Below are 51,569 nucleotides of genomic sequence, written 5' to 3'. Positions count from 1 at the left end.
GTCAGGCAGGACTTGCCCTTGGTGAAGCCATGCTGGCTGTCTCGAATCACCTCCCTGTCCTCCATGTGCCTTAGCATAGCTTCCAGGAGGATCTGTTCCATGATCTTCCCAGGCACAGAGGTGAGACTGCCTGGCCTGTAGTTCCCCGGGTCTTCCTTTTTTCCCTTTTTAAAAATGGGGGTTATCTTTCCCCTTTTCCAGTCAGTGGGAACTTCACCGGACTGCCACGACTTCTCAAATATGATGGATAGTGGCTTAGCAACTTCATCCACCAGTTCCTGCAGGACCCGTGGATGGATCTCCTCGGGTCCCATGGACTTGTGCACCTTCAGGTGCCTTAGATGGTCTCAAACCTGGTGTTCTCCCACAGTGACAACCACATGTTGTCCCACATAGCTTTAATCAAATATTGTAATTTGGAAACCTTACAGTTAAAGTTGGACTGGTTCTTACATGGTGTAATTAAAATTTGAGCTCACTCTGAGATGAATGTAACAGATCAACAAAAGGGTTAAAATAACTTGTCTTAATGGCATGTTCCTTGGGGTTCTGGGCTTCCACTGTGCTCTTCTAAGCCAAAATTCCTCTTCCTTGTCAGCAACAAGTGGAGGTGACAAAACGAAGTTTTTATGCAGTAATGTCACCTGTAAGTTTTATTTGCCTGCCCTGGCAAAAGAACAACCAGGCAAAAACAGTAACAAGAGAATTGTGGTATTTTCCCCAACACATTCACACAGTCCTTTTGTCTCTGCTCACACTCAGCTGCAGGCCCATCTACCTTTCCCACAGTGGTCTAGACTACCTTCTTGTCTGATGAGGGAGGGTATCGACATCTTCACATCAGACGCTTGGTCTTGCACACAGGATCTGGGAAGAGGGAAATAAATTCTGCAATGTGACCCTACCCCCTCCTGCCAGGCTGTTGAGGGGTGCTTCTCCTCTTACCAGGCCGCAACAAATATCTCTTCTAATGACTCTCTTACTTCCAACCTTTCCAGCATGGATGGATGAAGAACCAGGCATACCTTGCAAAACCAGGGGCATATACGTCTGCTTTTGGGGGAGTGTGACAAGTGTCAAGAGTAATGAAGTTCTGCTATGCTCTTTGCTGAAGTCCTTACTGTTTTTCTTCAGGTATACTGCGCCCTTCTTGTGCTAGATGCCCTCTCTTCAAGATGGGCCAGGAGGGAAATAACCTAGTAGGTGGCCTATAGGAGCCAAAACATAGCCAGTTTACCCATTTGTCTGTGTGCGTGTCTCAGAGACCAGGCCTGTATGTCTTCCTCATCCAGTCATCTACCAGCACACACACTTCAGATATTCACCCGCTCCTGCAATCATATTACCACATTTGGGGGCTATTTCTCCATCCCTAACTCCTCCATTTCACCTTGTTTTGTTTGCTTCATTTCAGGCCCGCCAGTATCGTCACGACCAGCGCAATGCTCTGTGTAGGTGTGAGGCAGATTAATATGGCAAAGCACAACACTGACTATGGTGTGAAAGGGTTAGCCATGTATGCCATGTGGAATATTACAGCAGCAACACTTTGTTAAGCATACAACTACTAGCGACATAATCGATCACGGATACATCTCATCATTGTGCTCTCGCAACGTTCTCCGGGGGGATTTACAAGCTGTTCTCCCCCTCCACCAAAGCAGGCGGGCTGGAGGTAAAGCTACCTCAGCTGGAGGAAACCAGTAGGAACCTAGTAGCTTGGTCTAGTGCAATGGAGTCTGTGAAGAGCATTGTCCAGTACTTCCTGCTGGGCAGAAAGGAGATATTGGGACATTACTAAATATAAATAGCAGGGCGCTCTGTCTCATTAAATACTTTACATGTTCACACCCTTGGCTGTACACAGCATGCAGGATGTTGGGGGCTTTTTTATTTTCCCCACGACCGTGCTTTCCCCAAGTGAAACCGTGTACCTTGCTTTTGTAGAGCTGAGAGTCCTGATGCACATGGTTACAGATCACATATACTGCATAAAGAGGGAATATTATACATAGTGGGAAAGAGGAATATTATACATAAACGTAAAAGCAGACTATAGTGGAATTGCCTAGTGCCTCCCATAGTCAGCTGAGTTGCAGTCTGGCAGGAAAAGCTTACAGAGGCAAGGCAGCATGCAGACTTCTGCTTAAGCCCCACCAGAGGCGATCTTCACTTGTCCTTCCGAGATGTCCTGGTTTCGATAAAGCGAACGCAAAGTCAGTCCAAGGCTCCCCAGACACAGTCCTTCCTCTGGAGGCACGTGTGTTACCCTGCCGGCGCTAACAGTAAGGTGTGGTGGGGCTGTGTCACAGGAGTGTGTCTTTGTTGTCTTTCCCGTTCAGAAGCAAGAGGTGAGCAAGTTCCTCTTGGGGGCTGGTGTGCTTTTCACGATCTTCTTTCGTTAGGAATGTACTGTGTTCTCTGTGACAGAGCCACCTCCAGCGCCTATAAAATTTCGGGAGTTAGCCGATGGCAGGGAAGGTTCCACCTCAGGGCTTGGTACCTCTTCTTTGGTGTCTCCCATCACTGACTCCTGCGAGCTGCTCTCCGGGCTGGAAGCTGCCTGGAAGCCGGGCTCAGCACTGAGGGGCTCACTGTTCTGCAGGGGAAGCAGGGCCCGGTGGCGCATCAGGCTGTCGTCGCTGTTCTGGGCCTCCAGGGAGTTCCTGCGCTTGGCGTTCCTGTTGGCCATGGCGTTCTTCTGTGGCTCCTCGAAGCTCAGCGACAGGGTGACCGTGCCACTCCCGAAGCTGACTTTTTGCTTGCACCCACGTTGCTGCTGGCGCTGCCGCTCGGCAGAGGCCGGTAGAGGAAAAGGGTCTTCATGGTTGCTCTTGCTGCTGATGGAGGAGGAAGGGGTGGAGCCGGTGGAGCCCCCCAGGCTGTTGGAGCGCTTGCGCGACACATTGCTCCGTCTCAGCGTGGCCCTGGCGGCCACCTTGAAAGCGTGGGCAGCTGTGCTGCAGCGCACCTCCTCGATTGTGTTGCGGGAGGGCTTGAAGAGGATGATGTAGACTTTGTTGAAGAAGATGCAGGCCAGGAGCCCAAAGCTGGCAGCCAGTATCGCAATCACCTCCACGGCAGAGACAAACTTGCCGTATGTGCTGGCATAAGCAGGGATAAAGGAGATCCAGACGATGAAGAAGATCAGCATGCTGAAGGTGATGAACTTGGCCTCATTAAAGTTCTCAGGTAGCTTTCGAGACTTGAAGGCAAAGAAGAAGCAGATGGCTGCCAGGAGGCAGGTATAGCCAATGAGGAAGCCGAGGGCCATCAGGGAGCCTTCGTGGCAGGTGATGAAGATAATCTCATCCTCCAGTTCATGGTTTCGGTAACTGGATGGCGGGGCCGTGTAGAGCCAAATCACACAGATGACAATCTGCACGAACGTGCACAAGAAGACCAGGAGGAACTGGAGGTTGAGGCCCCACCACTTTCGGTGGAGGCTCGTGGGGATCTTTGCCTCAAAGACGAGCAGGACACGGTTGGTTTTCACCAGGATGCAGGAGATGCAGAGGACAAAGCTGATGCCGAAAGCTGGTTGCCGCAGACGGCAAGTCCAGTTCTGGGGCTCGCCAATGAAGAACAATGAGCTGGAGAAGCAGCAGAGCAAGGAGAAAAGGAGGAGGTAGGACAGCTCCCGGTTTGTGGCCTTGACGATGGGCGTGTTGCGAAATTTGGTGAAGACTCCCAGGACAAAAGAAGTCAGGAAAATTCCCAGCACAGCAAAGAGAGTCAGAGCAATCCCAAAGGGCTCTGTCCAGGACAGAAACTCTATCTGCTTGGGGATGCAGGATGTGTGGTTCTCATTGGACCAGTAATCCTCAGGGCACTTGTCACAGGCACTTGCATCTGAAACAGAAGTGACAAGGAGAGGGAAGGTTTGTCAGAATGAGAGGCTGAAATGTGGGATGACATATATGGCAGCTACGCACCAGCCTTCACCTTAGATACGTGAGTTGTTCCCTTCAGGTGCCTGCGGATTCCCAGAATCATATGTTGGTGTCTAAGAGTGTTTAACACTGAAACAACCAGCCTCCCATGGGCTATATAGCAAAACACAAAGCATGCTTAGTTCTAGCTTAAAAAAAGTCCTGCCCCTGCACTTGTGTTTTTGGAATCCATTTCTTGGCAAAACACTGCAAACTTTGATTGCTATTGGCTGTTACACAGGCTCTGTCCCTCTCTCTTTCTTGTTCCTTCATTTTTATCATCTACTTCTGTCTGTCTTCATACCTCTCACTTTTATCATCATTTGAAACATCCTGCCTGTCTCTATTACAGAGAAATTTAAAAACGTGCTTGCCTCCTTAAGTGCTTTGAGAGCCTATTTCATATTCCACGGAGGTGAGTCTTAGAAATGTTTAAATTGCTCTTCCCTGAAGGCAGGCAATGCCCTTGACTCCCAGCACACCCTCATTTCATGCTGAACATCAGGGGAAGATGTGTCTTAACAGTATCACTCTCCCCACACCCAGCAAAGCGTCCCACTGATATTTGCAAAGGGAAAATTGATGCCTCCATCTCTTTCCTCTACATGAAACTAGTTGTACCTACTGGGATAGCAACATGTGTCTCCAATGGCTGCCAGGATCAAAAGTTAAAGACCTGCTGCTTCTGCTCTTCTTCTTTGACCCAAATGGGTCTTGTGCTCCAGCGGGAAGGGTCATGACTCCCTTGATGGCAGCGGAAAGGGGTTGAGAGCAGTGAGCTGGAAGTCATAACCTACCTCAGTCTTCGGGATCCCAGTGGGATAGCAATGGGCTGCAGTGAGTTCTGGGAACAAACGCTCAGAAAACCCTTTAGCAGCAACCTGCCTCTGAGCTTTGCACCTGAGCACGGACAGAGACTCAGAGCATAGCTCCCAGAGCAGAGCTTGATGCCAATGAGAAAGCCAGGAATGCCCAGCTAACGAGGGCAGAGGATTTCAAGCTCTCTCATTCCAGAGTGGTGGTTGGAGGGACCGTCCATGACCTGATATGATACTGCTTTCCTAATGACTGGTTGCCTCACCTAAGCTGTTCATGTGAAAAACTTGCACTAGATGCAAAAGCTCAGCCAGAAGCTCCCATTGCCACATGTCATTTCATTTACATCCATTCAGCTTCTGCCTTTTACCTGGAAGCCTATTGCAAACTGCAGGCAAGGCAGAGCTAACTTCACATAGCAGGGAATTCAACCACCTCTACCACAGACAGGGGCATCCTAAAGAAGTGCCTTCACTGTTGAGCTGACTTAGAGACTATGCTGCCACTGAAGGGAGTAAACCAGATCTTCCTCCTCCCCAACGGCTGCTCATTCCTGCCCCCTCCTTTGTGTTACCACTATAGGTCATGCAGCTTCTCATTCTAGCTGGAAACTCAACCTGCCAAGAGTTTGTTTTAGAAGGACCAGAGACCCGATCCAACTCGGTCTATGGTTGCATGAGTACCAGCACTGCTCCCAAAGGGTGGGAGCAGGCAGCTGGGAGAGGACACGACAGATTGTCTCCTTCGGTAGCATCGCTGTCTCAGCTGGATGAGACTGGTTGTAAAACCGCTCTCTACACCCCTGGCAAGCACAGGAAATAAAGAGCATTACTGTCAGCTGAAATTGCAGCAGGAAACTGTCGAGTCAGAAGGCAGTCGTCCCCTCAGCCCCACAAATTTCACCAGCACACCAGTGCCAGCTCCCAAAATCCTGTGAAAAACACCAAAAGACTCACATGACCAGAATTGCTTCTATTTAATTCGAAAATGCTGCTCCCAAGCATCCTGTAGTACTATATGTTCACGCTGAAAAAGTCATCACTCCTGTCTGATAGGATGCAAATTAGAGTCTCCCAAAGGAGTACACTTGTTCAGTCTTGCAAGCAGCTTACTGAAGTTTTCATCTCAGGCAAGGTCTGCAGCGTGCGCTGGGACCAGTGCTGCCAGAGAAGGTGTGAGGAGATCCTGAGCGCTCTGCAGTGTGGAGCGGACCGCTGTTCTGAAAGGATTTACTTGCCTTCATTACCCTAGGGTTGCCCAGCATTGAGGGAGCACTAATGGTGTTGGAAATTCAGAATTTTTCAACCAACTCTAAAACTGAGGTTACCTTTTCCCTCCACTGCAGCACCTGAGCAGCTTGATCCAAGTTCCCACTGAAACCAACACAAAAGATGTCCATGGGTGTTTGATACGACCCAGAGATTCTGGTGTCTTGCAGTGCCAATGCTCAACAGAAGCTGTGGTTGGTGACCCCATAAAGGGAAATATTCCTCTCTGCTTGTGAAGTCAGGGATGGAATGGACTTCTTTGTAAAGCATGAAATAGAACCATGACAACATGAGGAAAAGCAGACAGACAACTACAGAATTTAGGATTAGGGTAGGGAGTGTCTCCTTCCTCCAGGCTTTTGGAGGAACAAAAGCTATTGCTACAGTGCAAGGGAGTTTGCTTATGGCTGCCTGTGAGGCTTCCTACAGGCAAGTCCTTTTTCAAGTTCTCTGCCTTAATTTTCCTAACTCAGAGCAGAAGGCACAAGCAGGCTTAGCAGAAGACAGGACCTGAGGACCACAGGACTCAACTCCTGCAAGCTTTTCAGAAGTCCCTCCAGGCTTTCTGTGAAGCCTCATGGCAGAGCAGCCTCCAGCTCAGCACTGCAGGGAAGCAGCTTCAGCACAACTGCAGGTGATGCCCAGAGGGCTCGCATGGTCCTCTGCAAACCCCAAAGCAGCTCTGTGGGTATTACCTGTTTCATCGCTGTACTCCCCATCGGGGCAGTCCACGCACTCGAAGCAGCAGGTGGGCTCTCCCTCAATAATGCCCTTCCTGGTGCCCGGGAGGCAGTCCCTGCTGCAGTTAGAGAAAGGCACCTGCAAGAAAAGAGCCCAAGGAGGGTTAATGGTGGCAGTGCCCCACGTACAGCCTTCCTACAGTAGGACCTTGGGCTTACTCCAAGGGTGTTATTCCTGGATTTTAGCATGCTGGATGGAGAGCCTCAGAGACAATAGTCCTTCCCCAATCCACTGCAGTGATATTTGTTTAAAGGATCACATCAAGGGATGGTAGGGAGGATCGGCAGATCTCTGTAATCTCTACTGTGTTGTGGGCACTGCGAACTTGTATGTGACCCATGATACATGCACCAGAAAAACAGTCATTAGATGGTTAGAAGAAAAGACAGTCAATCTCTACTGGCAGGAATTTGAGTCAGCCTTGGAGATGATGGGCTCTGACTGCTGATCCTCAATCCCATATATTGCCTATTGACTGCTAATGATTTATGGGAATTATAACAGTTCCTTGAAGCCCGCTTCCTCCTGTTCTCCTGAAGGCCCTCTCTCCAAACCAGAAACATAAAAGGTAAATTAACTAAACAAGAAGAGTGTTCATATGAAAGAGAGGAAGGCCCTGTTTTTAGAACACTGAGCATCTAAAGATGCAAATTAGCAGCTAAATGCAGGTCCAAAAAAGGACACCTCCACATGAAGTACACCTTAGGTCTTCCATGTCTAAATCCACGGAAAAGACCTGTAAAGCCCACCGCTCACTGCTGATGTTCCTGAACTTCCATCAGAAAGGTTACTCAGGCTTCCAGACTTCTGCTGCTGCAAATGACGAGCTGTGTCACCTGCTGGCTGTGCATTTATGCTGTGCATGAGCCCACCTGGGCATGGTCATATCCTGGCAGCGAGTGGTCGCACGGGCATGCTCACCACATGCTTCATGCACACTGACAACAGGGATTTCAGCACAGTAAGTGGAAGTCTGGGCCTTTTTTACACAGAAGCACAACCTGAGGTTGAGCTCACCTTTTCCCAACTAAATTAAGGAAAGAGAGCTGACACAGAACATGGCTTTCTTGGCTCAGGGGAGTTAAACCCACACTTTCCACTGCCAGCAAAGTGCCATGGTCTGTACATACCCAGGGGCTGCTCTGGTTGGAAGCCTCCATTCACCTTTTTGGAGGTTTGCTGCTATGTGGAAAGGAATGAACCTCCATCCCCTTCTTCCCCGTCCCTCACTGTAGGATCTAAACCCTGTCTGACCCTTTAACTTCCTCACTTATCCTGTTGCCAAGCTGTCGTGGTTTAACCTCAGTCGGCAACTGAGCACCACGCAGCCATTCGCTCACTCCTCCCCCCCCGCAGTGGGATGGGGGAGAGAATTGGAAAAGCACGAGTGAGAAAAAACTCGTGGGTTGAGATAAAAACAATTTAATAATTGAAATAAAATGATAATAATGTAATAATAATAATAATACACAAAGCAAGTGATGCACAGTGCAATTGCTCACCACCCGCCGACCGATGCCCAGCCAGTCCCCGAGCAGCGGCCCCCCCGGCCAGCTTTCCCCAGTTTATGTACTGAGCATGACGTCACATGGTATGGAATGTCCCTTGGGCCAGTTTGGCTGTGCCCCCTCCCAGCTTCTTGTGCACCTCCAGCCTTCTCAGTCAGTAGAGCATGGGAAACCAAAAAGTCCTTGGCCAGTGTAAGCATTACCGAGCAACAACTAAAACATCAGTGTGTTATCAACTTTGTTCTCATCCTAAATCCAAAACCCAGCACTGTACCAGCTACTAGGAAGGAAATTAACTCTATCCCTGCCGAAACCAGGAGACAAGCCCAAGTGCTGCTAACCTGCTGATGTCCAGGAAGCTCCTGTGTGGATGCACTTACGCAGTGAGTCCAGGGTGTGGTTTGGAAATTGCCTGTGTGCAGGCATCGACCTCAGCCACACGGTAAGCAAGCCCTTGGTATTGGCAGCTCCTATGCGGAGATGCCCATTTTGTAACTCCGGTATTTGCCTGCAGCTGAGAGCAGTCGCCGTTGCCTACCACTCTGAAGTATAGCTGCAGCACAGTTTGGGAACCCTGTTTCTAAGCTGTTAATCAGGATTGCATAATTAATTGGACAGACACGTATCCAGGGCAAATCCCTGCAGCTCCCCACTTGAAGCATTCTTTGCTGTTAATACCTATTGCTATTAATACTGTGTGCTGTGAATACCTATTCCTTGGACAGTCTTTCAGCAGGCTGTGCATCCACCAAGAGGACTTCATCAGTCTGGACTGTCTTTCCCTGGGCTGTCACTGATGATTTTGAACAGGTCTGAATCGAAGGCCGGACTGAAGTCATGCACTGCTTCCCTATTATCTACTGAACTGATTGAGCTTCCAAGCAGGAAAATTAAATTGGTTTGGCATGATTTCATCTTGACAAATCCACGCTGGCTTTTTCTTATCAGTTTATTATCCTCTAAGTGTTTATAAACTGTTCAATAATTTTTTTTTATCAAGTCTTTTAGGTTACTGAAGCTTAGCTCAATTGTGTGTAATTCCCTTGGCTCTCCTATATCTGCTTTTAAAAACAGGTATCACGATTGCCCTCCTCTAATCCTTTGAGACATCACCCATCCTCTACATTTCTCAAAGATGAATTGCTAGTACTTTTGAGATTGCTTTGGCTGCCTTCTTAAGTATTCTGTGGGGAATTTCATCAAGTTCTGCCAAAACAAATCTATCTATCTTACCTACGCTTTCACTTGTTCTTTTGCAAGTCTGGCCAGTGCTGAAGTTCCTGTGTTAAAATTAACTACATTTAATCTTTTTTGAGGATGACGGAGGCATCAATGAGTGAAGTACTGGCTACTCTCTTTGAGCAGAGCCTTTTATCTGGAAGAAAATAAAACTCTATAAACTGGAAAAAAAGCTGCAACAGACACTGAGATTACAACTCCCCCCCCCACTGGCACACAATTTACATGCCCTAGCATGACACTCTGCAACATCCAGTCACATTTTTAACAGTTCACGACAGAGAATGAAGATAAATATTGTACTGTTGGAGGAATTTAGACCAAAAGAACATAATTATTCAGTTTAAGTTAAAAAAAATAATTCCTTCCTGTTGGAAGAGGTGTCAGTGGCATTTGCAATGATCAGAAGAAGGGGTTAGAATATCAGCGTTTTTTAATTCCACTTGTAGTTTGGGCTCAGAGTTTCCAGCTGGGCTTAGAAAAGCCTGAGCTCAGTATTTCTGCTGCAGCGTGCTCTGTCTGACCCATGCCTCCTTCAGAGAGCTCTGCATTTAAACCGTAAGTGAAGCTGGGATATCTGGAGTAAAGGTAAGGCTTAACTGATGGTGTAAGTGTATTAGGCAAGTGTAGCTACTGCAGAAGCAGTTAACTGATCTGTCAGCCAATGTGAATAATCACCTGGAAGTGAATTGCCTTGTTCATTAATCAGGTGCTGATTTAACACGTCTAAACATTGCAGCAGGGCCTGGCAGCGACATTTCTAAGCTAACGCTCCCTCTGCCACCACCCAGGCAACAAGCCAGATGCCCGCTCAGTATCCCCTCTGGGAGCCAGGGTTTCTGTCTAGGCTGGAGTGGGCTGCTGCCGGCTATGACGGCAGCTCACCTGGCTCTTTTCCAGAGATCCCTGCAGCACGTTCCCATCACACGGGGGAGACATGGCCCTGGCTGCTAGTGACGATACAGTTATGCTGAAAAGATCTAACATATGCAAGAAAGTGGAGAAGGACTTAGGCCTGACTAAAGTCAATGGCTACATCACGTAGCCGCGTAGACTGCACAAGCACCTTCTGGTGGATTAAAAAACCGGCAGCAGGTACTGGCATCTCCCACTAATGAGCACCATGTCCAAGTTAACCTGGGAAGATTGACAGGGCTTGTTCTGTTTGGTTTGCAAGGCAAGGGTGCATGGAAGGCTCTGGGACTTGGAGGGTAAAGCCAGCAGAAACAGCTGCGAATTTAACTAGGAGCAGGAAAAGACACTTCTTGATACAGAGATACTGGGAGTGGAAGAGATGGCTGTTTTCAGCAGTGAAACTACGGAGCTCAGGAAAACTTGACTTAGTCAACAACCAGACTTGGGTAATGAATTTCTCAGCCTTGTGGAAACAGCATTGCAAAATTCCAAGCTATCTACTTGGGCCAGGAAAAAAGGCATTATTTAAACCATTAATACCCAGGCTCATCAAATGTATAGGAGGGGAGAAGCAGCTGCCCTTTATTTCCAGAAGCGTGTAACAAGGGTGTAAAAGACTATGGCAGAGACCATGTATACAGTAAGATGAATGGGTCTTTTAATGACACATGGAGCCATAATACAGGAGTGCACAGGGTTAGTTCAAATTTCAGCTTGCGGAAACTTGGGAAACGTTGCTGTGAGGATTTAATCACTTACCTCCTTAGAGAATCCACTCCACAGGATCTTGTTTTCATTGATAAAGAGCCTCTCCCCTTTCTTGGCATAAACGTTGTAGTGCCCAACCTCCTCAAAGACGACTGAGCCATCCTCCGGAGAGAGATGCCAATTGATTATTGAGTAATTCCCTACCAGGTCCCCAAACTCATCAAAATCCACTTGCTCCCCCATGTTATTGGTGAAATTTAAGTGACGCAGATGCTTGAGAACCTAGAGAGAGAGAGACACACACACCGTGAATGCCTGCGTGTCACAACCCTAACGGAGCACGCATCTGCTATGGGGACAAAACTGGAAATAATCACTTTACTACAGTTCTTAATCTCTTAAAAATCACTTAATCACAGTAGTAGCAGGCTTTCTCTCATAGACACTACACGCACACACACAAAGCCTGTACAAACGTCGTAGACAGCACAAGGTATCATGGCCCTCAAGGTGGATGGCACCCACCCGTAATGCTTTGCTTACCAGCTGCTACCCCATCAGCCTTTTAGCATTCCTCTTCAGTCCCTTCCAGCCACCTCTGCAAGCTCACAGCTCTCCTTCAGGGGCAGAGAAGTGGCAGCAGCCACTGAAATGTTTCAGTCACCCATGCATCCCTTTCACCCTGCTCTTGCAACCACTCTGCATAAATGCCCTCAGTTGGCATCGCTCATATCTGAAAGATCAATCACTCAGAAACAGGAATGCTTGAGAAACAATTCAAACTTGACTTTTGATTGAAAAACCCCAAGCCCGATGCACTTCAGTAAAAAACAACAAATCAAGCTCGTTCGCCACATGGCAGGCCTGGAGAATTCATACCACTTTTTTTTGGCTCCTGTCTCCTGGTTGCATAGTTTCAAGTAATCACATTCTGCCTGTCCCCACGTGTTGACTCCTGTAATTTTCACCTCATGCCTTAAACTGTCATATGCTGCGGACAAGAGCAGTTAATCCCAGGGACAACTGCAGTTGCAAAATTCACAATCTAGATAGCCTGACAGGTAGACCAAAGAAACTGCAGCATGAAAGAGAAAGACCATACTGGCAACTGTGATACAATTCATCCACATTGTATTTTTCTTCAAAAATTAGTTGCTGGTTTATGCACTTATCAGTTTTTTTTTTTCCCCTCATTTAATCGATGTTCTTAGTTAGTTTCTCTGTAGAGCTCATCTACGGAAAGCTGAGGTGACTCTGAGGGCACCTGGCTGTCAGCTGCCCCTAAACCACTGCGGCGTAGTTGCTGCTGTGGTTCTAGTGCCTGTGACAGCTTGTAAGCCCAGTCCTCTCTCTCTCACCTGCGAGTGCCCAAACATGCAATCTTGGATGGCAAAATGCAAGAAAAAACAAAATGAAATCAATTTGGGCAGGCAGAGCCCTCCTCACCCCATAGACATAGAACAGACAACATTGTTTTGATGAAACCTTGTCACCTGGAAACACAGGGACAGGGGAACACAATCACTTCATTAATTCCTGTCAGTTTTGCTAAATTGTCTCATTTTTCTCTTTCCCTTTGGGATCCTCCTATCTCAAGCTAAAAATCCCCAGAGCTACAGAGATACCCTCCTCTCACTGCCTATATCAATGCCAGCCTGAGAGAGTCTGGAAAAATCATAACAGTACTACGCAGGACGTGGCTGGCCATACCTTTTCAGCTTTGTGTGATGTTGATGGAAGTACATAAAAATATTGCCACAGTATTCAGTCTTTGAATAATGGGTGACGGAGGCAGGATTTTTTTCTGTCTTTCTCCCTTCTCTGTAGACCAGGTCCCCCATAAAGTGTGCAGCTGAAATGATCTCACTGAAGAGCCAGGACCTGTCCCTGGAAGACCTCACCCTCTGATGGACATGGCAAAAGAAGGTGCTCTGCTCTGGCACTTTGCTGTAGGGAGCCAGGACATTGCCTCCTGTAGGGAAGAAAAGAGGAGACTGCTCCCCTCTCCTCCCCCTCGTCCCTGAGGGGCACCCAGGAAGATGCTACTTGCCCAGCTCCATCAGGGAACAGTGAGAACAGAGCAGAGGCAGCTCTGAGGTCAGAACGGGTGACACAGGGCCTGCAGATCCACAGTGATGTCTGTACTGCGTCAACTCACTTTGGCCTCGTCTGCAGTGGGGCTGCAATCTTGGACGTGTTAGCAGGAGCTTTGTCTGTCAGCAGTGTAGGTCCCAAGCAGGGAACCCACATTCCTCTGCAGGCTCTAGCACCTACCACAGGGTGACACCTGTAGCTTTGATGTCCAGATCAGATTTGAGTCGTTATGTTGAGCTGAATGCCATGTTTCTCCTCACTCCAACTCAGTATCGCGCTCTCGTGCAGCACTGCAGCACTCTGCTGAACGATACTAGGATATCCTGACTGGCTATCACTGCTGGGTTGACTTTTATCTGTATAGGCAGGAGGTGCAGACCTTGCACTTCTTTTGATTACAGTTACTACACACATTAGGAGACAATCTTGCAAGAGCTGTATTGGAGATTCTTCAGTTCAAGTCCTGCCTCTCCTGGCCAGCTGCAGCAGCAGGAGGCTGGCTGGTCTTATGGTCAGTGAGATCAACAGTGGAGAAACTTCTGGATTCCCTGGATGCAATTGTTTTTGTTTAATTTCATAACATTCATCTCAATTAGTCTATTCCTTTGCCTTACCTCCTGACATTAGGCTTCTTAGAAAGTAATACATACCCTGGGCTACTGGTGGGTTTTTGTAGGATTAGCTTAGCAGCATGTTTCCCTTGGTCACACACACACTACACCTGAGGATTCAGGTTATAAAGCATTTCATGTATGAGCTGATATCTCTATCTCGCGGGTAAATATTCATATAAAACCACTGATCTGCACTTAATGTTGTCCTTCCCCAGGCACAGAATAGCAGCTTCAGCTATGCAGCCATAGCTGGGGAGCAGGAGAGCTCAGGTGTATCAGTTCATGCAGGAAAGACACACGCCCTATTTAAAATCCCAAATGGAGGGACAACAGGAACAACAGGAGTAATAAAACCTGTTTTCTCTTTCCAGCAAATACCAAAGTTTGCCTTCAAGTCTAAATTTCTGGGGGGCAGCTTGTGAAATGGTAATTGGACGACTGCTAGGACATGCTCCTGTTTTAGACGGTAAGAAAATCCCAGGATGATCTCTGTATATCACACAAGTTCTGCTCTCTACAGGATGAAAATACGGTTTAAACAGCCAAGAAATATATAAGCACTAAACTTTAAAAGAGGAAGTTGTAGACTCTGAATAACTACAGCATTCCTTTATAGTCTATCAATGATTAGCTAAAGGCTTTACAGTTAAAAATGTGTCACTGTGTTTTGTAACTAAAGATAGAAACATAAATACCCAGGACTCAATCCACAAAGACTTAAAAGACCCTGCTTCAGTGAGGGCAAGAGCATATGTCAGGGGCGCCTGTATCATATCCTGGAACCAAGAGTTTACAAAAGAAGTGTTGACCTCGTGGCTTGAATACACCATCAGCAGCTGGTGGAGGCCTGCAGGGAGAGCATTGTGCAAGCTGCTGTCTTCAGATATTTCTTTCCGTACTTTTTCCTTCTTTTTTCTCCCTCTGTCACAGGCTCCACGTTGAATTGCAATGCCTTTTAATTAAAACACCTATTATCAGAAAGGACTTGCAAGCTGCCCTCTAGTTCACCCTCCCATTATTCCTGGTAAGGCCATTCCCAGCCACGTAGCATCCCACGCTTTATCCCAGCTAGATATTCTGGGTCATGTGGTTTCCATTCTTATGGAAGGATCATAAAACCGTAACATAAATACAGTTGTATTAGGTCAGACCAGCAGCCCATCTCTCCAGGACCTGTTTCTGACTGTGGCCAAGAGCAAATGCCTACACAAGAGTAGAAGAGGACGTGATACTTCCCCAGAATACTCTCACACATTTTGCAGCTCAGTGACTTCCTGGGCCAAAGGTCCTTGCACTTGATAACCCGCAGTGGATTTTTCTTCCATGATGTTGCATATTTGTGTTCTGCACCTGTGCAGACTTTTCAAATCCACAGCCTCCTACAGCAAGGAGATCTACATTTCATGAGAAAAGCACCTCTTCCAGCCTGTCAGAAAAGAGCAGCTACTAATCTCTTCTGATGACCTTTGTGCTTATGTTGGAAGAGGCAAAAAACTGTCATTTGCTAGTCACCTTTTCCATGCCTCTCAGGATTTTGCAAACCTTTGTCAGATCTCTCTTCAGCCACCTCTCTCCCAGGCTGATGAGCCCTATCCAACTTTGCTGCTTCTTGTACAGAAGCTGTTCCATTGACCCTTCTCCAAACTTTCCCAGTCTGTTTCATCCATTCTGAGACCGGCACATGATATTGAAGTGAGATACACCAAGGGTTAATAAAGCGGCCCCAGGGCACTCTGTTTTCCTCTCTGTCCCTTTTCCAGTGTGACTATTCCTAACAGTGCATTTGCTTCTTTGACTGCTACTCAGACAGAGCCACCCAAGGACCTGTTCGAGCTTGAAGATCTCATTTGTCAGAACCGACCATTTATTTATATCCTCTGCTGACTATCTTTCAACCAACTGTTTAGCCATGCAAGGGCTGAATTTGGTGACAGACTTTCAAAAGCCTTTTAGAAGCCTGAGCATAGCCTATGAAAAGGATGTCCCTTATCTACATACATCCTGATGCCTTCAAAGAACTTCAGAGATTTGTGAGGTAGGGCTTCTCTTTACAAAAGTCATGGTGACTCCTCCTCAGTATATTCTATTTTTCCTTCTTCTTTTTTTTTTTTTTTATTACAGTTTCTAATAATGGGCTCGGTCAGGCTTTGCTAGTTCCTTGGATCTCCTCCAGAACCCTTTTAAAAAATTGATATCACATCTGTCAACTTTCTAGGCCTCAGGGCCCAAGACTGTTTTAAGCAAGGGGTTGTCACTGTAGCCAGCACTTCAGCTACTTCATCTGTGAGCTCTGGCAGAGCTCTTGGGTGAACATCATTCACTTGCACCAAAGTATTAAGGTTCATTTTGCTCTTGTGTCCCATAGCTTCTTCTGTAGTCACTACAGTATCAGACAGATAATCTGCAAGTCCCCCCTAAATAAACAAACTCGGGAACCTTCTCAAGTTTGTCCATAAAGAGCACACTTTTCTTCTGCCATGGCCTTACCTTGTCTTTTGCAGTGATAATCTATGGCTCAACAGACATTCCTACTGCTGAAGTGTTTAAAAAAGGATTTATGAGCTTTTTCCCCATTTACAGCCTGTTCCTCATTCTGGGTTTTGGCCTGCTTTATTTTATTTTTACATTTAACCTGACAGAGTTTACGATCCTTTCAATTTTACTCACTGGACATAATTCAGCTATTTGAAGGATGCTGTCTCGCTTTTAATAAACACCACTTAATACCTTTGTTTTGCCTTGCCAACTTCCTTAGCCTTTCTTCACCTTTTCTTGATCTGCAGTAGACACTTCCTTTCTGTCACTAGTATTAGGGCCGGTGGTAGGCAAAAAAACCCACTTACATTGTAAAAGCTGTCAGGCCACAGATAATTGTGTGTGTGCATGAATGTCCAAAACTGAACTTTTGTACTCTGGAGCACAAGCCTGCTACTTGCAAGCTGCAAGCAGTATGTACTGGTTGTACATTTTGATAGCAGCTGGGCTAAACAAAATTGGGGAAAGCGAGCAAGATACTAAGCAAGTTAAAAGCTCCAGTCTTGTTAGTTCTTAAATAAATGTCAGTATCCAGATCTACTATGGGTTGTCGTTTACTCTGTCTCAACTGTGACATGTCCTTAACTAGTCTTCGTATACTAGCAAGGGTTTAATATCCTTGGCTTCCTTCTGCAGTGTCTTTCTAACATGTTTCCTCACTAGGTCAAATGGTCCTGCAAGTGAAGAGAACCTGGGCACATTATAGGTGTCTGTCCCCATAAAAGACAAACAATTCCCGCTCCTAACATGCAGTTGCAAGGAATCCTGTCTTGACAGTTAACATACATTTTCCCACACTGAGTTTTAATTTCTGGCTACCTAGCTATATCCAGGCCTGTAAAACAGTTCTGGACCAATGGGTACCAAATGTTTTTCTCTTTGCTTTGGTAGGGTGCCCATCCTGAGAGCAGCGAACAATCCCACTTCATGGCTCAATGTGAACACGAAAAGCTGGCAACTGTACTGAAGATGGCAAGTCCTCACTTTCATTCCGAATTGCTGAGGGCCTATTAGCCCCTCTTGTTTTGGATTCCTAATCAAGCACCTGGAGAAGATACTTTCATAATGCTGTAATAGGTGTAAGGACTTGAGAACTCAGCTATCACATTAGCCCAGTGGTCATATATCCATACAGGATTTGATTTCTGCCAGTGGTCAAGTATCAGGAGGAAATATGCCAATGCCAGTTCTGAAAGAGCCACTTGTAAAATACTTTAAGAGAAACGTTCCCTGAAGCAATAGTTGTTTTTTTTCTTTCTTCCTTTCGTTTCCATCTATCTATGTGTCAATCTTTATTTACATGCTAGCAAAGCTCTAGTTTTTACTGTCTATATCAATGTTTAATTCCTCCTGCATTCTCTACTTTGGATTACCTTGTTCTGTTTTTTACATAGGGCCAACTCTTAGGCTCTCCCAAAGGCAGAGCTGTCATCACAGTATCGACCAGTTCTGACACAAAGGACCTAGCAGGCAGGAAGGTGCTGGCCTTAGCCCCTTGAGTCAGTAATACCTGTTTCCAGAAGCCTGAGGCAGGGGAAGATGAATGGCACCCAGCTCTTCTGCTCAAAGCAGAAGCTTCTTCTTGCTGGCAGAAGCTGAACTCTCCTTCCCCCACTATAATCTCTCCTCCTCCCCTGCTGCTCATTGTGCACTGACGGGGACAACATGTAGTGCTGATGGTTTTTTTAAAACCGAGATGCCAGGATATGCCAACACCGTTAATCTCGCCTTTTTCCGAAGGCCATTCAGAAGATAACAGATTTCTTCAGCCAGTGGAGGATGCGATTCATTACCGTGCACCACCTGTGACATTCCACCTAAGGGGCCTGGTTTCTATTGGTTTTCTGCTCTGAAGAAGTGACTGTTAATACTGTTTATCACTATAAGGGTAACCCAGGTGGAGAAGTTGACAGGGACCCAGGAACAGAGCTGGAATTCTCACTGTAAACACCTCACAAAAAAACGGGATGTCTTTCTGTTACATGTGTCCAGCCCCATGAGCAAGGAGTTGCCTGGTCTGTAGTTGGGCTACTGAGCACTTCATGCTAAAGGATTGAAACTGTCAGGTTGGTAACAGTGCAGATGAAGAAAGGGAGATAAACTCTGGAAGAAGGGCTGGTCTCAAAGAGTTGAAGAGAGAACATTGATAGTCAGCCAGAGATTCACTGACAATACTGCAAAGGAATTCTGGCAAGATGGGGTGGACGTCCCAGCCCTGGTGAAATGCTAGATCTGCCAGTGACTTGAAAAACAGGGTGAAAGAAAGAGTTCAGTTCAAGACTGAAGAATAGCTGTACAAAGGCTGAGAATAACTCAAGAACATTCAAAGTTGTTATGCTTTGATAAGAACTGAATGACATCGTCGTAAAGCTAGGTAGGTCAATGGAGAGCACGACTGAAGGCTAAATGTGTATGACAAATACAATGTGCCATATGTTAGAAGTAATAATTTAAGCTATTCATAATCTTTATTGGAAACTAAATTAACTGACCACTCAAGACAAAGACCCGTTCATTATTGTAGGCAGCTCAGTAAAACACTCTGTGCATTATGCAGTTTAAAGAGCAAACAAAATGTTAGGATATGAAAGTAAGAAACAAAATGACACTGAAAATATGGTGCCAACTTGGACATCGATAGTACAATTTCCCCTGGAAAATGCAGTTAGTTCTAGTCACTTGATCAGAAAAGAAGAATAAAATTAAAGGAAGATCAGAGAGGTCCAGAGGTGGTGATGATAGCTCTCAGACAGCCAGTCTGACTTTCATTTGAAGAGAAATGAAAATGCAGGATTATTTAACTGTTTATGACACATGTAGTGATTTGTGGGAAAGAGGCAACATATTCTCACAGAAGCAGAGACCCCTGCAAAGCCAACTGACTATATTCAGGTCTCCGGAGAAGTACAGGACATCAAGCTGCCATGACAAGATGTGCTGATTGGCATATTTTAACTGATAATTGCTTTGGTTCGATTCTGCTTCCATCATGGATATGAGACCCCTAGGCAGCTGAGAGATGGATCTCTCCCCCTCTTCCATTGACCAGTGCCCTCTGCTCGAGGAGGGGCGGCAATGGTGCTGACGTGGGCACCCACGCATACATTTTGTTTTTTCTTTGTGAGAGAGAAGCAGGCCCTCCAATAGAAACTTGCAGAAATTGGGAGAGGGAGGAACTCGGATGGACTGTGTTGGAAACACCTCACTTGCTGCTCAGTGGAAGGTGCTTGGTGCTTCCTTTGTCTCATGCTGTGCTGTAAGCGCTCAGTCTGCTTGGAAACCAATGAAGCCTAGAGTTTCCTACGACAAGGACTGGTTGGACTGCCTGTAACTGGGCTTGATAGGTTAGCTTACGTGGTTTTCTAGCCAGCAACCAAGGGACGCTGCTTTGCTGATTCAAAACCGCAACAGCTTTGATGCTTTCTTGACGGTGAAAGGTGACAGAAGTAATAAATCAATAGCTGCTACACCAGTAGGAGCAAGTCACTTAAACCAAAAATGTCAAAGGCATGCATTTCAAAATGGAACTTGATATAAAACGGGACTAATCTGATTTAGGGTCAGATCTACGACAGTACTATGTTTACAAGGATGTCCAGAAAGAACTCAAAACCACAAGACTAGTGGATTTCACAACAGAGGCTGCACAAGTCACGTCTAACTGAGATACTTCAGAAAATCCCATTAGGTATTTACTGGTGTTTGCAGATGTCTGAATGCCATAACAAAACTGGGTCTAAAATGCTTCAGAAAGACCTGTCTGTTGAGTCACAGAGGTTCCCAAAGGAATCAAGAAATGATCTTAACAGTATTTTGGCATCGCATGGCTGGTTTTCCAGACTGATTTAACTATCATTTAGGAGGTCACAGGACACAGTAAGGATGGGACCAGGATATTTTGTTTCCTGAAGGTCCTCCAAAACTTATGCTGGCCATGTGCACACCTGCTGTTCTAAGTGGACTTGTTTATAGAACGCAAGTCCTGAGCTCGTACTGCTTAATGCAAAGCTGACAGCTAACAGCATGTCGCTTAAGCATGCTATGATAAAGGATAATGATTTTGCTAAGTGTGACATGACCGGAAAACATAGCAAGAAAGTTTTCGTGTGCTTGGCCTTGACTGGATCCACACGATACACGAGGAAATAAACAGAGTGGGAACATCCTCTGCATACATCTCAACTATAGGATTTTCTGAAACCAAAGATTTACATAGGAAAACATCATGTGAAATCCAGTCAACTAAATTCAGTGCAAATAAGCTTTTTAAAGTCAAACTTAAAAATGTGACCTTCAAGTCACAGTTCCATTTTTAATTGTAATTACTTTTTTAATGGGAAAAAGGGGAAACACTTAATTTTGAGTCTGTCAAAATGCTTGTTTGGATAGTGTTGTTTCAATTAACTGCAATTAGTGAGTTTGACTAACTCCAGGGGAGAAGAGAGATGACACAAGAGTTTTTTCCTCTAACATTTTCTCCTTTTTCTGTTTTAAATTAAGATCCAGCTGTATGATGGTATCCCAATATATTTGTATGGCCCAAAGCATGATATTGTACTATTAGTTCCCTAGAGTTCAAAAGAATCCTTCCTACAAGTAACTTCAGGAGTTAAGGCATCTGGAGTGGCCTCGGTCCCAGTTCAGTGCCGTCCCAAACAGACTTAATCTGATCTACTGACTGCAGTAGATTTCTTCTGGAGAAAAATGGCTGGAGTGACAGCATCTCTCCCCTCCTTGCAAATACTGTAAGCATTAATGCAGTTCCTAGTAATCAGGACAAAAATCATGGTAGCGAAATGAAAAGTAATGTCTGTGGAGAATCCCTGGACGTGGAATATAATGCGATACAAAATCAAGCAGGCTTCTGACTAGTCTCTGCCCCAGTGATGCACAAGCATAGGCCAGTGATGTCGGAGGCCTCTGTACCCAACAGAATGGAGAAAATCCCCGATAAGCTAGAGGAAAGGACTGAATGACAGTACCTGATCCACATGCATGATAAACCCATTATCAGTTCAGAAATTTTGTCTGTGTTCATTAAAATAAAAGCTCATTAATTAAGAGGTAATGATATGTTGCTATCCTCATCATACAAATAAAGCTCAAACAGCAATATTTATTATGGTGTGCTCTAAAAGCACTAATCTAACACAGACCATTCAAACAAGGCTGAGAAACACAAGTATGATATTAACGGAAAGTAGAAAATAAAAAAACCTGGAGAACAAAGAGGAAAAAACCACCAGGCAACATATTAAGAAATTTCTTGAACATATTAAAATTGAAAGGTGTCATGTATGCCAGATCCTCATGACATAAGTCTGTAAGAGACGGCTAAAGAGGATGGAGAGCTAAAGAGACAGCTAAGGAGGAGCAGGAAAGCTAAATGAATGATATGTTGTTGCCCTTGCTATCAGAAAAAAACCCTGGACATCCTTATCCCAAGGGCACTTGTTTTGGAGCCATAATGTGACATTAATTGAGGTAGAAGGTCCTTAAAAAGAGATTAGTGAACAGCCCGAGCAATTTAAATTGGATCTAAAAGGCTGGCGGAACCAGACAGTTCATCACAGCACTCCATGAGCAATAAAAAGAGCGCTAATATGGTAGGTTTATGATATACGCATAAAAATGCCACTGGCTTTGAATGACAAAGTCAATATGCTATCTAATATTATTCCACAGCAATCCCAATCCACCTTTCTGGTACACATGCGTGTGTAATGCACTCCCAACAGCGTGCCTGAAGTTTCCCCACGTGTCAGTCGGGGCAGGGCATGAATCAGAGCTAACCCCTCTTACAGAGGCTTGTATTTTTGCCCAGTGGGCTGCTCCAGAATCAGCCTCTGACGGGCTGCAACAGCTGCCAAGCAAAGACAGTATTATAAAAGGCAGAGGGATGTCCTCTGTAACAAAAGGCTGGTTAGCCTGACATCAATCCCCGGAAAAACAATGGGGAAACAAGAGTTTTGGGTCGAGGATCAATTAATACAAAATTACAGGACAGAAACATAATTGCTGCCAGTCAATAAGGCTTTGAGGAATACAGATGTTGTTAAATCCAAGTTTGGTTGACAAACACACCCCTTTAGAATTGAAATATCTAGGCTTTACATTTAATGTAAAGCATCCATTCATGGATCAAGAATTGCCCAACAGATTTGCAAAAACATGTATCAACAGAGACAGATCATCAGTTCATGGGGAATTCCTCCAGCCTCAGTAAACAACTCACTGTTACCCAGTATGTTCATCAATACTCTGGCAGCAAATACAACAGTGCTGCTGGGAAAATTTGCAGAAAATGCATGGATTGACGTAATGGTAAATAATAATTAAGACCAAGCACTCCCCCAGATAGTGCTCTCACATGTGTGTTTAATACAGTGAAATTCAGACTTATGTATCAAGGCATAACAAACTCCAGCCACAGGCACAGTAAGAGTACCACATCCTGCAAAGTAATACTGGCAACTTAATGAGACCTTTCCATTGCATGCTGTGGCAAGGAACATTAATGTAACTTGTGCACGTATAAATGAGGAAGTAATAAGTGTATGTAAATGTGGGATTTTTTTTCACTGTCTGGCTGTTAGAGCAATACTGAATATATGCCAAAAAGAAGGATGAGTAAATGGGCAAGCTACAGGAAACATATCTGATGGCTATAACCCACTGTGCTTAAATTATCAAGGTAAGATTGAGGAATAATTTGATCAATGTGCATAAATACCGTATTAGGAAAAATGATGAGTACTTCATCTGGACTTTTAAATCTAATAGAGCAAGGCCAAGTAAGGACCAATGAAAGTAAAGGTCAGTTAAATCCCAGCTAGAAATAAGACAAGATCTGTGACAAGAGATGTGACCTGCCATGGATCATACTAATAAAAAAAAGGTCTGCTAGTCAGCATGTCTTTGGGGAAAATAAATCTTGCTAAACACAAGTTTGACTGGCAAACACAGCCCTTCAGAAGTGACATACCTAGGCTTTACATTCAATATGAAGCATCCCTTAGCTGGATGAAGATTACCTTCCTGAACGTGGCATAAATTTACACAGTTTATTACACAAAGGATTTCAAAATGCATGATCCTTTGGAAAGTGTCTCCATTTAAACATTTTTTAGGTTCCTATTAAGGTTTTGTGGAGAGAAATGGTCTCTGGACTGACAAAGGCAATGGTACAGATACAGTGAGAGCTAGTTGTCAGTGCTGTTAGATGGTATTTTGTACTGTACTCTCTATGCTGCTGTCTTTACCTACAGCCACGATATGAAAGAACCATCATGGCCACCCAGTCTAGACTTGATGCCATAATTGCTTTGTTTTTCACTTGTAACAAATATAATATGAAGAAATCCACTGGGTACAATGGCCCTGGGTGCTGTGTGTACTGACGGTGAAGGATCCATGGGCAGAAGTCCTGACTGAGTAAATGATGTTTTAATGCTCTTGGGATGTCATCTTACTGCACAATAACTGTTATGGTGAAGTATCTAAAAGCTTAAGATAGGGCTCTTTTTATTAATTTAAGTCTAAGTTTAATACTAAATAATATATAATTAATTGTCCAATTAGTAAAGCTAATAATGGAGCCAATGGTTATCCTATAAGCTCAGTGTTTTCAAGTAGCATAATTCACATACAGTGTCCTGCATAATCCAAATCTGATTGAAATGTCTTTTCCAGGAGGTGTTTAATGCCGTCTCTACCCAGCTGTGCACAGAACGAGTCTGTGTATGTCTCCCTCTGCACCCATTCGCTGTCACTTTCTCTTAACAGCCCTTTACGGATCAGTCTCTTCAAAGTCCCAATAAGGTCTGAAACTGCATTCTGCACAGAACACTGCTGATACTGATTTGAAGAACTGTGCCTGTCTGTAGGCCAGGAGGAAGTAATGGCTTTCGACTGTAAATTCTTTCTTATTTGGAACTATAGGATGAATTACTTCAATGCTTGGATAAGTCGCCTCTCTGTGTTAGAATGACAACCAACTGATACTGCATACTTGGTGTCATTTCTTTTAACAAAACAATGGTAATTTGTCAAACCTGAGTTCTATGGTTTTTTGTAATGTATTCAAGAACTACTGCCCATTTAAAAAAAGAAAAAAAAAATAGTCCTAAAGTTTCCGGTATTCACAGTGAGTTGACTGAACTCACGCAACCATTTTGGACATTTAGAATCGGCATCTGTTGCAAGCACAGTCACAGGTCCCATCAACGGTCAACTACAGTCCCAGTGGATTCACTGTAACTGCGTTTTGGCACATGTTCCACTTGGCTGCTAGCTTAAAACTGTTTTTTCCATTTCCTTTATCAATGTAAGTTTCAGCCAACAAAGAAATCTCTTGTCAAGGCTTTGATTTCTACAGTTCCTAAGTAACCTTCATGTACTTACTCCTAGAGACACAGGTAAAAGTCCTTTCTGAGCAAAGTATTGCTTCTGCTCCAGTGGGGAGATCACTTTTTTAATTCTATACGGCAAAAGGCTCCTTTATATACCATAAAAGGTAATCTGTTCTCCTTCGTCCAAACTTCACCCACTATGTGGAGCAACACCAGTCCTTCATAGTGCATGAAAGTTCACTTTTAGGATAAAACTATGTGGCTGGTTAGTAAAGCATCTGTGAAGACGGCTGACCACCCAGAAAGAAAAGAAATAACAAAACCATACTATGATTATCATGCCTTTGAAGTTAGCTTCAACCCTACCTTGGGATAAATGGAAATCAGCCAAGTCAGAGGAATGATTATAACATGAAACTGAATTTTTGATAAATCCACTTGTTTCCTCACCTGACTTTCTGAGTGCCTTTAGGGGGCTCTCAAGGTGCCCTTTGTCACCAGCTCCATTTGTGAGTAGCAACAGGAAAGGTCAGTCCTAGAAGAAACTTTACATCCTTTTGTGTAAGAAAAACATGCTGTGTCTTAGTAAAAGATACTGATGTCTCGGAAATTCGAGGGGTAATTATTATCTGAAGTCACTACAGAGACTTTATATGGGCATCTCAAGGAGCCTTCCCTAAAATTCCCAGGTCCAATATAGGCTGAAAAACTGACTTCTTTTCCCCAAGTGACAAAGGTAAAAACGAGTTTCATAAATATTAGAAAATGTTTCTTTTCAAATACAGTTTTTGTTGTAATGCAGCGTATAAGTGCCTACACTATAAGCGACTTTTATGAAAAATTCAACACGTTGTGGGGGTGGGCAGGAATACTGCATTTTTTGTCATCAGAAGAATCTCAGCCATTCTCTACCAAGTAATGAATAACCACAACTCCTTACTTCACGACATAGAGGCATGCAGTTCTTTCCCCTTCTTCTAGCAACCCTGACGGGGCAATGGTTTCCCTGTGCATTTCTACTGGTGACGTTACAGGCCTGACCCCCCCTTTAGTAAGTTCCAGTTAAGTCTTTCTCCTTTTAGTTGCATAGACATCTGAATACTCCTCCATTTATTGTCTGCTTAGTTGAAGAGCTCACAAGTTATGTTCTCAGCTGACGGCAAGTTGTTTTCTCCAAACTGATGAATAAGCAATCATCTGTTATTGCCCTTGTGGGGAAATAGCTGTGTGTGCTCTGTTAATCCACACATTTCTGTGTGTGGCTCAAACAGTCTGCCTCTCAATTCGGTCTCCCACAACAAAGGCACACTGGTGAAATGCTTGCTTTCTGTTCATAACAAATATATCTCCAGTGCATTTGTAATGCAGACTAGGTGAGGTTTTGCAGTTGCCTGATACTCAGCACCTTCCTCTGTCTTCATTGCGGTTCTTCCTGAATGACTAATTTTCACACCAGCCTCAGTTAATACCTGTTCTGATGCTGTTTCATTCTCTATACCACAAAGCAGCTGTTTTCCATACACCATTTTAATTGTTCAGACAGGCCTATATAGTTCAGACTATAAAATTGATTAGCTAAGCCCTTAGGCTCAAAGGTCTGGAGAGACGTATGTCATCTAAGGCATCATTCACTTCCTTAAAGCCTTGCAGAATCAATTTCCAGCCAGCCAGACATACCTAAAGGTAAAATTGGAGAAGGCACCAATCCATTTTTACCTCTTTGTAATGCGTATCACCAGCACAGAGGAAGGAACTGTTGGCTGGGAGGTGCACAGGTGTAACACAAGACTTCAGGTGTTGCTAGGTGAAGCCAATTCGTATTTGCTTTTATTTTGTGGAACAGCATATGACAGCTTTTCATGAAGTCTGAGATCAATCAGATTTCTAGGCATAGAATAATTTACATGAGCATGTCTTTAACCTGCTAATCTTTAGGACAGCACATTTTTCAGCCTGTGCAGCATGCTTTGCCTTGATGCTTCGAAGAGCTATCTCATTTTTCACTCATGAACCTGCCAAGGTTCACAGCCTCCAGTGTAACCACAACCTGAAAACTGTCTGGGAGTCCACCTAAGGATGCTCTGCTCCATGACCCTGTGACTGCACGCCTTTGCCTTCTCAAATCCATGGGAGCCTATCTTCCCCATTTAATTGCAATGCTTTTACCGTGAGACAGAAAGAGAGGCCCATCAGCTGCTTGTTGGCAATCATCAAGAAGCCAAATGAATGGGCAGAAACACGGAGTGAACTATGTCTGCAGAAAAGACAGGGTTTTCCTCTTCTCACACAGAAAGAATATGAAGTAATAAATATTTGCTCTGAAGGACAGATTAGGATCCCTTACTGGTTTTCCTCTTATTTTTCGCAGGACCACCCAGTATTTGAAATGAGAGAGACACCAGAGAGGCTCCTGTAAATGCCCCAAAGGGTTATAAATCTTTGCTCAGAGGGGAACTGAAAAAAGAACAGATGGACTTGCTGTTAGAAGTGACCATGGGAATAGCCACGTGAGCAGAGACCAAGGAAACAAAGGAACCTGAGGGACTTGGGAAATCTTATCAAGGAAGGTATTAAGAAAAAAGGGCTTCAAAAGCAGGCTGTTTGAACTGCTATGGAGAAACAGGCAAAGATGCGGGGAATTCTGACAAAGAGGCAGCATCAGTACAGGAGTCCTTAGCCCATGTCCCACCTCTTGCCATACCTTCCCACTGCTATTCTATAGCTTACAGGAGAGCCTGTATTTGGGGGAGGCCAGTCCATGAACCAGAGCAACACACAGAATTAGCCCTACTCCATAGTGTCTCCTAAAAAAAAATCACAGCACGCCAGCAAAAGAGAATGGGCATCTAATAATCAGAGGTGATGGAGTCCTTTAAGAGGATTCTTTCTGTTGTACTATTTGCAGTCATGCACTTCAATCCTTAGTGCTTTGTGTAAAATTTTGCCTTTTCCAAATGTGACAGAAATTGCTTATACATTTTGTTCTGGATTGCCCTGCACCTTTTTGTTACCTGAACAAAACACTGCAAAAAGAAGTAATTAATCTGATCTTGATCAATATTGTGCAGGACACAACAATGGCACGTGCAGAGAATACTATCTGCTCTTTGCAGGCATCTTGCGAAGGTGTGCACCTGGATTATCTTCTGCCTTGCAGCAGGGTAGGTTCTTAAAATATGACAGCTGCAGGCAGAATAAGGGCAGGACAGACATCTTATTAAAGTCTGTAATTTTCTGTAGAGTACAGAAGTGCAAGTTTTCCCATTTTCAGATAGAGGACTCTGAACCCCGCAGGCAGCTCCACACGTGGAGTGAGTGGCACAGCTCCTGCCTGGAAGCTGCCCTGCCTGCTCACCAGCTCTGCCTGCACCCGCGTCTCCGCATGTGCTGCAGCAGCCTGCAAGCTCGGGCTGACCAGTCCCATCTCTAGTGAAGGTGCCCACTGCCAGAGGCACTGGTAAAACAAAAGGAAGCAAGACGGGGTTTATGGACAGGGTTTGTCACAGACCACCGACTCAGGTGGAGAAAATTAGCAAGCAGCTTCTTAAACAAGTAGCCATAAATAAGTAGAGAAGAAAGTTGTTAGTATTTGATATTTCCGCTTGGGAGACACAGAAAAATCCTGTGCTCCCCGTGCTGAAACATACTTAGAGCTTTCTTAAACAGTAGACGGTAAATTCTTAATAGGAGAATTGCACCCAAGTTAACCAACTCACAGTAATTCTGTGCTAGGCCTCCTACTGTCCAGTTCAAATGAACTGATCACTGAGGTAAAAATGTTATTTTTATATACAGACCCATACAAGCACCCTCCACAAATTATATAAACCAGTTCCTCCAAAAAGGTTTCTATTCTGAGTACATAAAATTAACAATTAGCACACAACGAATAAATAATACATGTTAATGGGATAACACCATTGAAAGGCAACAAAATTAAGTGGTACATAATTAAATTGTGGAACACACCATTTATCCTCTCCAGCCACCGACCCCGCTGGCAAGGGCTGCTCTGGACAGGAGCTCAGGCTAATGGAGCTACAAGTTCACCGGGTTCACCTTATCTGTCCCACACACCACCTGATCAGTGATTGCAGACACTATTAGTGGCCGCTGCCTCCAGTCTCAGGCATGGAGGTTTCCTAACACCGTCCTTGCTTTCTCAGGTCGCTTCCTATCAAGAAACCTTTGAACTGATTGTGAGAAGAGGGAGCAGGCACTGATGACGAGCAGAAGTACTGCTGCAAATGAGATTGATGTTAGCAGAAAGGTTTTCTTCTGTCTGGTTGTCAGAAAACCGCTCTCTGGAGATGCTGGAGGATGCACATTTGTGAGGTGAACTCATTACCCCTGGGGCTGAGGAAAGCTTCCTGAGGGTAATGAGCCGCAATGCCTGATATGAAGTAGGTGTGCACACAGATTTGGCATTTACCTGCTATTAATGTGTTTGATTTTGCAATGAAGTGAAAAAATGCACAAATATCAAATATGCTTGACAACCAACACCATATAATGGTGGTCATTCCAAATATAGCCTGTTCCTTTGCAGCACCTGATATTCCCACCCAGTCCTGTTGTCCCCCACATACTCTTTCTTGATGCTGATTCCCTCCTTTAAGGCAAGTATGCATACCCAAAAGCCTAGATCAGCAGGATGCTTTACATTTTGATACAGCCATCCTTCAGCACCAGACAAGCAACACAGAAATGAGAGGACATTCTTCCCGATTGTGGAATCCTCAACAAACACCAGATTATTTTACTTAGCTATGGTATGAATATCCTGCTTTACTTTCCAAGTTGACAAAGCATAAGGGAACGAATTAAAAATATGTTTATTCTGGATCATTTTTACTGACACAGTGAAAGCTAAATCTGTCTGTGACTTGCCCACTTCTGCCAGTATGCTCCTGAAAAGCAGAATAGCTTTGAAAGACAGAAACCTCAGAGAGAGACAGCAATCGCAGGATTTCCCTAAACCAGGCTCAAACCCTGCACTCATCAACTCTGAGTAAACTGGTTTTGGTAAACCCAAATCAGGTACCTAGGGCAATGCAGGTTTCCCACAAACGCCAAGACAAAGCCTTTTACTTTGATCTGACTGATGTCTTTGAGTTGACTGAGACTAGACAGGAACCAAACTGCAGTTCCCACATGTGAACACTGACCCAACATCTGCAAAGTTTGTTACATGGATAGCCTTTATTTTGGCTAGATTATTCTGCATAGAGGAAATTACACATGCAAACGGGGATGTGAGATTATTCTGCATAGAGGAAATTACACATACAAACGGGGATCCAAATATCCTCCTTATATTCATCCATGTTGTTCTGATTTCAGGCATGTTTGGGCCCAAGTTTACTGTGTTGACCAGGACGGGGCAAACAGAATTTGCTACATATTTGGCATATCTTCATTTGATAATCTTACAAGCTAATTCTCTTATTTAAGAATGCAGTAGATATTCAAAACACATACTGAATATCACATCGGATAGCACAAACAAACATATGGTAAGGTACAGAGTATTCATAAAGGATCAGAAGACAAAATGCCAGAATACCACCCATACGCTGGTGGGCAGAACGCATCGAATGAATGGGTAAATGACTAAGTCATTAGTATCATTTTATCAGTTCACAAATTTCACTGCCAAACCAAAGCAGCTATCTATCATTTGCCCAACATCCACACGTTATTTTCCTTCATTACTCAACCTGCTTTAGTTTGATCCTATATAAGCTTAAAACCGTGGAAAAAAAATACGGCCTGTATGGAAAATTGCTGTGGGATTGCAAAAGACGTAGAGCTTGCCAAAGAAAATGAGCTCTAAAAACTGTTTTCCTTGTTCATGTGCTCTCTCCAGGCCCTCTTGTTTATATAAGGGCTCAATATACGATCAAGTTACCTTGCGTCAGCCAGGCTGTGGTAATTGTCTGTGTGTGCACTTTTGGCCCATAGCAAATGCAAGAAAATTTAACATAGTTTAAGCCCCTTTCACTGCAGGCCAACCTAACACGACTTACCTTACATTCCCTGTGGGGTGGGAGTGTGCACCTAACTTGCACGCAGTGATATGCTACGTCCCAGGAGCCTTATGCTGTGTTTGAGACCCAGGATTATGAAAGGCACCCTAAAAGCCCTGGGACAGCTTGTCTTTTTTCTGCAAGTATATTGCACAGGCACACAAATGAAGGACTTACCTGCCATGCCTCAACCTTCTTAATGTCCGCACAGGATCCATTAGTGAAGAGTCCTTTCCCAGGGGTACAGGTATATATATCCTGCAAGGCATGGGCAATAGAATATACTGCCAAATACACATTATAGGATATCCGCAAGTGCGTGTAGTCCATGTACGGTGTCTCCACACTGGTGATGTTCTCATCCCCTGTGCATGGAGGTCGGAAGGCAGCCGTTCCATTTCCAGCTCCCAGTCCCTCTTCATGGCCCTTATGGAAGGAAGTTGAAGCTGGAGAATTTTTGGACCCATCGGGGAGATAGCAGTTAAACGTCTCCTCCCAAAACTCCTTGGCAAAGCCGTTGTTGGTAGACTTCTTGGGATGCACCTTCTGCAGGAACTCACGAAAGCCTGGGATCTGTCCTGCCTTCAGTGCAAACCCAATGGTGCTGCCGATGACGCGGAAGAACTCTGGCATGGCTATCAGGGAAGAGCTGGCCCAGGCTTCGCTTGCCAGCCAGATCTTGCCGGTGATGTTTCGCCTGACAATCTCTTTGATGAGGGGCTCCAAGTCCGGGCCACTGGAGAAAACAACGATCACCCTTGCTGTGGAGTTCTGGATGACCTCCACCACCTGCTGGATCTCCTCTTCGTCTGAGTACTGGGAGATGAGCTCGCTAAAATCAATGCAGATGTCTCTCTCCTCTGCCTCCTCCCGAAACTTTTCAATCCCTGGCCGGCCATAGTCATCATCGGCTGCAATTGTTCCCACCCAGTTCCAGCGAAAGTACTCGATGATGTCTGCCATCGCCGTGGCCTGATGCTCGTCATTGGGGATTGTGCGGAGGAAGGACTTGAACTGGTTCTTATTGCTCAAGAGACGACTGGATGAGGCATAGCTGACCTGTAAGAGCACAGTGAACAAGCAAAACACACCACGAAGTGAACTGCCTGGGATTAAATTGCCTACGTTTATCTAGGATCACTGTCAACCTGTGTAACCTCGGATGGGATGAAGAGAGAGCTGAGGACCACACTGGCAGCCATGTACTCTTAGCCTGTGGTTGCACATGATCCACTCTGAGATTCTGTATGTTCTTGTAGCTGTGACTGTCTTACAGAGGCACACATACAGGAGCAGCTGCTCGGACCCAAGAGACTGGAGCAAGCTCGTGTCTACCTGTAAGGTCAAGGATCTGAGGGAGAGAGACACTGACGCTAGCTTGGAGGAATGGCAAAGAGGTGAGCCACGGGTGGCCTACACACACCTCGCTGCACTTCCTGCCAAATCCAGAAACAAGAAGAATGAATCTTTTACATAAATGAGGGCAATGCACATAATTCAGACAAAATGCAGGCTTCCTCTGTCCTGAACCAGATATGAGACAGCAGGCTGGTATTGCCATCCAGGACCTACTCTGAAGTGCACTGTCTGTCTGTCCTTGCCTCTCATCTCTGTCCCCATCCTTAAACAGGCTCCTTCAGGCACCATATGTGTGTTATATACAATCCCTGCCAGTTGAAGTAAGAAGAATGTGATGTATATCAGTCGCCTTGACCCTGCGGAGTATTAAGGTAATGCTGGTCAATACTACCTTAGTAGTATTTCCTGATTGCTGGCCAGAATCAGCAAAGAAGCCAGTAGGCATTCCATGCTCCATGAGCCACCGTGTTTTACAGTTAAAATGGGATTTGATTTCCTTTTCTAAAGCTATCAAGAAATATTTTTTTTCCTAATCAGAACAAGTGCCATATGCTTTTAAGATACAATTTGGATTTTCTACAAGTAGGAGGAAAACCATAAAACCCAGAAGAGAGTAGTTTAAAGATCTGGAGAACTTTTAAAACTCACTTATCTTTGCATTTTGAGATTGGTATCTGAACTCTTTAGGACTGACTCTCACTTTGAAAAAATCTTCTATAGACAGCTCATTTTGTACAAAGTGGAAATTTACAGAAAACCTTAACTCCTCCTTAAACTCTGGCATTTAATGTTTCTGCAAGAAGAAAGAAAAAGAGGTCTCCTGGTGCAGTTTCAAGGGCCACAGGAGCAAATCCTTCTTTCACAGAGCTATACTCCCCCCTGGACAGGCTCCTGCCCAGTGCTACTCTCACCTCCTAAAACCTAGTGCCAGGGGGTACAGGCAAGGTACCCCACTCCCGCATGTGCCGTAAGGGTACACTGAGGTGAGATACCAAGAAACAGAACTGGAGTCATAACATTTTCAGTTTCTATGTCATCGGAATGAGTAATGAGCCTTACACTAATTGTAAAATATACCTCCAACTTGTACTGAAATGCAGGGTCTATTAAGCATGGATTTGCTAATGGCCTTGCTATAAATGACAGCGATAATGCGTATTCTAATGCTGCCCAACAACTCCCAGTTTAAAAGCCTGCTTTCAGTTGTCATACTTCAACCACCTGGCTGAGATTTCGTTCCAGAACTGAACCTCCTGACATCTACCTGTTTCAGCAACCTCTAGATAAGACTACTGCCTCGTAGCACAAACAGCCATTCCCTGTTCAAAGGGAAAGTCTGAGAACTGCAAACACCTCTTATGTTCAGTCCAACATTTCTCAGCTGCCCTTGTTCACCTGGTAATGCGATGTGTAAATTAACAGTATGCCTTAAAATGCCATCACGGTGTTTACTACACACCACCTTCCAATGCTACTCTGGGCAATACCTAGGTAGCATATATCGCTCTTAGCTTAAACCATTCTTGCCCTGCTCAGAGACTGAATGTCTATTTTTTCAGACTCCTGTGAGAGATTCAGGCTGGTAACATTAAATAGACAAGATATATTACTGTGCATCAGGCAGACAAGAATCCTTCCTTCTTCATTTGTGGTGCAGATGGGAACTGGAGCCCTGGCTGAAATAAAGATATATCCTCTCAGGACAGACTGAGAGTGCAGTGTGACACAATCTTGTTACAAGGACTCCTGTGAGCTCTGGCATCTTCCAAGACGAATTGGAAATGTTAGGCTATACAAGGCAACACATAAATGGATAAGGCCAAGCACTTTTTCCAAAGTTGTCTTCAGTGTCAAAATCTAAAATCAAGAGCAACAACATTAAGCTATAATATGCCAGCCTCCTACTTTGCTTAGGGTCTTGGCAGAGCACCAAGTTTTTTAAACAAAAGGATGGGACCATGGATGCCGGCACTGGCCCCAGTAGAGTCAGCAGACAGCAAGAAGGATGCTGCGACACAGGAGCTGGCACAACTACACCACCACACAGATGACCCCAGGACAAGGCGGGGCATATCCACATGCTCTCACAAACCCTGTTTTGGAGGCCCTAGGGCAAAAGAAAGGCAGGTCAGCCCAGAAGAAACCTTCGCAGCACCTGATCAGCAGAAGCAACAACTTTACAGATCACCTACTTCAATGATCAGAGATGCTGAGAGACCTAAGAGTAGCTGGCAATGACTGAGCTCTGCCTTAAGTGGGGTCTGTGGGAGTTGGGCACGACTAGACAGTGACCATGGTGAAGTAACATCACAACTAGCCTGTCAAGGCTGGCAACTGCCAATGACTGACCTTTGGAGGGAATCAGACTGCTTTCTTTCATGTGAACTGTTGTCCCACTTTAAAAGCCAGTGCTTCTCATCGTTGTGCTGCCCATCAGCCCTCCACGGATGTATTCGTACAGCTAGGGCCATTGCATTTCTAAACCTTCCTTTGTTTGAAACAGAGATGGAGCGCATAAGGCAGCAGTGCAGTTCCCTGTCCTGGTTCTATAATGTACTTAAAGATCCCCTCCAAACAGCAATACCCCCAGCTGTACCTAAACAAGAGAAGTGAAAGCATACCTGAGGTATGTAAAAGAGTCCCAGCAGATTGGCCACGGCGGTAGAGATGCCAGAGCCGGTTGCCCCCACGACTGCAATGGTGGAAGGGATATGTTCTGAGCAGTTGCAGAATTCGTCCAGGTTCAAGGAGTCTATCTTATTCTGGGCCACAAAACTCAGTGTGGCCTCAAGGGCTTTAGAGACTGTATTGCAAGTGTCAAATATCCTGTATCCTAGGGTCATGTTGGGAAGGAGAGTTGGGCTACTGTTTATTTCTTCTATGGCAAAGATCATAGCCTGGAGCCAGCGGAAGCCTCGGAAATTATACCTGGGGGAGCAACAATAAAAATAAAATAGAGTGAGAAGGAGGGAAACAGAGGAGAGGAAACCAGGACTGAGACAAAGACAGAGCGAAGAATTCAAGATACACAAGGCAAAAGCAACTTATGATTTCTTGCATCCTATTAAATTTGGAAAGTTTTGCTTTTGTGTTCAGTGGTTACAGAAGAGGCGTGCATATGCTACAAGATTTTGTTCTGGTTTTCAGCTCTTCAATTTGGGAGCTCACTTCAGAGGTCGTGAGGATGAGGTGAACTTTTCTAAGTCCTCTAAAGTCTGGGAAAGTTGAAAGAGAGCATGCCTGGGGAGTTGGCTCTGGCCTGTCCCTTCTGCTCAGTACCCTAAACGTGGACCTTGTGATTCCTCAGCAAATGCTCTGACACAAAGCTACACCTACCAGGTTTCCCTCCAGGCTCCTCTGACATGTTTCTGAATGCAGATGGCAGTGTCTGCAAAGCCTGTGCAGAGCGCGATGCTGTCAGGGACTTGGGCTCAGGGATACTCAGTGTGTCAGCTCCTTGTGGCTTTAGGCAGGCAGAGTGAGCTGAGACACAGCACTGGCATGCCCCTGGATGCAAAGGTGCCTGGTAGCTCTGCCCAGGGAAATTTGGCCTCACATCACACACTTCACACTGTGAGAGAGGGCACAGTCAACCTGTTTATACCAGAGAACAGAGACATGCTATAAGTGTTAATCTTAGCTTCCTTACTTGTTAATTAGATACTACAGTGTTTTCATTAAAGAAATAACTTTTCTCTTTATTATAGTGCTCTCATACATTTGCTTTAGACATGAGCTCAGAAGATGCCATCAGAGCTGGCCTGTGAAGTTGAAACTCTGTTTTTTGAAGCCTCCTCTGTTCTCTAAAATGGAGCAGATGAGTCTTCTGGCTATCTCTTAACTGTGCATGGAGCTAACCCAGAGCTGGGGAGTGGTGGCAAGAGTGTGCTGCAGGACCTGGGAGTCCCCGTTTAGAGCATTGCATGGGCTGGCAGTGAAAGAAGCTGATGCAAGGTGAGTGACTACTTATCCAAAGAAGAGAGAAGCTTCTTCGTGGAAAGCAGCAGGAAGAAAGTCACTTTGATATGTGTTATTCTCAAGTTTTACCTACTGTGTTTTCTCTCGTAAAGCTGCAAAAGCAACTGGTTATGTGCTGTGAAGCTGCCATGTTTTAGGGTAATTCAGCTGGAATGGCAGAATCTTGCATGAACTGAAACCTGCCCTTCCTTGTAACGCACTATAGGTTAGGATAGCACTTAGTTTGCAGTTTTGTGTTGAGTTGCGGCTGGAAACAGGAAAGTGTCAAAGCTGTTATGCTTGAGATCCACTGGGAGAACTGATGGGCCCCAGACCTGGAAGAGCCTGGGGAAACAGTCTTCCCAAGAACAGATTCTATATGAAATGGTAAATTTTAGGTTTCACATGAGTGCCATTTTGAAATGCTTTGAGATGTTTCCATTACCAAGGTGAAGATTTCTAAAGATAAGCTTCATGAAATCACAAACTTCCAACCTCTGAGATACACGACCTGAACATTTTTTAATTGCTGGATTAAATGAATTGCTTCCAAAGTTGATGTTAGCTATGTCTGACTTCTTTAAAGTTGAATGAACATAGCCACATTACTTCCATTCTAGGAGTTCTATCTGATTTATCTGGGATCAGAAGTTCTAAAGATATCACATCTAAGGCTTAAAAACTTCATTTATTCAACTTCATTTCACCTGCGCCAGACATCTTTGGCCAACTTCAAAATGAGGTTCTCCTCTGAGGTTGTACCTCAAAGACCAGACAGTATGGTTTCCGTGCAAATCTCTTCAAGTCAAAACTTTTGAGGCCAATAAAAATCCTTAGTTATAATTTATGACCAAAGGGACAGCTAGCTATTTTAAGATCACCCTTAAGAAAATGGACACCCTTTAGAACATGTGAGTGTGTATTACAGTTAGAAGTAATTTGGTCATTTAGAATATTTTTTGCTCTAGTTCCAAACCATTAAGGAACGAGATGCAATGGGAAATAAAAGAACAAGTCTCAGAGTGAAATAGGAAGTGAGTGTTGTGTACAGAAAAAAGATGCGCCGGGCACACAACACTGCCTCACATGATCAGTAATGCTCGCTGGGAGGAATGACAGCAAGGAGGGGTTTTGTGACAGTTCTTTTTAAAAAGCTAAATGTGTTTACAGATATTTTTAATTAAAATGAAAATAGGATTTGAAGCAAGGAACTATATTCAGGCTTCTCATGTAAAAGAGGAAAATCTGAAAGCATTTTCTATATTTAAAGGGAAGACTGCTGAGAAGCTGGGAAGTTCAAAGGTACCACTATACCACTGTGAAAAGCTTCACACATTCGAGTATGTGCAAAAGTAAATTTAAGCCTGCTCACATTAAATTATGCAGGTGGAGTATACACGGAATTATTTTGCCTGCTTGACAGCAATTTGGCTTAATTTTTTTAATGCAGCAAGGTGGTATCTTCAAAAGCAGTGAGAACTGGACTGTCTTCCCCTTGACTTCAGAGAACACGTTTGCCATTTCATTCAGTAGATGCGAACTAAGGCCCACGATGCACAATTGCTTTTGTTTTCCTTTCTGACATATGTTCCCGATGAATGTTTATTTACAGCATAAGGCCTGTACTTCAGGTACTTGAGTTTGGATTGGTTTTATTTCAGAGGTGAAAGGAGGGCAGGGGGTGTTTTCTGGGAGCTAGGCTCCAAAATGTCTTTGAGATGCTCTGATAATTTACCTCAAACTAGCCTGGGCAGGAGACCTGCAGTTCTCTTCAGTTGCACCTCTGCTGATAGCAGCATCAGCAGATCAGGAGAAGAGGATCAGATGGGATGGAGACAAACACACCTTGTTCTGTCTTCTCTAATACCTGATAGAGCTTCAGACAAGGTCTCATTTTGTTACCTGATACTGTGTTGTATCAGTACTGTAACACAGATATGGTCAGATGAAGGCAGTGCCACTAAACTGGTCTAAATGAAGCAAGATTTCATGATTCCTTCAATCCCGGTGAATGGAAATAGTGTGGATAAATTCTCTCCCATTGTACTGTAAGACCCCAGCAAGGGGCTGCAGATAGGTTGTGTACACGAGTGATGGGTAAAAGCTGCCTTTGAACCTGGCAGCAGGTTACACCGATCCAGCTGACGTCCTGTGCTATGCTGCTGCTGTGACTAATATAACTAGTCACTGTAATGTTCTGTCAACCATGCAGAAATTTGACCGGTAATTTCCATGAAGAAACTGCAAAGGATTTGCTAACAGAAGCAAACTTTTCATTAGATTTCCAGAAGCTTTAAATAGCCACTGATATTTTCTTGGTGGAAAATAAGCAGCCTCCAAAACTTATTTTCTGCCATATTACTTTACAGGTACACTGGCATAGTCTTGTATTTTAACATTTCTGAGATGTGGTGCTATGAAAAGCGGTCGTTAAGCTCTAAATGAGAGTTTAACGTAAATAATTCAGTGCCCAAAGGTGTAGATAGGAATTTTTATTTACACTCAGTTCTTTAAATGTTTCTCCTCTGATGCCTGTTCTCCCACCTGTCAGAGTATGCAACCCACTGATCTTTCTGTTCCCAGGCAGGAGCACAAACAGGGAAGGAGAAATAAGAAACAATTCCTCCACAAATCCTCATTTTAATTGTCACACCTGCAGGGGACAGATTATGTTTGCAGCCGCCCAGTTTGCTAGATAGTAAACTCGCAAGATCTCACCGATTCCTGCAGGTTTCTTTCTAGTTGGTATAAATGTGTCTGTCAAGGGGTGCTCAGGATGGCTTAAATGTCTCAGTCAACGTAAGTCAGGGTATGTAAATTAAGGGACATAAGCTCACTGCATAGTTTTAGCTCCCCATAGCTCCATCCCGTTTGTTTGCTTGTTTGTTTGTCTGGTTTGGTTTGAACAGCTCATACTGTCTGGATCCAGCAGGGAAATTAGTCCTGATCCCTGTTGGTCTCCATAAAGGAATAATTCACAGCCTCATGTGAATTCATGACCTTCATTTATCAAAACTTGCAAGGCACTAAACTAAAAGCAATAGAATATGAAGGAAAAGAAGGAGGAAGTAATGTGAAAGCTGTAAATACAGCTTTCATTTACCCTCCCATATCCGACAGGTACTTTTACTGAAGAATGGTGGCAAAGCCTGCATACGCCTCTCGGCTCACACCAGTACTCCTCTTTCTCTAGTGGTTGTATGCACATACTAATTTCTCTGTCCTCTCTAGATTTCCAGTACATTAATTACATGTTATTGCTGCTACTACCACTGCTATTACTAAGCTATGCAAAGGGGAGACCTTCAGTCGTTTGTTGGATTCCTGTAGTCAGTAGGTATAACGAGTTGCTTACTACCCTCAGAAGTTAGGGCTATGGGTAAGGGGAATTATGCAGACCAAAGAAAATTTAAAAAACTAAAAAATTAGAATTCAGAGGATGGGTGGAAAAGGAAGAGGAAAAGAAAATAATTTGGTCTCAGGGAGGAAGTTCTAAATATCGTGTTATGCATTCAGTTCTGCAGTGGGATTAGCAAATACATCCACAAGGGGCAGAATTAAAATTCCCTTTCTCTCAGACAGACACACAGACTTGATGAGCTGAAGTGTCCCAGAACCACGCTTTGTGCAGTCCTGCACTGACATGGGGACGATGTCTCACCACATTTTCACAGCCTGAAAGCTATGTGTCACAGTGTGGGACCTTGGGTAGACTGCTGATCAGAATATAGGGAATATGCATTAAAAATTATGACCCAGTGACACTATATTGGCAACATTGTATCTCAGCTCAGTAAAGGTATGTCCTCACTGCAAACAGTTCATTACAGTAAGAGGAATCCATGGGTACCACCCATCTGTGCAATAATGCTAGCAATAATACTAACGATACCATCACCGTCACTACTGAGAATCTACCTGAAATCAAGAAAGGACGGAGAAATCAGGTTATGAATAGGCCTCTGTGGGTGCTGAAAGGGAATGGGGGTCAGGGGTTGCTTGTGCTGCGCTCAGCCTCTGCCTCCACTGCACACATCAGATATGCATCAGCAAATGTTGTAAGGAAAGTTGCTGCAACAGCACCTGAGGCATACAAAGACAGAAGCTGTGTTTATATCAAATGCGGGACACTTGAGTGCTTAAACAATAAGCCATGTAAGTATTTCTGAAACACGGGAAACAAAATTGCTCTCACTTTCCGTACTCCTCTCTGACATTTGGTGTGGCAAAATCATGAGTAAGTTTTCACTTTGGACTCTACAACTCAGTGCTTAAAGCATGAAGATGAATTTTCAGTAGAATCAGCACCAAAAGAACAGAGAACAGATCGTTACTGTTCCCTTTTCCTTTCGCTGCTGAGTCATGTATATAGTTTTACAAACAATCAAGGTATTGATTGTTTACAATACCTTTTATTAACAATACAATTGTTTTACATACCTTTACACACAAGGTATGCATGGTAGGTTCAGCCCAGTATTTATGCTGAGCTAGGGAGAAAGGTGTCGTGCCACAAGAGTATGAAGAGCATGAAAACTGAAAAAGTGGAGAGAAAACTGTCCTACCCATTTTGAGAAGGCCTGTTTGGGAGCATAGGTATGGCACTGAACATAGCTAAATGTGTGGGAAGATGTCCAAACAGCACAGATCAGGTTGAACAGTCCTCAAAAGAAAGGAAAGCCACATTATCTTAAATTGTTTGATACTGAACTCCAGAAGAGACAGGGGCAAACCACGCACAGGGTTTCAGTGGGACCCTTAGGTCTTTTCTTGTCTCAAAGCAAGGAGCTTTTTGTATGGTCTGATGACTTGTTGCTGTTGCTGCCTAATGGAGGAGTATGAGGAAAGAGAGAGGATGCCCGCATACTCCTAGAGTGACCTGGGTCTAATTTTCTTATGTGATATGAGACGCATTTTGCTACCTAATAAAGAGATTAAAAGCTGTACACAGCCATCTAAAAAGGGTATAAAACTGATTGGCCTCAGCTTTGAAAAGATACAGCAGCACTGGAGAAGGCTCAGTGAAAGGCAACAAGGGCAGTCAAAGGTATGGAATAGGTTTAGCAGCTTTGGTTTGACCAAGTACAGCCATGCTTATGGTCTTCTAGTGGATTTCCCACCTTATAAAAGTTTTTGACACTACAAGATTGGGGCGGTTTTACTTTGGAAAGAAACTAGAGCCTATCTTTTTTTTCTTCCCTTCTCCCCAGAAAATGAGTGCGCTCATTCCAGACTAGCCATCTGCCCAGAACTGAGGAAACTCAAATGTGACATGAAAGACTCTAGCTCATGACTTGAAGAATGTATTGGGCTCTTAGAGTCAGCATGCACAACCCTGCCCCAAGCTACTACCTAATCACGGAGTCCAAAACCAAAAAGGACTGCTATGGTTGTGTTGTGAGAACTCTGTACAAGTCCAGTCAGAGGAATTTTCTGACTTAAATTCTGCTTAAAATAGAAAAATCATTTCAGGAAAAATATCTGCTCTCAATTTAACACGTACCAGTAACAAGGAAAACACCATAGCACATAAACTGTTCCATGGATTAATTATCTTCATCAAGAAAATCTGATGTCCAGTCTCAAAAAGTCTTCCCAACCCAATCTCTTTTGAATTAAACCTTTCCTGGAAATGGACATTTTCTGGTGAAGACATGTGCAACGAGCTTCCACTCGTCTCTGGTCCAATCATTCCCTTGTTCCTATTGTAGTTGATACTACCTCTGCAGCTAGATCTCTGCCTTTCATTAAGTATTCTCTCTCCATTTGCATTATGCTATCAACTCACAAAAACTCCTTGAAGGAGTGCGGCAAAGTGGCACAAATGCCTCTTTAGTCAACTCTTCTCTTTTGCACCTGCAACTTCTTGGTGCAGGGGTAAGAGGAACACGGATTTTACCCAGGCAAATTTCAGGTGGAGGATGCCTTTTAGCAGATCAAATGCCACCCAGAAGGATCTCCCATTGTGTCCTTGAAACGTCTGGTCTGGCTTTTCAGGATTTGCCCATTGTTGGCAGTGCTACCTCATTAACAAATCTTTTGGCAACCACACACTTGTAGTACTCGTGGGGGAACATTCTCCTTGTGATCTGTTCTAATAATGTGACCATGTCAAGGGAGTCACTGAGGCTGACCCAGCGCCGACAGAAATGAAAGCTATGCTTAGTTTGCAAATATCTGCTCTGTCCTGCCTGCTACCTGGAGCAGGTGAAGAAGACCACAGAGCTGAAACCATCCATTGCTTTTCAGCATTCCACTTTTGAAATGCCGCATCTGGGAGAGAAAAAAATGCTGAAAATCTGGCAGAGCTTCTTGCTCCATGAAGTGGACATTTCACATACATTTAGTTCATGACTTTCTTGTGCATGCACAGAAGCAGCCAAAAGAAACCCTGCTTAGTTACACTCCTTTCTGTGTGCTCGCTATGAGACCATCTGGGGATGATCTCATAACCTAGATGGACGTGTCCTGCTCAGTGTCTCAGCAGGAAACTGCACCTGGAATCTGTAAGCATAGCAGGAATGCTGTCAGCCATTCTTCATTACCATCTGCAACAAAACTGTACTAGATCCCTAGTCTAGGATGAGAGGTCCAAATAATTCCAGATATACAATTTTTCTCATATGATTACAGAAGAGGTCCTGTAACACTGAAGTGTTTTCCCATGCATGGTCATGACAAAATTCCACATCAATTTCTTATATTTTGTTTATATGGCATTTTAGTTGCAATCAGTTTCTGTCACACTTTACATGTATTATGTGCAGGGTTGTAAGGTTAAAAATTCCTCATGTTTCATCATAAAAATGGCCACACTTTAATAACAAGATACTTTGTTTTCATGTGCATTTCTCCCTCCAGGGTTAACTGCCAAAGACTTAAGACAAAACCCATACGCACTGTTTACACAGAAGAAAAGGACTTTGGGTGAGGAAAGCCTGGGAAAGGAGTTCAAGTCTGGGACTTTGTAAACGTCCTAAAGAGACATCTGTGTGTTCAGTGGGATTTTTCAAAAGCAGTGACCTATCTCACTTTCACCTATTCACTTGTTTAGGCAACTAAACAGTTTGTAAAGTCTTAGAAGATGAGAGGCAGAACTGGAAAAAAACCCCAAAATTTTATTTCTAAGTTATTTTGCTATGCATGACTGTAATCAAATGAACGTAAGGGCACTATGGGTTATTTTCCATCCTTCTGCTAGGAAAGCTAATTTTCAGATACTATTCGAATGTCCACTGTGAATGGCCAGACAGATTCATGTTTTGGCAGCTTTGGGTAATACAAGGATTGCCCTCTTTCACTGTCCAAATATTATTTATGTTACTGTTCAACATATGTACTTCCTGTCTTTACACGCCTGTTTTACTCTATTCTTTACACCATACCTTCCCATTGCCTCTACAAGCATCAGATTACAGACTGTATTTACACTGTGTACAGCATGTTACCTGTAGCCAAGAAAGGGCAAGACTCCCCCACCAAAACTTTTTATTTTTTCTTTTTGTGGCTTACCTTATACACTCCACTGATTCTGGTCTTGATTTTAGATCCTGGTCTTTAGCAGCCACTCCAAAATGAATGGGGAACAATCCTCCAAGAATAATGTCTCCCTTCTTCTGTGCCCTTTGGTTTGGCCCATAGGCAGCTGTGTTCCAGGTAAATAGCAAAAGAATCAAGCAGCAGCTATATAAAGTCATTGTTCCTCTTTTCACCAGGGCGTTATAGGATGCAAAATTGGTAAAGGTGATGTAAGAAAGCAGACGTAATGTCTAAGCTTTTCCTTTCCTTAATACAGTACAGAGAGGATTTGGGACACATGTCTGCAGGGAGATAAGCAACAGGGTGGGAGCCACAGTGCTGGTGTTTCTCCCTCTGTCTTCTCCATTGCAAAACAACTCAGCAGTCCTTCCTTCTTCACAACCAAAGCATTATGGAGAGCCCATCTCTGAGAACTGCAAAAGAAAGACATGAAAAGTGATCCCAGCTACACACCAGGACCCCACGCTACCACGGCGGTTCTGCACTGTCCCATCAACTTCTTAGTATGCCCCCACGGCCACTCCCACTCAACAACCTGCGCAGGACACATACCAACTTTGACAGAGTAAGTCAGACACCCCAGTGATGCCAGCCACACCTCCTCAAACAAGTGTCATGGATTCTCTTGGATGCCTAATTCTCTATCACACATGTGAGGTGGGTGTCTTCCCACCATCCTCCTATGGTTCTACATGACTCTGGTCACAGAAGACCCTGTAAAACGTGTGATCAGACCTCCATGGACAGAGCACACTGTGAGAGACTTGGATGGGCAAGTGGGGATGCCGTAAGAATGAAACCTTCCTCTTAAGAAAAGAACTATGATAATCTTTTGGTGTCAGTCCATCCCCTCCTTTCCACTGATTGTTCTTAACTCTCTGGTTTGAACTTATCCTTGCTAAAAATGAAACAAGATCACAAGAAAGACTTCTTTCACATTCAAAGTGAGGATGGCTTCCAGGGAAGCATTTGAAATCAAGATACTTCTCCATAATGAATCACGAAGGCTTGAAAGGTTCGGTGATCATGTCATTGCAAGCTTAACTGTTGAGCTTTGAAGCCTGCATCCGGGGGATGAGAAATATTGCAGCTTCTCTGTACTCAATACATTTTCCCTGCAGCACGTCTACAGGCCTGCCAAATGAAGAACTAACTTAATTATGGCATATGAAAATGGCTATGGCTATGGGGGAGGAGGCAGCACAAAAAAATCAGAACAAACGGCTCTTCAGCCTATTTGGAATAGGTCTAGAAGCTAGTAGTAAAAATCTGAAGTTAGTCAAATTCAGAATAGAAGCTAGACATACATTGCTAATCCTGAGGACAGTTAATTTCTGAAGTAAGTCATCAAGAGTTTTCAGGCGCTGAGAACCTTTTTATGAGGATGACGACTTATGCACTAAATGTACCTAGACAGATTTGACCTCTACCTAGGTCAAAAAAGGAGCCACTGCAGGGAAACACTGTGATCATAGGGGTTCTTCTAGTAGCCAGCCCTAAGGATTATGCATGCTGTATGACCACCAAGCATTTGGAATATTTCACACATTTTTGTTAAAATGAAGGTCCAGATGCAGCACTCAATGGGAGAAGAGAGACAAAGCTCACATCATGCTCATGCCTCTGCGGCCAACACACTTAGACAGCTGGGCATATGCTGCACTTCTCTGTGGTGGGCCCACTCTAAACTAGCTGGGCATATGCTGCACTTCTCTGTGGTGAGTCCACTCTAAACTATTCTTTGGTCCTGGCTTGAACAAACACATTTTTATTGGCAAGGGCAATCAAATCTTTGGCTAGAGATCAAAATACGTCTAGGCAAACAATTTTGTACCAGGAAATGTGGAGTCACACTGAAAGATTCTGTAGGAACATACTGGTTTTCATATGAAAAAATAGGTATTTCATGTTCGCAGTGTCCAAGTGGCCCGATCCAGTCAGAAACTCTGATTTTGACAAACTTGACTGCTAGATCCCTGCTGCTGAGTGGGGATTTCAACACTATCCTCAAAATCTGAAACATGGACACGAAATGTCCAGCTGCTGCTGAGCTGCTGACACTGGCAGTCAGAAAACACTTTGGGACATTCCTCTAGCAAGCAATTGGAGTTATGTCACATTGCTCTAGCCAGGATGCAATATTGTCTATCGCTTGTGGGCGTGTTGTCTTAACATCTGATTGGTACCTTTCACTAAGAAGCCTCTGGTATTGGCATGTGGCCCTTTGACAGCAGGATGACAGAACTTTAACCAGAGCCAGGACCAGTAGGTGACAGAGCAGTGCAACAAGTGAGTGTGTGGAAAACTGTCCCTGAGCTTTTGGGTTCGCATTTCCCCTGGCAGATGGATGGTGGCTGTTGCTTCTTTGGTGCCGAACAGAAAAAGGAAGGAAACGCTTTGCCATGTTTCAGGTAGGGAAAGGTCACCTTCCTCCCACCACTTATGGATTCAAAAAAGATACAAAAAAGCATATCAGACATTTTCTAGGCTGATGTTCTCTCTCTCTTCCTGGCTGAGGCTAAGTCTGCCAGGTCCTATGGGATGAACTACTGAAAGGCAAACAATCATTGCAGTCAGCTGCAGACTCTTTCCATTCCATCTTGGTTCACAAAGCCCTCCTGCTATCTGATGCCCCATGGAAATACCTACAATCATCTACAGAATGGGTGTCTGGTCTTGTGGCAGGAAGAAAGACACGTGGTCTGCTTGCTGCAAAAGAGGGCTTTACACCATGACCCGCTGCCTTGACACATAGCTAGCCTTCCTGTGCATACAGCCAAGTGAATGTGCAGCAAGCTCCGTGCTTCAGGAGCACATCGAGTTTATTGCAGATGGGGAGGTCACGTATAGCATACATGCTCTCTACATCTGCTCACAGCCCACTCCCTGCCCAAGTGAGAGGAGCACTTAGGAAAGTTTCCACCTACGTGGAGAACCGTGGCCAGAGCATCCTTGCTGCTGCTCTGCCTGCCCTTTTTCCCAAGCACTGCTCAGATCAGGCAGCAAAGAGACACGTAGTCAAACTGTTCTACTATTGTCAGTCTGTTCCTTGCCACCAGCTTTTCAAGGGCACCCTCCCAATGCTGGGTGAGCTGATAGCATAGGGTCATAGAATCATAGAATCATAAAACTGTTCTACTATTGTCAGTCTGTTCCTTGCCACCAGCTTTTCAAGGGCACCCTCCCAACGCTGGGTGAGCTGATAGCATAGGGTCCCTGAGAAAAAGAGTGGTCTGCTCCCCACCTGAACCACTTCACCTGTTTTGCAGTCTGCTCTTCAACCACGTCCAAGAGTAGGCAGGGCCCTCATGAATTGTTCTGGAGCCTGCAAATGGTCTATGAGAGACTGAGGCTGACAAGTGAGGTCCACCACATGAACTCTGGTCCAGCCGGTCCCAGTGTGAGTGACACATCCCAGTGGAGCAGGGTGCCTTTAGTGCAGCTGATTGTACTTCCCTCCTTGCCTGCTTCATTTATCTATCTGGGTAGATGCATCTCCCGCTTAACCACCATTTCTGTCTGGCACAGGCATGAAAAGCTATGCTGGGAGCTGCTGTTCTTAGAAGCCACTATGCTATGAGTTGAACAAAATGTATTTATACTCATTTTCATTAGCTTCTGTGCATGTTCCAGAATGAGCAGTCACAAGAAAATCAGTAACAACAGGCCAAAATTGGGTCCTCTTCTGGACAATTCAATAGGGACCCTTGTTCTACAGCAGCCAAAAAGTAAGTAAAATGCTCTCCTGGGTTGCAAACTGAGATTAAAATCCCTGAGATTACAGGGAAGTAATGCAGCAGTATTATTAAAGTCAATTTAAATATGCTTGCAGATAGTGTTGGCTCAGATATCCCTGTCCCAGTGTAGAATATAGCACATATGAAAGCAGCTCAGAAAGCCAGCAAAAAAGTTGTGTCCAGGAGAGATTTCACAGTTAGAAAGGTTGGCACTGTTTAATTTAAGAAAGGATACAAAGGAATGGGAAGAGAAGAAAAGATCTGAAATGATAAACAGTACATGGAGCCTGATGTGAGAGGCAAGAGGTCATGGCTGACACTTGTGGGCAAAGGGAAAGAAGAGCAACCTGGAGCTTTGGCGAGTGGCCACTTTCTGTGGGGAGCCCCCTCCCCGCATCCGCTAGAGAGCGAGGGGGTCCAGGGGAGCTGGCATCACTGGCACAGCAGTCATGCTAGGGCGGAGCATTCTTGTTCAGATACCGCCAGGTCTGAGGATAGTATGAATAAAATGCTGCTAATCACATCTGGTAGGGCATGGACAAAACATGCTGTGCCCAGACCAAGAGCAGGCTGGGGGTCACTCCTGGGCTGAGGAGTCACCCCAACCAGCAATGTAGCCTTCCAGGAGAACAGGGAAGAGTCCTAGGAAAGGGAAACAAGAGGAAGAGGGGTCTGAATTTTCATTTCTTCAGTAGTCAAAAAAAAAAAAAGAAGGAAAAAAAGCTGATACAGTGTACCGAGGTGGGGGCCAGCACAGGTGGGGCCTTGCAGACCCAGTACTTATGAGGCAAGATGTTTGAAGCAGGGAGCAGTACTTTCTGAAGAGCGGCTGCAAAGAGATGGGATAGTCTGACTACTGCTATTTAGCCTAGTACATCCCCTCCCCTGCCTCCCTCCCCGCTGGCAAAGAGACCTGGGGGCCTGCATGCTCCTTCAGGGGCAGAGGTGGAGGCAGCCAGCAATGGGGTCCCCTGGGCCTGGGCAGGGAGCTGTGCGTAGGACTTAGCCAAGGTGGAACGGGATCAGTGACTTCCCCATCTGCTGTGGGAAGAGGGTGAGCTCAAGACCACAGCCTGCTGATTTATTACTCTGTTTTTCTGCTTTTCCTTTAATAAGGCTTTCTTTTATCTTCGGGGTTCTTTGCTTATGAGAAAGGAAACCATTTTCATCATGAACAGATAGACAATGTAATTTAGTTTGCTGGGATGCTACGGAGGGGTTTGAGCTGATGCTACTGAATATTTAGGAACCACTCTTTGCCACCAGACAGTGCGTGGCTGAAGTATTAAATGCAGAAAAAGTAAATTCACATTCTTATTTCTCTTTTCTCATAGTAGGCAAAGTTGAAAGATCTAAACTGGTAAAACAGGATTCATTTTAAAACAGCATTTACAGCACTCTACTCCAAGGTGTCATTCAACAGCATGACAAGGGATTAGACAATGAAAACAAAGTTATTCATTCATGGTATAGGATAATACTTGGTATCCCCCTGAATAATTTGGAACTAGCTATTCTCAGGGACAGGACACAGAATTGAAATAATATCACAGGTGCCACCTGTGAACAAGATGGGCTGTGTATATATAAAATACATCCCTGAGGCAGCAAACTGATGGATGAATGTCCAAAGATGCACTGGCACAACATGGTATCCAGAAAAAGCAAAACTAAGTGTATGCCCAGGTCCTTGTAAATCTCAGTGTCAAAATTTACAACTCTCCATACTTAAATACCAACTATAGCTGGGAAACCCAGTATCTCAAACTCATTTAATAGGAGAGACAGGTCTCCCAGCTGCTTTCAAGTGCTCTCCACGCCTGAGGTTGAAAATATTTGAAGATACTGATTTCCTGATGAACAGTTATTAGCTTGCTGCCAGTACCCCAAGCTAATATCCTCTAGTATCATCTTTTGTTGTAGCAAATCTTCCTTCAGTTCTCTTTTCTTTAATTGGATTAAGATTACGAGCCTCTTCCTTATTAAAGGAAAGAGTTATGCAGCCAAAGATTGAATTACCTGCTAACGCATGCCTGAAGACATAAAACTTAGCAAAATGTATGTGGAAATTGTACTACTAATAGAACAAATTACTGTGGTCCTGCAGTTTTCAGCTAATAAATTAAAAAGATTAAATTAACAAGCAACTGAATTAAGAAGGAAGCTTGGAATCCATTGCTATTTTTTTTCCTTTGCAAATATTTTTACATTTAAAACATTATTTAGTATTAGCACATAAATTCTTTGATTATATGCTCTTCAATGCAGAACACCTATTCCCTGTACATATATTCAGCAAAAACAATTCCGTAAGATTTCTTTTGCAAGAAAAATATAAAAAATAAGTATTTTAGCACATAAATTCTTTGATTATATGCTCTTCAATGCAGAACACCTATTCCATATATATATATTCAGCAAAAACAATTCCGTAAGATTTCTTTTGCAATATAAAAAATAAGTATTGTAATTTCCACTTTTTTTGACATAACCTTATTTTTAATCCCCCTCCCCTTTTTTAAGTATTCTTTAATAATTTTTAATCCCCCTCCTCTTTTTTAAGTATTCTTTAATATTTTTTTCCACTCTGTTTTGTAACTATCAGACATTTTGATTTTGAACTCTCTTGGAAGTGGAAGTAAAGCGGCAGCTATCTTACCTAAACTTCAGTGGAGGAACTTAGAGTGGTTCCAGGAACAGGAGGAGACATCGGGACACTATTGTCATGGCAGAAACATTACCTGATGGGGGACAGAAGGTACCTAGGGTACAGCCATGGGTATTTGAAAGGCTTGCAGCAATTGGTACTGTTTTGCTAGTTGAATGAACGTTTTAGTTGTCAGATTAAATCATGCAGAAAAGCCAGAAATGTTCAATAAATCTTTGTTCTTTGGGTGAAAAGAAGCTGAATGGCACACTCATGACTTCTTAATCAAACAGTAACTAATCACAACTTTAAACAGCAGCTGCTCAAGTTCATATAATAGCTGGGTTGGAAAGGATCTCAAGGGGTCATGCAGCCTGTCCCTTAGCCCAAGAAGGGCTCAGCAATAGTAGTGCTGTTCCTGGCCCATTTTCTCTAAAACCTTTTGAGGAAGAAGACCCGTCAGACACCCAGGGCAGCCTACTCCAATGCTTCTCTGCTCTTACCGAGGCAAATGTTTTCTCACATCTAACTTGAATGGTTTTTGTTGCAACTTAAGTCTGTCTTCTCCCACCTGTCACATGCAGTCCAGTGCCTCCCTCCTTATAACGGCCTTGTTTGGGATTTCAATTCACTTCCCCTTTTTCTCTGTTTTTTAGACCAAGCAAACTAAATTAATTTAATCTTCTTTCATAAAGATGCTTTCCTGAGCTCAGATTATTCTTGTTTCGTTCCTCTGGCCTCTCTCCAGCGTGTCGCCACATTTAGTGCAGACCGGTGCCCAGAAATGGACACAGTGTCCTTGTTGGGCCCTCACCAGCGCTGAGCAGAGTGGTAGGATTACTTCGTGTGTCTTGCAGGCTACAGCCCTGTTTATACTTCTCAGCATGGCACTTGTCTTTTTTGAACAGCATGACATTGTTAACTTATGGTAGATCATCAGCTGAACACAAGGCAAAGGTGAGCATGTTTATATCCACAAGGCCATGAAACCTCACAAGAAATTCTCATCTTCCAAAAGCTTTTCCCTCCCATTCAGCCTGAAGGCAGAACCTGCTAAACTTCATGTGATCAACCTGGATACCAGCAAGGAACCGGCATGCTCAAGCTCAGCTGAGTCTCCTGGGCTTTCAGGACCTTTTTACAGCAGAGAGCTGGGGAAGATTCCTGATGCTGGCCATGACAACAGGGCTGTCCCAGACCCCAAAAGACTCTGGACTCCCACACAGCCTATTCAGCAGAGTTGTCCCACCTCTGGGAGGCCTGTATGGGAAGCCTGTATGTCCCATGGCCAGCACAGCCTGCAGGGGAGGTTGCCCCGGAGCTGCAATGTTGGGTGGTTTGGAGGAGCCAAGCTGCTCATCCACCCCCTGGGGCCTGTTGGGCATGAAGCAAAAGCTTGTGGGAACTCCATCTGCATTTCAGCAAAGCACTGCCCCACCAGGAGACTTCCACAGAGCTTCTCGCTTTTGACAAACCACTGTTTTCTGATGAAATGCTGCTTTCATAGAATCATAGAATCATAGAATCATTGAGGTTGGAAAAGACCTCTAAGATCATCGAGTCCAACCGTCAACCCAACA

The 51,569-nt window shown here is 44.3% G+C and overlaps 1 protein-coding gene across 2 annotated transcripts; it reads right to left on the bottom strand.

Moving 5' to 3' along the window:
- Nucleotides 1-2,401: 2,401 nt before the first annotated feature.
- CASR (calcium sensing receptor) lies at nt 2,402-43,763 on the bottom strand. Of its 2 annotated transcripts, XM_009287099.2 has the most exons (7): nt 43,579-43,763; nt 34,731-35,037; nt 30,928-31,809; nt 11,179-11,409; nt 10,515-10,536; nt 6,712-6,843; nt 2,402-3,852 (listed from the first exon to the last, which is right to left on the bottom strand). In XM_009287099.2, exons 1-7 carry the CDS (start codon nt 43,761-43,763, stop codon nt 2,402-2,404), a joined length of 3,210 nt encoding a protein of 1,069 aa, XP_009285374.1. The 2 variants fall into 2 exon arrangements, with proteins under 2 accessions (XP_009285374.1, XP_009285373.1); XM_009287098.2 differs by lacking the exon at nt 10,515-10,536 and having other exon boundaries at nt 6,712-6,835.
- Nucleotides 43,764-51,569: the final 7,806 nt, after the last annotated feature.

This window comes from Aptenodytes forsteri, unplaced genomic scaffold (genome assembly GCF_000699145.1).
Source record: "Aptenodytes forsteri isolate BGI_AS27 unplaced genomic scaffold, ASM69914v1 Scaffold216, whole genome shotgun sequence".
NCBI lineage: Eukaryota > Metazoa > Chordata > Aves > Sphenisciformes > Spheniscidae > Aptenodytes > Aptenodytes forsteri.
This window is presented reverse-complemented; position numbering and strand designations above follow the sequence as displayed.

Coding starts and splice junctions, on each gene's coding strand:
- CASR (XM_009287099.2), bottom strand. CDS start 43,763: ATGACTTTATATAGCTGCTGCTTGATTCTTTTGCTATTTACCTGGAAC. Junction 31,810..34,730: donor GACTCTTTTACATACCTCAG/GTATGCTTTCAC, acceptor GTGCTCTTACAG/GTCAGCTATGCCTCATCCAG. Junction 10,537..11,178: donor GGAGTGGATTCTCTAAGGAG/GTAAGTGATTAA, acceptor TACGTGATGTAG/CCATTGACTTTAGTCAGGCC.